General features: G+C 44.5%; 1 protein-coding gene across 1 annotated transcript; it reads left to right on the forward strand.

The window, feature by feature from the left end:
• Nucleotides 1–6319: 6319 nt before the first annotated feature.
• Nucleotides 6320–27633, forward strand: LOC124555959 (vegetative cell wall protein gp1-like). The gene is made up of 4 exons (XM_047130007.1): nt 6320–6404; nt 8255–8533; nt 22894–23309; nt 27586–27633. The coding sequence occupies exons 1-4, from the start codon at nt 6320–6322 to the stop codon at nt 27631–27633; spliced, it is 828 nt and encodes a 275-aa protein (XP_046985963.1).
• Nucleotides 27634–72089: the final 44456 nt, after the last annotated feature.

Below are 72089 nucleotides of genomic sequence, written 5' to 3' on the forward strand. Positions count from 1 at the left end.
GGGCTTCACACTATAATAATAAAGATTGTTCTAAGTGACGAGCACCTGAGGTAGCTCAGCATAAGCCGCGCGGAGTGGCCGCACGGTTTGAGGCGTCATGCCACGAACTGCGCGGCCCCTCCCGCCGGAAGTTCGAGTTCTCCCTCGGGCATGGGTGTGTGTGTTGTTCTTAGTGTAAGTTAGTTTAAGTAGTGTGTAAGTCTAGGGACCGATGACCTAAGCAGTTTGGTCCTTTAGGAATTCACAACCATTTGAACATTTTGAGCTCAGCATACGGGCTTCGCAATTACAGGTTTCCTGAACTGTGGACTGGTGAGCGCCGCCAATCTTCTGTAATTGTAAGTTGTAGGCACTCTTCAGCGACCACCGAGCGGCGTGGCGGTGGAATGTTGTGTGTCACAGGGAACAGGGGCGTTGGCTTAGACGCCTGGATCTCTTAGATGGTAAAAACGTATAAAAAACTCAAGCTCAAGTAGTGTTGCGCGTCGATGACAGTTGAGGCAGAACAGTCATTAATGGGGATCCTGCCGCAGGTCAGTTTAATGAGGCTTACCCAGGCAAGCCGGACTCTCTCTGGGTGGACGCTTTCCTTCCGTAGCCGGCCGGTGTGACCCAGCGGTTCTAGGCGCTTCAGTCTGGAACCGCTCGACCGCTATGGTCGCAGGTTCGAATCCTGCCTCGGGCATGGATGAATGTGATATCCTTAGGTTAGTTAGGTTTAAGTAGTTCTAAGTTCTAGGGGACTGATGACCTCAGATGTTAAGTCCCATAGTGCTCAGAGCCATTTGGGCCATTTCCTTCCGTAGCTGCTAGTGGGACTCATATGAACTATTCTCCCAGCGGTTCGGGTGGTCCGTTGGGCAGTATTAACATCCACACTCCAGAGAGACCTCGTGTGGTGAGTCCACATAAGTGCTCAGTGAATGTAAGAGAGAGCAGTGGTAGTAACGGAAAGCACCGTGTGGTAGATAATGTAGTAATTGTTGTTAAACGTGTAGAAGAGTCCTTTGAAAAAATGTTGCCTTGTAACATGGATAAGGCTGTAGAGGGTCTTGCAGAACGACTTAAATCTATCAGGAGGCTACACGACTGTACACTCGTGACCGAGACTCTAAGGCTACCCAGCTGAACATGTCGTTAAATGCCAAACTACTCGCAGAATATGCTATTAACAGCGATCTACAAACTGGGCTCAATGGATGTAGATGACTTGTGACGTGACAGGATATTATCATTATAGATATCAAAGAACTCCAACAGCAGTGGGAAATCAAACGCGTCACTGAAGTACGGTACTCGATGAATAGGTTTGATGGTGAGCTTCAGAAGTCAGTCTCTTCTATTCTGAATTTCATTCCATCGAAGTTTTCAGACTACATCGTGGCAGGCCTTCTCCGGCTCCAAGTTGGGTCCCATGTACCAAATTTCATCTGCTGCTTTAAGTGTGAACGCTTCGAACACACTGCTATGGGTTGAAATGAACAGGCAATGTACGAAAAATGCGGCTCTACGGTCCTCGAAACAGACATTCACTGCTCTACCTCACCCATGTGTGTCACTTGTTCCCACGCCCATCCACTGGGGTGACCTCAGATGTTAAGTCCCATAGTGCTCAGAGCCATTTGAACCATTTTTATTACATCAAAATGGCTCTAAGCACTATGGGACTTAGCATCTGAGGTCATCAGTCCCCTAGACTTAGAACTACTTAAACTTAACCTAAGGACATCACACACATCCATGCCCGAGGCAGCATTCGAACCTGCGACCGTAGCGGTCGCGCGGTTCCAGACTGAAGCGCCTAGAACCGCCGGTTCGCTATTATAACTCTCTTTTTTACACAGTGGTCCAGACGGACAGTTACGGTGACTAGTGGTAATGACTGTAGACAATGATTTTCTATCATTCATAGACATTTTCAATTCTGTTACGCCACTGAGCTACGTGGCATCATCTCAAAAAAAAAATAAAAAATAGGACGACCTTAATGGATGGAGAGTTAAAGAAGGAGTGTCTATACTCGTAAACAATGCCTACTACTCCGTCCTTCTCTCCCTCACAACCAGCCTACAAGCAGCCGCTATAACAGTGTATGTGTGTCATTGGTTGAAAATCTGTTCACTCAACATGACCCGACGTGAGCTGCTAGACGAAGAGGATTTCCATATCCTCCTTACTCGGCTCCGCCATGCCTTCATCTTCTGTGTGCTTTAGGGCTTTGCAACCACCTGCCCCAGGGATAGTACAGTTGAGAGCCTTCTCGTGTCCTCGTGTGTGTGTTAGTTGCACACGAGGCGGAGCATGTACTTCAGCACTGAAACAGGTTCGTTCACTGCTACCGATGTCTGGGTTGCTGTCCAGCCCTGGTACACACCGCTCAATGGGAAGTGGTCGATGACTTGCACTCAAATGATCACTTCCCAACCTGGATTCACCTGTCACACAGAGTGGTGCCCGAAAGAAAGCCGCTGAAATGATTGCTCGGTAGGACAGACTGGGCGCTTTACAGCCAACTTGCTGTGTTTGAAAACCGTGACAGCGTCCACGAATGGGTGGATCATTGCCCAAATGACCCACCGCTTTGCTGAGGCATCTATTTAGCATTATTCAGGCAAATTGAAAAAGCAGCCTGTTCCGTGGTGAGCGACGAAGCCACTCTTCAATTAGGACCAGGTGGGCAGGCAGCTATGCATAGGTTCAAGTGCCGTCCAACTGCAGGAAACCTCACTACGTTTCGGATAACGAGTTCAGAATTTTGCCAAATTATTAGAGAGAGCAAGAAGAGATCGTGGGAGCAGTTCCCGACTTCTATAAACCATTTCACTAAGAATATGGTAGTATGGGGGACTATCAGGAAGATTTCTGGGGGAGGAGAGCTGCGACTGCTGTAATGGGGACGGCCTGTTTTGCCACAGGTACCGCCACTGGCCAGTAAGGATTCAGCTTTCTGACTCTACAGAGTGGTTGCTGAGACGGACAGTTGGTACTTCAGTATCACCACTGGTGAAGAATATGATTGGCACTTCTCCATCTGGAAGGCGGATTCTGCGTTATCTGCAGCCCGTGGCATTTCAGCTGGTCACGATAGGGTCCATTATAATATGTTATGGCACCTCACGGGACGGAGCAAAGAAATCTTCCTCGCCCTTTTAAACCTGATTTGTGCATCAGGTCACTTTTAAAGCGGTGGCGAGAGGCAATTTTATTTCCAAGTTTAAAACCCAGGAAGGACCGCACATGACCGAGTAGTTATCGTAGTGTTGTTCTCACTAGCTGCAGCATTGCTTGGATCTTAGAATCCAGACTGATCATCAATAGCTTTCAGTGTGGATGCAGTAGGTATCGCTCCACCTTTGTTAACCTGGCTCTCTTGGAAGCGTCTATACAAAAGGATTTCCTGCGCCGTCATCACCTCCTGGCTACATTTATTGACACGGAGAAGGCCTACAACACTACTCGGAGGCATACTACCCTGCGGAAGCTAGATTAATGTGGTTTTCAAGGACATGTTCCCATCTTTGTACGGTCCTTCCTTTCACTATGCTACTTTATATATCGAATCAGTGACGTCCTCTGTGACCGCTTTGACCAGGAGAACGGTCTCCCTCAAGGTAGTGCTTTATGTAAATGTGTTTGCCATAAGTATTAATAGTCTCCCGTCAGTAGTTATATGTTCTGTCCAGTGTTCATTGTTTGTTAGCAATTTCTCTGTCTTTCGTTCCCCCTCGAACCTTATAACAACAATTCATATGCTGCAGCTGATTCAACGACCGTTGGATGAATGGACGGAGAAGAGGGGTTTTAAATTCTCAACATAGAAGTCTGTGTACGTTCTTTTTAACCGTTCTCGTTCTGTTTAACAGTTTCCTGAATTGAGGATCAGCTACACTGTCCTTAATGCTGAGGACTTGGTGAGGTTTCTGAGCCTCACATTTAATTCGAAACGCATATGTTTTCCACATAATAGACACCTGTAAAGACAGTCCCTAAAAGCACTCAGTATTTTAATTTGTCTTAGCCACAGTTCATGGGAGGCAGACCGAACTTGTCTGCTCCAGTTTTACAGGGCCTTCAGGCGATCTCAGCTAAATCATGGGTGCACGGTATATGGGTCTGCACGACCCTTTAATTTAAAAATGTTGGATGTGGCGCACCGTGAAGGAATTCGGGTGTCAACTGGGACCTTTAGAACCAGGCCTATACCAACCCTTTCGGCTGCGCATGGTAAGCCAACGCTTTGCATCAGGCGACGAACACTCATGATGTGACAGTCCTATAAAACACTGTCCACTCCACACACAACTGCATAACACACCATTGCTCAGCCATCAATGGATAGGCTCTTTCATACCGGACACCTACTGACAAGGCTCAATGGGAATCGCGTGAAGGACTCCCTTTTACGGATGCAAGTGGGTGGTTTTAACGTTTTACACCAGAACTGGAGAATATCTCCACCCTGGTTCTTACAGAGGCTCAAAAGTATTTTAAACTTGACGAAATTTAAGAAAGACTGAACTCCAAATTTTACGCTTCAGTCTCTGTTTTTTAACATTTTAGATGGGCATCACGGAGTTGTGTACACTGATGGCTCCAAATAAGAGGACTTCCGTGACTGTTCTGTAGTATTCCACAAATTTTTACAGAGCTCCGTGCAATCCTGAAGGCACTGGAGCAGAGAGGCATATTCGAGCCAAAGAGTTTGTCATCTGCTCCGATTCCCTTGGTGCCCTACAATCGTTGCAGCGCATGTAAACACCAGAGAAAATTATCGAGTTAATCCATAAACAACTGAACGTCCTACAGCGGAGAGTAAGCAGCTGTCTTCCTGCTGGATACCAGGGCATGTGGGAATTTGGGGAAATGGACAAGCAGACAAAGCCACCAACGAGGTTTGATGGGAACATGACTTCACACAAAGTGCCATTTTCCTGCAGGCTGCCATTTCGCTGGTGAATCGGAGATCTATGAAGTTGGAGGAATGGCTGGCATTGAAGGGCAATAGTCTGCGTTCCCATGCCAGCAGAATGAAGTGGCAATGTCTTTCCTCTGAAGTGAGCACTGTCTCATAAGGAACGGCTTTTTTCTCTGGCGAGATGACCTCCTCCCCCGAAATATGCGAAACCTGTGGTGTGTCAATTCCCGTACGCCACATTTTAACTGACTGCATTTTATAGTGTGATGACAGGGTGGAAGTGAATTTCGGTGAGGGTTTGCCCTCTGCTTCATCTATTGACGAGTTGAGAGTGGCGAGGGTTTGAAAGTTTGGCAAAAATGGTTCAAATGGCTCTGAGCACTATGGGACTTAACAGCTGTGGTCATCAGTCCCCTAGAACTCAGAACTACTTAAATCTAACTAACCTAAGAACATCACACACATCCATGGCCGAGACAGGATTCGAACCTGCGACCGTAGCAGTCGCACGGTTCCGGACTGCGCGCCTAGAACCGCGAGACCACCGCGGCCGGCTTGAAAGTTTCGTGAATTGTCTGGACTCCAGTCTAAGCCTTTAGGCTGGAGATTTTAGTGTGTTGCAGAGTGGCTGTCTCATCCTCCTTATTTCAGGGGTCAGACAGCCACAGTTATCTGGTATGCTTTATTAATTTTTTCAGCGTCTTTTTCTTTTTCAGTCAAAGATTTTAGACTGACATATTCCATAATTTCCTTACCTCTCTCTCTGTTTACATTGTTTACATGTGTTTTCATCCGTTTTTATTACTCTTAATTATAGATGAAGTTAAATAGTTCTATGAATTCTATTTTACCGTCACTCGTTTCATTACTTATCCGCTTCGGCACTAAAGGCCCTCTTGTCGTGTGCCCACATCTCCATATCACATGATCATTATCCATTCACAGGGCTAAAGCTTGGTATGGTACTCACACGCGGAACTTACATTTCGTGTCTTTTTATTTAAGTGAGGAACGATTTGCAAGGAACGAGCATTATTTTGCAAATAATACTCAGGATTTCCTCTGTTACCGCAGTCTATCTGTCACAGGTTATTATAGTGCTTACGTCACCTTAAAAACAGATTACTCCCCGACTGTGTGTTGTGGTGATCAACATCAGTACGAGAAATATAAGCTCAGGACTGCAAATGAGGAGTGATCGTAATCATTCATAGAAACGGCAGATTTTGCTGTATAATTCAACTTTTGAACAGTTGCATATTTCGAAGTTGAATAGAAATCACTTTGTAACTACAACAATTATTAAAACTTTCTTTATTGCATTTCGGCTTTCTGAAGATTGCCTTTCATTTCAAAATCCACATAAACTATAATTTTTGTCGATCGTGAAACATATGGCCCGCTATGCAGGTGGCCGGTTGTGAATGTATGACATTCTCCCGTATGCAAGCTAAAACCATCCGGGTATTCCTGGACCAGCAAATAATGGGTAAACATGTGAAGAATGGACAGGGATAAAGAGGGTAACAGAATAGCTTTATGACCAGTTATTAAGGTCCAACGGACTATATGAACTCTGATAGGACGAAGAGCTAGCTCACATACGGTTGGGCCAGCGGTAATGTGGTGAGAAAGTTGTATCTACAGTTCTTTATTACAACAACCAAATGCACTAGAAGTACAATGGTGCTGACAGAGCACCATAATTACAGAGTGACGTGAGATCATGAAAGGAGAACAGCTGTCCATGTCGAGTCCGGTAAGTCACAATGTCCCTCATACAAAATCCCGAAACAGGCCTTGTTGGTAAACAGAAAACAGGGAATGACTGAGACAAGAGAAAGAGAAAGTCCGTGTTGGCAGCGTGGCATTATCAGCGAGTGAAGCAGGAACGCCGAGCGGTCTAAGGCGCTGCAGTCCTGGACTGTGCGGCTGGTCCCGGTGAAGGTTCGAGTCCTCCCTCGGGCATGGGTGTGTGTGTTTGTCCTTAGGATAATTTAGGTTAAGTAGTGTGTAAGCGGGACTGATGACCTTAGCAGTTAACTCCCATAAGATTTCACACATATTTGAACATTTTTTTGAAGCAAGAGCTCTCGTCTCGACCTCGTCGACGGCACTAAATACGAATTCCGCGGTCGTGGTTGCGCCAACACATATCTCCCCACTTCCTGAAACCTGGTGATGTAGGTGTCGGTGGAAGAAGGTAGAGAACCAACTGGGGGGGGGGGGGGGGGGGGCAACTGCTGCGGACAGGCTAGCATGGTCGAGGAAGCAGCGGGTCCACTCAGAGACTCTGCTAACTGATGACGTTCGCCTCCATCGGCTCATCGGAATCCGAAGACGCGTCACCGTCGTGGGGCTGGACTGGCAGCATGTGGCCTGGTGGAGCATACGGCCAGCAGTATAATGGCGGGTTGCGTGTGGGGACGACCCTGCACACGAATCATCAGCAATGCTCCACGCTACACACGCACCGTGGATCTTCACCATGAATACCGCCTTGATACCCTCAAGGAAGTATTCAGGAAACACGCCACACGACTATACAGGAACTCGAGACACTCGAACAATCCTTTCATCCTCACTCTGGGAAACTACGATCACAACCACAGGTGGAAACACAAGCGGCCAAAGACACTGCTAGCTAGGGCATAACCACCTATGGTAAACTAACATACGCAAACAGCGACAAACGCCGGTAAGCCTCTGCATATCAGCAACACTGACTGGTAACTACCAGCTGCTATTAGAGCCGACCAACAGGCCACAGCAGGGACACCGACGAGCTCGCCCACAGATGCACGAACAATCTGCCAACACTCCCTCACACTGTGCCTCCGGTATATGACCTATCGGACACAAGACCGATAACAAACCTAACTGTTGCAGGTTGCAGGACGCTGAACGAGGACACCCAGCGCCAGCCGCCGAGCAGCACAAACGCACAACGTCAAGGTATCGACATGCATGATACCCACTACTAACAAAGCCTATCCTTGCACAACCTATCGCAGGCAGCAAGACAACCGCTACTGCTCTTGCCGCCCGACCTAACTTTCGCAGAGGTTTTTTTCCCTTGGCTCTTGCTTTGGCACTTTTTTTCCTCTGCCCTTCAAACCGCTACCCTTCGTCAGATTTCGACCAATCTATCTCCAGATGAGCGCGTATTAATGGTTAATCCTAACCAGACGTACGCAAACATCGCAGTACCCACATCCTGCGACACCTCACTTAAGTGAATACTAACCCCTATGCAGAGATGGCAGTAGACCTTTTGTGTTGGCCATCATGCCGGTGTGGGCGTGGAGGGGCTCCACCTCTTTTTTTTAAAAAAAAAAGGACAGCAGCGTGAAAGCCGCACCAGCGACGGCAAGCGATGGCGGCAGCGACGAAATGAGGATAAGCCGCCAGGTGCTCCTGCGGAAGGGCAGCAACCAGGCAGCCTGAGCGACACGGCCAGCGGCTGCATCTCGACGTCGCCAGTGCCAAATAACTCAGCCCCCAAGAGCCCAGTCTGTGGGCTGGAGAGGCACTTGCAGGTGGACTTTTCACTAGAGTCTCCTGTGGCTCTGATCGTGGTGGGTCGTTGCACCATTGCAGACGCAGACGATTCTGATGGCAAGAGAGCAGCCGCCCACCAGTGTCCATGACGAACATTCACACACCGCTCATCACCCGCACTGTCGCTGGTACTCGTCCAGATACACACCAAGACAGGGTCACTCAGGTGTATCACGAAGTGTACAAGGGCATCTCATACTGTGGTATAGGCCAGAACAGGTGTAGTGGAGTCTGTGACTGTCAGCTTTGGGAGATATTCGCAGGGCTTTTGCCATTTAATGGGGCTGCATTGTGGGTGCTGAGAAACTGAAGCAACGCCGAGTTGGTGGGTGAGTCTGCCGATTTTAACTCTGTCTTAAAGGTGTGCACCATGTGCTCCATCTCCCCTTTCGACTGCAGATGAAACAGTGTGGACTTGATGTGGGTAATACCAGCCGACGATGGAGAAGGAAATAATTGTGGAGCAGGCTCCTTGGTGGGCAGTCACTCGGACCAACTACTGCACATAAAATGAACCACTTGACAGAGTATTAGTTCTTGCCGGTCTGACAGCAGCGTGCTGCAAGTGATCATCAATCCAAAACAGACAACATCGGCTTTGTCAAAGGCTGGGTTGGTCCGAAGAGCAATCACGACAACATGCCCGCATTAGCATACTCTGCTGTCGATCTGTAACGAACCTCATCGTAATATGCACTCACAGACAAAGCCCAGCGCTGGAGTGGTTGTGTGGTTCTGTCAGAAAGCTGAAAACAGAGGCCAAAAAATGGTACAACCGGTTTATGGTTGGCGATGAGATGGAATTTGTGGCCATAGGGGAAATCATGTAACTTCCGGATTACGTACTAGGTCAGAACATTTGTGTAAATTAAATTTTAATGCAGCCTATTTTCTTCATTTAAAGTAATACCTACATCTCACTTTCAAATTGAAAACATAAATCAAAATTCAAGCACTGATACAAACACTGACATTCCTTCATAGTGTCCCATAACAGCTATTTCTGTTTCATGTGAAGCTCCTTCATCACCTCAAAGCAGCAGAAAAGAAAAGACACTACTGGCCACTAAAGTTGCCACACCATGACGCTGACGTGCTACAGACGCGAAATTTTACCGACAGGAAGAAGGTGCTGTGATATGCAAATGATTAGCTTTTCAGAGCATTCACACAAGGTCGCCGCCGGTGGCGACTCCTACAACGTGCTGACATGAGGAAAGTTTCCAATCGATTTCTCATACACAAACAGCAGTTGACCGGCGTTGCCTGGTGAAACGTTGTTGTGATGCCTCGTGTAAGGAGGAGAAATGCGTACCATCACGTTTCTGACTTTGTTAGAGGTCCGATTGTAGCCTATCGCGATCGTGGTTTATCGTATCGCGACATTGCTGCTCGGGTTGGTCGATATCCAATGATTGTTAGCAGAATACGGAATCGGTGGGTGCAGGAGTGTAATACGGAACGCCATGCTGGATCCCAACGGCCTCGTATCACTAGCAGTCGAGATGACAGGCATCTTATACGCATGGCTGTAATGGATCGTGCAACCACGTCTCGATCCCTGAGTGAACAGATGGGGACGTTTGCAAGATAACAACCATCTGCACGAACAGTTCGACGACGTTTGCAGCAGCACGGACTATCAGTTCGGAGACCATGGCTGCGGTTACCCTTGAAGCTGCATCACAGACACGAACGCCTGCGATGGTGTACTCAACGACGAACCTGAGTGCACGAATGGCAAAGCGTCATTTTTTCGGATGAATCCAGGTTCTGTTTACAGCATCATGATGGTCGAATCCGTGTTTGGCGACATCACGGTGAACGCACATTGGAAGCGTGTATTCGTCATCGCCATACTGGCGTATCACCCGGTGTGATGGTATGGGGTACCACTGGTTACTCGTCTCGGTCACCTCTTGTTCGCATTGACGGCACTTTGAACAGTGGACGTTACATTTCAGATGTGTTACGACCCGTGGCTCTACCCTTCAGTAGATCCCTGCAAAACTCCACATTTCAGCAGGATAATGCACGACCCCATGTTACAGGTCCTGAACGGGCCTTTCTGGATACAGAAAATGTTCGACTGCTGCCCTGGCCAACACATTCTCCAGATCTCTCACCAATTGAAAACGTCTGATCAATGATGGCCGAGCAACTGGATTGTCACAATACGGCAGTCACTACTCTTGATGAGCTGTGGTATCGTGTTGAAGCTGCATTGGCAGCTGTACCTGTACACGTCATCCAAGCTCTGTTTGACTCGATGCCCAGGTGTGTCAAGGCCGTTATTACGGCCAGGGGTGGTTGTTCTGGGTACTGATTTCTCAGGATCTATGCACCGAAATTGCGTGAAAATGTAATCACATGTCAGTTCTAGTATAATATATTTGTCCAATGAATACCCGTTTATCATCTGCATTTCTTCTTGGTGTAGCAATTTCAGTGGCCATTAGTGTAGGACGTAAAATAAAATCCCTGTGAGGAAAAAACTAATATTTACAAAACAAAGCTATTGGGTTGGTGCATAAGTTGGTAGTGTGTTTCTGTAAGTTTGATAAACACAACAGATACAACTAACAGGGACTTCTTCTTCACTATTTACAACAGTCTGCCACGCTGGAGTAAGTTTTCGGATCTGCGACTGTAGAAATCACATGGTGGTTCTGAGCTGAAGAACTCGTCGAACCGCTTTCAGAGCACATTCTCATTCGGAAACGAAGTTCCTTGAAGATTTTTTGATAGAGTGGGGAAAAGATGAAGATCTGAGGACACAAGATCAGGCGGATAAGTTGCGTGCGTAATGACTTCCCGATCAAGCTCCTTTATAGTGTTTTTTGTCAGTCTAGCAGCATGTAGAGGGGCGTTATCGTGGAGTAGCACCACTTCACGTAGTCTCTTGGTCGTTGTTATTGTATTAGGTTTGCAGGACGTCTCAGTTGTTGACAGTAAGTGTCACAGTGATGGGCACACCTCGAGAAAGCAATTTGTAGTACACACAAAAAAAAATGGCTCTGAGCACTATGGGACTTAACATCTATGGTCATCAGTCCCCTAGAACTTAGAACTACTTAAACCTAACTAACCTAAGGACATCACACACATCCATGCCCGAGGCAGGATTCGAACCTGCGACCGTAGCGGTCACGCGGTTCCAGACTGAAGCGCCTAGAACCGCAGGGCCACACCGGCCGGCTGTAGTACACACACCATCTGTGTTCCACAGGCTATATAACATTATCTCTTGTGGATACGTGTAGGTCTTTGTACAGGGAGTTGCTACTTTGTTTGGATTCAACCATAACTTTCTTTTGCTCATGTTAGCATAAAGACACCATTTCTCTCCACCAGTGACAATACAGTATAGGAATGGTTGATGTTGTTCGCGAGTAGACTCATGAAGTGCAAGCAAAGATGCACACATGGTCGCCTACTGATTTTTGTGATTTTGGCTTAGTGCATTTAGTACCCATACACCCAATTCTTTAACCCTTCCCTTTGCATGCAAATGTCACACGATGGTGGAATAATCACAGTTCACCATGCCCGCCAGTTCTCGAGGATACTGACGTGGATCAATGTAGATTAAACCGTTTAAACGATCTTCGTCAAATCTCAAAGGTCTTCCTGAACGTGGAGAATCACTAATGTTAAAACAATCCCTCTTAGAAGGAGAAAACTATTTTCTAGATGTGCTGTGTCCAATGACATCATCCTCATACACTGATCAAATGTTTCTGGTTGCCTCCTCTGCTGTCATCTTTGTCATCCCCTCTACTGAACTCAAACAAAATATGTCAGAAACATTCTGATTTCTCTACATGGTACTCCATTTTCTAGCGTCCACAGCTCCACTTACAGTTTCCAAATGACAAAATGACAATACGTTACTCACACCAATAGTGATTTACAAATGGAAAATTGCAATTTATATATAAACCGATAGCAACTGGAATACCAATATGCAAAACAAAAATGCTACGAACTTGTGCACCAACCTAAGAAAAGCGGTGGCAGTTCACAGCTTGCACATCTGAAAGTAATGAGTTTAAAAGCTTATGTGATAAGCTGAGAGGTCGCATGCCACGCTTTCACTTTAACAACATTGTCAGTGAGATTAGTGTTCAAGTTTTAGGTTGGTTGGTTGATTTGTGGGATTAAAGGGACCAGACTGCGACGGTCATCGGTCCCTCAAGTTTTAGGTCATGATCTCAGTGTTCCCCAGCACTACAGTTGGTACGTGTGGTTTATGACATCTACATCTACATGATTACGCTGCAATTCACACTTAAGTGCCTGGCAGAGGGTTCATCGAACCATTTTCATACTACTTCTCTACAATTTCACTCTCGAATGGCGCGTGGGAAAAGGAACACCTAATTCTTTCCGTTCTAGCTCTGATTTCTCTTATTTTATTATGATGATCATTTCTCCGTACGTAGATGGGTGTCAACAAAATATTTACGCATTCAGAAGAGAAAGCTGGTGGTTGTAATTTCGTAAATAGATCTCACCGCAAAGAAAACCGCCTTTGTTCCAGTGACTGCCACCCCATCTTGCGTATCATATCAGTGACATTCTCACCCCTATTGCGCGGTAACACGAAACGAGCTGCCCTTCTTTGCACTTTTTCGGTGACCTCCGTCAATCCTACCTGGTAAGGATCCCCTACCGTGCAGCAGCATTCCAGCAGAGGACGGACAGGAGTAATGTAGGCTGTCTCTTTAGTGGGTTTGTCTCATCTTGTAAGTGTTGTGCCAACAAAGCGCAGTCTTTGTTTCGCCTTGCCCACAATGTTATCTATGTGGTCTTTCCCATTTAAGTTGCTCGAAATTGTAATTCCTAGGTATTTAGTCGAATTGACAGCCCTTAGATTTGTGCGATTTATCGTATACTCAAAATTTATCGGATTTGTTTTAGTACCCATGTGGATGACCTCGAACTTTTCTTTGTTTAATTCCAATTGCTACTTTTCGCACCATACGGAAATTCTTTATACATCATTTTGTAATTGGAATTGATCGTCTGATGGTTTTACCAGACGGTAAATTACAGCGTTATCAGCAAACAATCTAAGGGGTCTGCTCAGATTGTCACCTAGATCATTTATGTAAATCAGGAGCAGCAGAGGGCCTATGACACTACCATGCGGAACGCCAGATATCACTTCTGTTCTACTCGATGATTTACCGTCTATGACTACGGACTGTGACCTCTCTGAGAGGAAATCACGAATCCAGTCACACAACGGAGACGATACTCCATGTGCATGCAATATGATTAAAGTGCGCGTCATATATCTTGGCGGCCGAGTTTAGGTTCGTTCTGCGCATCTGACGTCACAAAACACAGTCAGCCAATGAACAGAGAACGACGTTGCCAGATCTCGACAGCAGTGCAGAGCACGGACGAGTGTCTTCACTTTTAGAAACGTTCGGTCATAAATAAAGTAATAGAACAAAAGCAATGTCTTGATAGCAGACTTTCTTTTACAGAAAGTTTGGAAAAAGCATTCTTTATACCAGTTGCTTCATATTCTATTAATTAATTAAACCAAACAAGCAATAAGACTCCTAATTCAGGCGATAGCAAGGAAAGGTGTTTGTTTCAATCTCACGAACTGCTTTTTCGCAATAAAGAACAGCGGTAATTGTTTATTTCCTATTGTACTTCGACGAAGCGTGAGTAATTCATAGTCATACCACTTAGACTCATTATGGAATTACACTGTTTGATGAGCTGAGGTAGCGGAATGGTTAAGGTGTTGGGCTGTCAAGTGAAAGGTTATGAGTTCAAACCTTGTGCAGTGCTTAATAATTTCTTTATTTAAAAACAATATTGGAGTGCCTTACTTCACGAATTTTATTCGTTTGAATGAAATTTCTAGTGCTTTGCCTCTTCATTAACTTTTTCGCTGCTGCAGACACATGCTCCCCGCATTCCGCGCTGTGCGCGATTTTGTCATCACTGCACTTCTCGCCTGTGCAGACACATGATGTTCCCACTGCTTTGACACACTTATCATTCGATTTCACAAAAAATATTTGGCCAAAATATTTGGTTTTTACACGTCTTCTTGGCTGATACCTTCCCCCCATAAATGACTTAATTTTGTTTTGATGTGCAGCATTGAATGTAGTAAACCATTGCACGATATTTTGAAGAGTTTGCAGAGGTAAAAGTCCATAGCGTATACTTTCCGTATGGTCGATTTTAGTTGCCACAATGTTGAGAATGAAATGTGGACAAGATACCTAAATTTCATATAATATTTACTGTATAACAATATCCCATTTGATTTAAGTACCACATAGGTGTCGTATGTAATATTGAGAAATATTCCGTCTTTCGCGACTGTAATAAAAGTTTTAAATACACACGGCGCGTTTGGCTTTATTTTAAAGCACTTCCATCGGTGAAAGGTATGGCACATACACAATGGTATTCATGTTCTATTTCTTGTTTTTGTTCCACAGTCGCAGTTTTACCAATGGTATTGAAATATATCCCTCTTCTGCAACTGTAATAAGCGACTTATTTAGACCAGACGCGTTTCTCTCTTTTGAAGCATCATAAGAGGACTGTATTTTGTGTCCTCCATTGCCAAGTCACCTTTCGTAGTTTTGTGCTGTGGTAGCACAATATTCAACGTTTGTGTTGGCTCATCAGTGTTTTAGCAAATAAATGCTGTTTGTGTGTGCCACACACAAAATTATATTTGACATAGCTCTGAGCACTTAACTGACAGACGGTATATTCAAGTCCTAACGTTTTTGTAAGTCCACAGTTTTGTTTAATGTATTTTGTCTACTTCCTTTTGATTGATTGAAGTGCTATAAAATAAAGCCAAACGTGCCCAGTGTAAGTAAAACTTTTGTTACAGTCGCGAAAGGTGGAATATTTCTCAATATTACATACGACACTTATGTGGTACTTAAATTAAATGAAATATATAGGTATCTTGTCCTCATTTCATTCTCAACATTGTGGCAACTAAAATCGACCATACGGAAAGTATACTCTATGGAATTTTACCTCTGCAAACTCTTCAAAATTTCGTGCAAAGGTTTACTGTATTTAATGCTGCATAATAACTGCGTTGAACATCGAAACAAAATTAAGTCATTTATGGGGGGAAGGTATCAGTCAAGAAGATAGGTAAAAATCTAATTTTTGAGCCAAATAGTTTTTGTGGACTCGAATGATAAAGAGTGTCAAAGCAGTCGAAACACAATGTGTCTGCACAGGCGAGCAGTGCAGTGACAAAATCGCCCACAGCGCGGAATGCAGGGAGCACGTCTTTGTAGCAGCGAAAGGGTTAATGCGGCCGTGGTGGCTTTATTTCATGAACTGCGCGCTCCCCCCTACACGTAAGCTTGCGAACTATGCTATACTACGGCGCTGCTTCTATTGGCGCGTGCGTCGTGTGCAACTGGCAACGCAGCAATCTCCAGCGTCTGGGCGGGCATGCGCGAGCCGCCAAGATAAAAGAATTGAACTATAATAGTCGCTTGTGAGGAACGGTATCAAAAGCCTTCTGGAAATCTAGGAACATGGAATCGATCTGAGATCCCTTGTCGATAGCACTCATTACTTCATGGAAATAAAGAGCTAGCTGTGTTGTACAAGAACGATATTTTCTGAATCCGTGTTGGTTATGTATCAATAAGTCATTTTCTTCAAGGTGATTCACAATGTTCGAGTACAGTATATGGTCGAAACTCCTAGTGGATATTGATATGGGTCTGTAATTCAGTGGGTTACTCCTATTTCCTTTCTTGAATATTGGTGTGACCTGTGCTACTTTCCAGTCTTTAGGAACATTGTAGGTAGAATGTTCTTAAAACTGCACTTGTAACCTGTAGAGAACTTTTGCCTGAGGGGCCGTAGTAGAGATGACGGAGAACAGGGAGACAGATGAATTGGGGGTGATAAATGATGTGCGAAGCGACCTAGCAGTGTGAGTGATTTTTGGAAGCCGCACTCAGTGGGTCGTACCTGCAGTGAGGCTTCTGGCCAAAGCGTTCTCCTCCTTCCAATTAGGGCTGGATAGAAGGGCGCCCGATCACATAACATTTTACCTGAGCCAGGCGGCCAGGTGGCGGAAAGTGGGTGGAGGAAGTCGTTTAAGACAGACTGCTGTAAACTGAGCCTTTGTGCAAATGGTGGGAAGGTCATAAAACTCTGTGCATTCTCATGTTAGAAGCTGGGACGTATTGGACAGATTGGCTGGTATAAGTGTTTAGTGGAGGCAAGACTGTAACCCACCCTTGACGCCAGGTAATCCACAGGTTCTTTTAGCGAGCGGCAAAAATATGTATTTAAGAGGCACAACTGGCTAGAAAGCTTAATAGTCTTCTTTCAGAAATTGGAAAGATTCAAAATGTTCAAATGTGTGTAAATTCTTAAGGGACCAAACTTCTGAAGTCATCGGTCCCTAGAGTTACACACTACTCAAACTAACTTATGCTAATAACACACACACCCATGCCCGAGGGAGGACTCGAACATCTGGTGGGAGGGGACACGCAGTCCGTGACATGGCGCCTCCAACCGCACGGCCACTCCGCGCGGTTTCCAGAGATTGCATCTTTCTGTAAATGAGGAACTGTGATCCTATCTGGATAGATTTTTTTGCAAAACACGGCTGTGCCTAATACGAGAACGACCCATTCTTAGTATAAAATCTTCTTTTTTTTCAGAAAAGAGAGATTTTGAGATGCTGATTGGCTCCGCTCAGGATATCCATAGTGGCTGTTTGCTCCTCCAGCGTGGGAACCCCGGTGCTGTGTCTGGATTGGCTACCAGGCAAACAGAACAGTCAAGAGGGGTGATTTAAAGAGAAGAGGACAGTTCGATTGTTTGTGGAATGTGGTGGCTGTTTCGTTTTTTCTATTACAGCCCCCATGCCTAGGCTTGGTGATTCTTTGCCTTCTTTATCTTTTGGTCCTTTCCTGGTTGAGAACTTCATGTTTTTCCCTTGTGGATGAGACTTGTGGTCTGTAACTCTTGGTGGACTAAGAGCCAGTGGCACTTTTCCAACTGTACTGACAGTGGAACTGCGTATCATCTCCGACATACCGTGTGTCGTGAGGGTGAACTTATTCGTCCTGTGTCGGCCATCTGACATTTGACGATTCCAGCACGAACCGTGTGCTAGTGAATAAAATTGGTTTGGTCAGACCAATGAAGGGGTGCACCCCACACTGAACTCCGCTGGGTTTTCAGGGCTCTGATTGGAAAGTTCCCGGCGTTCTGATAATTAGAACTCCAGACCACGTAGTTTGCAAATTTTCGTGGACGCGTCAGAGCATTACAGTTGCCGCTGCGCGCCGCTCCTCGTCCACAGCGCTCCGTTTTCTGCTGCCGCCGGAATCAAGGTGAAAGGGTTAAATACTGCTGCACCGGCGGAGGGTTGTTAAATATTATTCGAAACTTCCTGTTCTCAGGTGAACCGTAGTTAGTGGTATACATGGTAGTAGTTGGTCCGAATAGACCCGAGGCCTCACTGCGGATTCATTTAAACAAAGTCAGATTGAGTTGAAAAATGGATTAATTCAGGGGAGAATTTCTATAGCTTCTATCCCAATGTATGCTTTGCCAATCAAACACCATCCCTTTTCTGATTTGTGTTTGTCATTTCTGTGCAATGACTTATTAGATAGTTGTTGTTATATCCTAGCCAGTAATGCCACCCGAGCCCGCAGCCAAAAAGGTTGGCAGCATCAAAGTCCGGACGCCGTCCGCATAAGCAGCGCCAGCGAGACAGGAAATCGCCGCAAGTCTGCGCGCGCCACCGCTGGCTTCTGGGTTCTTAAGCGCTGGAGTCGCGAGCGCTAGGACAGTTCTGTATTCGCCGCTCAGTTGTATACTCGCCACCGAATTGTGTACTTGCTAGTCAGTTGTGTGTTTATCGCAGAAGAGTTGTTGTTTGTCGTTAGCCGACGCTGACCTAGCCGCTCCGACTCGAACTAGACAGATTTCTGCAGACACGGAGTTCACTACTGTGTTCTGTATCTTCGTTAATAAAGATAAGCACCGACTTTTATTCAATCAGAGTGTTTGGGTTTTCATCTTTCTGTTCACTGTTCCAGTGGACCGGTCGGCCCGCTATTAAAAGTGTGGCGGTGACTTCGTAAGCCGTTTCTACAGCGAATTGCTTGTCGCTACGAACGCCGCCACAAAACTGGCGACGAGGACTTCCGAACTCGTGTGCAGGGCTGGTTCAACTTGTTTCTGGTTATACTAATTATAGCGATAAAATTTTGGGGGCTGGTTTAATTTGTGTTCACTATGTCTGCCGAATTACAACAGTTGATCTTGTTACAGAGTCAGCAAATACAAAGTCTGGTGGAAGCAATCGCCAAACAAGCGGCTAATCCTCCAACACAAAAGGAACAAGCACAGGCAGCACCACCTTTCCGTGCTTTTGATGCATCAAGAGAAGAATGGCGAGAATATTTCGCGCAGTTGCAGGCGCACATGACAGTCTACAAAATCACAGGTACTGAGCGGCAGCTTTATTTAATTTCCACTGCAGGCGAGGAAGTCTATCGACTACTTTGTAAGTTGTTCCCGGAATCCCAGCCAGAAGCTTTAGACTATGACGTTGTTGTTAACAAGCTTGCTGAGTATTTCGAGTCGCGAGTTCATGTGGCAGCAGCCAGATTCAAGTTCTTCAGATTGAAGAAACTGCCACATCAATCTAATAAGCAGTGGTTAACAGATTTACGGGGCCTCACCCGTCAGTGCCGATTTAATTGTGTGTGTGGAGCTTCCTACAGTGATGTCATGTTACGAGACGCTATTACTCAAAACATTGCAGATTCTCGTATTCGTGCTGCTATCTTAAAGTTGCCTGACCCGTCATTATAGACTGTGATGAACATCATTGAAGCCTAAGATACTTTTGACTATGCTGAGTGTGAGTTAGATCAGCCATGTATTTCTCAAATTGCCTGTGCTAAGCAAGTTCTGTCACGCCCGCGGCCCCACCGGCAGAGTCAGACTGTAAACACTAGCCGGCCGCGTCATGTTAAACACATTCGTCAGCCGCGTGTGCAAAATGATAGAGTTAAGACTTGCCCTAAGTGTGTTCTTGCTCATCCTCGTGAACGTTGCCCGTTAAGAAACGCGGTTTGTCACTTTTGTCAAAGGAAAGGACACATCCAGACTGTTTGTTTGCGTAAACGCAAGAACAATTCTAGCGCTGCCCAGCCCATGGATATTCATGTTCTTCAAAGCCAGCCCGCCCAGAAGGTCGCGTTTAAAGACTCTTCCACGGTTCGTGTGGGTAATAAACTTGTTCGCAATAAACCACCCACCCAGCCCTCTGCTACGCGACCCAAGCGTAATTCAAACGCTGTAAAAAGTAATGTACAGACTGCAAGTGAAGCGGGAGTTGTTGTTCCACCCGCCCAACCCACGAGTTGTCGTAAGCAGCGAACACGCGCTAAACGCGCTGATTTTGTGTCTTCCGCCTCCACTGCACCGATCCAGAGACAGTGTAATAAACTATTTGTGAAGCTACGCATCCAGGATAAGACCTTCAATTTTCAATTAGACACTGGTGCGTCTGTGACTCTCATAAATAGTGCTACGTATGCGGCTATCGGCCGCCCTAAACTTTCAGCGGCAAAACATTCTTTGGGTACTTATAGTGGAGAACAAATTCCTGTGTTAGGTGTATGTAGCGTGCCAGCCACATTCCGTGGCAATACAAAAACAGTTTCATTCACAGTGCTCCGCGCTACAGACAGTGTAAACATTTTCGGATTAGACTGTTTTGACTTGTTTGGCCGGTCTATCCAAGACAATGTGTTGCAAATTAATTCTGTTGTTGTTCCTCAAGACAGCATAACCGATTTGTGTAAACAATACAGTGACATATTTAAAGACGAACTAGGTTGTGCTGCGAACTTTGCCGCTCATATTACGTTAAAAGATAATGCTCAGCCTCGATTTTTTCGTGCTCGTCCAGTGCCTCACGCCCTCCGGGCACCTGTAGCAGATGAACTTCGTCGTTGGCAAAACAACGGTGTTATTCAACCCGTTTCAGCGAGCCAGTGGGCTTCTCCCTTAGTTATTATAAAGAAACCGTCTGGCAAGTTACGTTTGTGTGCTGATTTTAAGTCGACAGTTAATCCTCAGACTGTCATTGATTCTTTTCCTTTGCCTAGACCGGACGAGCTGATGGATAAGTTAGGGGAAGCTCGTTTCTTTTCCAAAATTGATCTCCGTGAAGCATATTTGCAATTGCCCCTCGACGAGCAATCACAACAGTATTTTGTCATAAACACGTCGTTGGGGTTGTTCCGTTTTCTGCGTTTGCCTTTTGGTTGTGCGTCAGCTCCAGCTGTTTTTCAGCGTTTTTTGTCACAACTTCTGGCTAATGCGCCATCGTGTTGCAACTATTTAGACGATATTGTTGTGTCCGGTCGGACGCCTGCTGAACATTTCCGTAATTTGGAGTGTTTGTTTACAGTGTTGTCTCAGGCAGGCCTACGTTGCAACATCGATAAAATGTTCATTTTTCCTTACGGAGATGGAGTATCTGGGACATGTTCTTAATGCTCAAGGCATTCATCCCTCCCAGTCACATTTAGCAGCTATTCGTGATTTGCCCGCCCCTCGCAATCTGCATGAATTGCAAGCAGTTCTTGGCAAATTGACATATTATATTAGGTTTATACCTAATGCATCACAGATTGCTGCACCGTTGCATCGTCTCCGCCGTAAGAATGTTCCGTTTGTGTGGTCAGCTGATTGCCAATCAGCCTTTCCGCAGCTTAAAGACGCTTTATTGAATGATCGTTGTCTGGTCCATTACGACCCTAACAAGCCTCTGGTGTTAGCTTGTGATGCCTCTTCTTTCGGCCTCGGTGCTGTGTTGTCTCACCGAGTCGGTAACACCGAACGTCCTATTGCGTTCGCATCTAAATTGCTAAACAAAGCTCAGAGTAATTATAGCCAATTGGACAAGGAAGCATTGGCTATTGTGTTCGGTGTCGCAAAATTCCATCACTACCTCTATGGTAGACCATTCTATTTAGTAACAGATCACAAGCCCCTGACGTCACTGTTTCATCCGTCTAAACCAGTTCCTCAGCGGACAGCTCAGAGACTACAACGTTGGGCTCTTTTGTTATCACAATACCAGTATGAGATACTGTATCGCCCTACAGCTCAGCATGCAAACGCTGACGCGCTTTCTAGATTGCCGATTGCTGCGGATGATGTCTTCGATTCCTCTGACGACTCTTGCCATCAGATTGACGCCGATGAGCATCAATCCCTCCGGGATTTTCCGATTGATTATCGTCAGGTGGCACGTGAGACAGCTACGGATCCTCATCTGCGTTTACTATTACGTTTTGTTCAACGTGGTTGGCCGTCCAAGGCAAAGGACATATCGGATCCTGTGGTTCGTCGCTATTATCCGCAACGTCATCTGTTGTCTGTTTCGCACGGAGTTTTGCTGTTACGCACCGAGAATGACCAGCTTCGTGTAGTGGTTCCCCAAGTGCTCCAATCCAAGGTCCTCGACTTGTTGCATCAAGGTCATTGGGGAGTGGTCCGCACCAAGCAGCTTGCCCGCCGTCATTGTACATGGATCGGCATTGATAAGCAGATTACGCAGATGTCTACAGATTGTTCGACGTGTGCCGAACACCAAGCTGCTCCGCCTCAACGCTATTTTGAGTGGGCACGCCCTGCCGGTCCCTGGCAGCGAGTACATATTGATTTCGCTGGTCCATATTGGCATTCTCGTTGGCTCATCGTGATAGATGCATTTAGTAATTTTCCGTTTGTTGTGCCCATGCAGTCTACAACGTCTGCACAAACTATACAGGCGTTGACTTCAATTTTTTGTATTGAGGGTCTTCCAGAAGTTTTAGTGTCTGACAATGGTCCACAATTTACCTCTGCTGAATTTGAAAATTTTTGTTCTGCCAATGGCATTCGCCATGTTCTTACTCCGCCGTTCCACCCTCAATCGAATGGTGCAGCGGAACGTTTTGTACGCACATTCAAGGATCATATGGACCGCCTTCGTGCTACGCACTCTCGTCAGCAGGCCCTCATCACGTTCCTGTAGTCGTACCGGACCACGCCACGCGACGGCCCTTCGCCTGCGGAGCTTCTCCACGGCCGTCGTCATCGCACCCTACTACGGTTGTTGCACCCCCCGCATCGACCCGCCGCTTCTGAGCATCGCACGCGTTTTCAGCGCAACGACGCCGTTTTTTTCAGAGTTTATCACGGTCGCCGTCGTTGGGAACGTGGTACCGTGATAAGTGTCCAGGGTCGCGGTTTTTATACTGTTCAAGGTGCTACTGGGGTGCACAGGAGGCATCAGAACCAGTTGCGCCGCGCTGGCCGCCCGGATTCTGCCGCTCGTTCTTTGTCCACAGATTTGGTCCGCGGCGGGTTCCAGCCGCGCCTTCCGACTTCACTGCCGCCCCCAGGGCAGCAGCAGCAGCCGTCGCCGCTACCACGCCGACAGCCCGTCCCGTTGATGCCTCCCGCGCAGCTTCATCCGGGAGCGCCCCATGTGGTCGCTCCGGCGCCTGCGGTCCCTCTTCAGTCGCCACCGCCTTCGGAGCTGATCGACGTCGACTCCTCAGCCGGGCCGCCTTCCCAAGCGGTGGCTGTGCAGCCTGTCCTGCAGCCGCTTTCCTTGGGCACCCCCAAGGAGTCTGACACCGCAGCGCCTTGTCCGGCGCCCACTCAGCAGCCGTCGACGCAGCGTCAGGAGACGCTGCCTCTCTTCGTGGGTCCCGACGCCCCGTCGCGTCCAGTACCAGAAGCTGCGCCCGTGGACACAGGCGTGCACCCTGACCTCGGTTTTCAGTCGGTGTTTCCCGCGGCCCCCCGAAGCCAATGCTGGGGTGCGGACCGGGGACTGCCACCGACAACAGTCTCCGCCCCGGTCTCTTCTGCTACGCCTGCGGCCAGCCCCCTCCCCCGCCGTCGACGCTCGCCACGTCATTATTCAACGACGGTGCGGCGATTTGGGGGGGAGGAGTGTTATATCCTAGCCAGTAATGCCACCCGAGCCCGCAGCCAAAAAGGTTGGCGGCATCAAAGTCCGGACGCCGTCCGCATAAGCAGCGCCAGCGAGACAGGAAATCGCCGCAAGTCTGCGCGCGCCACCGCTGGCTTCTGGGTTCTTAAGCGCTGGAGTCGCGAGCGCTAGGACAGTTCTGTATTCGCCGCTCAGTTGTATACTCGCCACCGAATTGCGTACTTGCTAGTCAGTTGTGTGTTCATCGCAGAAGAGTTGTTGTTTGTCGTCAGCCGACGCTGACCTAGCCGCTCCGACTCGAACTAGACAGATTTCTGTAGACACGGAGTTCACTACTGTGTTCTGTATCTTCGTTAATAAAGATAAGCACCGACTGTTATTCAATCAGAGTGTTTGGGTTTTCATCTTTCTGTTCACTGTTCCAGCGGACCGGTCGGCCCGCTATTAAAAGTGTGGCGGTGACTTCGTAAGCCGTTTCTACAGCGAATTGCTTGTCGCTACGAACGCCGCCACAAAAGTTGTAGTTACAAAAGAATTAATAAAAATTGTTATTATTTTGTAAACTTAAAGCTCCACTGTTCTTATTCACACTCCCTCAACTATGCACTGTTTTTATACAGTGCTGACCATTAAAATTGCTGCACCAAGAAGAAATGCAGATGATAAACGGGTATTCATTGGTCAAATATATTATACTAGAACTGACATGTGATTACATTTTCACGCAATTTGGGCGCATAGATCCTGAGAAATCAGTACCCAGAACAACCACCTCTGGCCGTAATAACGGCCTTGATACGCCTGGGCATTGAGTCAAACAGAGCTTGGATGGCGTGTTCAGGTACAGCTGCCCATGCAGCTTCAACACGATACCACAGTTCATCGAGAGTAGTGACTGCCGTATTGTGACGAGACAGTTGCTCGGCCGTCATTGACCAGACGTTTTCAATTGGTGAGAGATCTGGAGAATGTGTTGGCCAGGGCAGCAGTCGAACATTTTCTGTATCCAGAAAGGCCCGTACACGACCTGCAACATGCGATCGTGTATTATCCTGCTGAAATGTAGGGTTTCGCAGGGATCGAATGAAGCGTAGAGCCACGGGTCGTACACACATCTGAAATGTAACGTCCACTGTTGAAAGTGCCGTCAATGCGAACAAGAGGTGAACGAGACGTGTAACCTATGGCACTCCATCCACCACACCGGGTGATACGCCAGTATGGCGTTGACGAATACACGCTTCCAATGTGAGTTCACCGCGATGTCGCAAAACACGGATGCGACCATCATGATGCTGTAAACAGAACCTGGATTCATCCGAAAAAATGACGTTTTGCCAATCGTGCACCCAGGTTCGTCGTTGAGTACACCATCGCAGGCGCTCCTGTCTGTGATGCAGCGTCAAAGGTAACCGTAGCCATGGTCTCCGAGCTGATAGTCCATGCTGCTGCAAACGTCGTCGAACTGTTCGTGCAGATGGTTATTGTCTTACAAACGGCCCCATCTGTCGACTCAGGGATCGAGACGTGCTGCACGATCCGTTACAGACGTGCGGATAAGATGCCTGTTATCTCGACTGTTAGTGATACGAGGCCATTGGGATCCAGCACGGCGTTCCGTATTACCCTCCTGAACCCACTGATTCAATATTCTGCTAATAGTCATTGGATCTTGACCAACGGAGCAGCAATGTCGCGATACGATAAACCGCAATCGCGATAGGTTACAATCCGACCTTTACTAAAGTCGGAAACGTGATGGTACGCATTTCTCCTCCTTACACGAGGCATCGCAACAACGTTTCACCAGGCAACGCCGGTCAACTGGTGTTTGTGTATGAGAAATCGATTGGAAACTTTCCTCATGTCTGCACGTTGTAGGTGTCACCACCGGCGCCAACCTTGTGTGAATGCTCTGAAAAGCTAATCATTTGCATACCACAGCATCTTTTTCCTGTCGGTTAAATTTAGCGTCTATAGCACGTCATCTTCGTGGTGTAGCAATTTTAATGGCCAGTAGTGTATTATTGTGGTGGTACATGAGTACACCAGCAATTTAACGTTGAATCTCATTAAATTGATTAATTTGATTATTAATTTGAGTTCTGAAAGTGCCATGAGTAAATTCACTAATTCATATAGAAAAAAGGGTGTAGCTCACGATTTGAAGGTTACTGTGGAGATAACACTTTTCTTGATGTAAAATAACAACATTTAGCATTAACTAAAGATTTATCACAACTTGTTTCATTAGCGTTTCATTTCGTAAATTTTCATTTAGTAGTTAGATTACTTCGTTTTGTAAGGATGTCAATTTCGAGCCATAGTAGTTAGCAGCTATCACTTCGCGTTTGCTAAGTTTCAGTTTCACGGTGACCTCAACGCTGAACTTCATACACATCAAAGGACCGTTCTCCGCTGTAATAGTTCTCTCTGTACTGTGACAGGACTATCCAGGTCTCTTCGGTCTGTGATGAAACTCCATATGGTAATCCAAAACGTGGGTTTGTTTTAAATAGTAAGCACTGAGCAACTTCCACATTTCAGAGGGCAACTGAGCGACTGGTTCGTTTAACGGAGAAAGTTTCTGAAACAAATGAAACCTTTGAAGTTTAATGAGAGACGAGAAAAAAGCTTTTCCGAAGATGGGTTCTCCACCTGAAACACTGAGGACTGTTGCAAACTTCGAACATACGAGTCTCTTCGAATAGTGGAAACGCCGGGAAGGCGAGTGGGCGTACAGATGGGAGGCGGTTACGGAGGGATCGTGGTACGTTGTGAAGTCGTAACCGACTGTCGAAGGAAGCCTAACTGCCGTTGTTGGTTTTTAGACTATCGTTGTTGGTGTTGAAATTGCTATTGCTGCTTGGTAAGCTGCAGATGCAGCTGTAACAACCGAACTAACGCCCAATCCACAGTACGAGGGGAACAAAACAAGCTCTTCGCCAAAAACCGTAGTATCTGCATTTCTTTATTACAAGAACCAAATACACAAAACGTGCAATGGCGATAACAGAGCACCCGGATTACACAAGCACGTGATAATATTAACAGAAAAATAGCAGTAGAGGTGGAGCCCGATAACATACAATATTTGTCATATAAAATCACAGAACAGTCGCAGTCAGTAAGCGGGACCTTCATTGATCACAGTTACGGCAAGAGAGAGCGAGTAGCCGCCGGGACCATTCGGCCAGCGGTTGCGCTCACAGCGAACAATGCACGCGCTCTTGTTGCGGTCTCTCGCAGGCGGCAACCAATCCGAATTCTGCAGTCTTTGTGGCGGGATTTTGGGTGCGCCTCCACAAAAGGGTTTTAAAACAGGGTCAGTAATGTAGCAAGCACTTAAACCTTTGCACCTGTGCTGAAGATAACATGTTGCACCCTTGCTACAAAAGTGGCGCAACTCAAAAATCTTAATTTTTTTGTTTCTACTGTGACAATTAAAGAAATGATACTTGACCTGTCACCAAACCTGTGTTTCTAAAATTTGATAATTTCGTCGTTGCAGGGCACCTGTGTCGCTTTAATTGTTTGGAGTAGGAACGTGTTCATGATAAGAAAAGCGTTGTATTGTTAGCTGAGCAGTGAATTCCATAGCGAACGGATTGTTATTAATAAGTTCAAAACTGTGTTGTTTTGAGTTGTGTTGTTCTTTTGTGCAAAGTGAAAAGAAAGATATCTCTATTTGTGTCACTTTAGTCAATCAAAGTAAGCGTAGAACGGGTAAATAATTTGGATTATGATAGTTTCGAAGAATCATTTCAGGGGATTTTGCGTTACGTCAGTTTTACTGAATAAAGTGAAATTTTCCATTTCTGCCCTTTTCTCATAAAAAGTATTTTTTAATGTAAACATTGTTAGCTCTTCCAAGCAAACAGGATACCCTTGATTATAATGTGAACTATCGTTTTACGAATACGTATTTTTTTTTTTTTAATTCTGAGTTTCTTCACTATAGAAGCATTATTTTCTGGCGTTGTAAATTGTGTCGGTTTTGAAGAAGTAGATTAGGATATTTTGAGCTGCGACATTTTTCAAGAATATGCTCATACTTTTCTGCTCTCTTTTCATACAGAATAATGATGTTTTCATCGCGACGTTCATCTGTCATGTTGCAGAATAACGCGGAGGAGGACATTCTGCTAACTGAAAAGAAGACCATAAAACAAATCCAAGTGATGAGATAGAAAAAATAGAAATGAGCGTTTGGCGTCATTGGCGGGAGGCCCCTTGCGGGGCAGGTCCGGCCGCCTTGGTGCAGGTCTAATTACATTCGACGCCACATTTGGCGACCTGCGCACTGGATAGGGATGAAATGATGATGGTGTCAACACAAAACCCACTCCCTGAGCGGAGGAAATCTCCCACCCAGCCGGGAATTTAACCCGGGCCCCTAGGACGGCAATCCGTCATGCTGACCACTTTTTTTTTTTTTGTTGACCTCATTTTGTTCTATATTGTTCGTTGAATTTGTTTGGGGAGGGCGTCTGATGACACCCATTAAGGTTCTTCGTTGATCTGTTCACTCAGTTTTTTCTATTGCACAGGGTGGCTAATCCTCTGACCAAGCACGCTGAGCTACCGTGCCGGCACTCACTCAGCTATCGGGGCGGACATGATATAGAAAAGGAAAAAAATAACAATTATTTTATGAATTATGCTGTCATCGGAACGCATCGTGTCTAATGAAATTCTATAATGAAATAAGATCAACTGTTTCTGCTACAAGTTATGATGGGGATAAAAGTGACATTTATATTGCTGCATGTACACACATCAAAAAAAGTTTTCCATCACCCCAGTTCCCAGAACTCCTGAAGATAGACGTTGACTGCGGATATTGTATCACAGACACAGTCCCTTTAGCCGGCCGGTGTGGCCGAGCGGTTCTAGGAGCTACAGTCTGCAACCGCGCGACCGCTACGGTCGCAGGTTCGAATCCTGCCTCGGGCATGTATGTGTGTGATGTCATTAGGTTAGTTAGGTTTAAGTAGTTCTATGTTCTAGGGGACTGATGACCTCAGATGTTAAGTCCCATAGTGGTCAGAGCCATTTGAACCACAGCCCATTTGACTGTTCAGAGATGTCACCAAACCCGCCCAAAGATGTAAACAACCGTGCACGAGCAGCGTCTATTAGACGGAGGGTATCCGACAACCGATCAGTTCCAGGTATTCCACCAGGAAGGAGGTAAACGGCTCGTATTGTCTGTAGTTCAACCATGCCTAGACGGTGAATACCACGGTCCGATCGCGTCCGCATTGTTACTTTGCGCCAGGAGGGGCTCTCAACTAGGGAAGTGTCCAGGCATCTCGGAGTGAACCGAAGCGATGTTGTTCGGACATGCTTCCTGCCGCCGTTGGATAAGCAGCTGCCAGCAGCAAGTCGTATACTCCTAGCTCACTTATTTGTTACATAGTTTCGTATAGGAGGTGTAATTTCGAGTTTTATTTACTGTAATCGTAAATTCAGGCAGATTGTAGCGCAGTCGTTAGGCATTTGTACACGTTAGTTCATACATTCTTTGCTTGTTTCCCTTGCGTTATCTAGGCATGGACTCGTGGTTCAGTAACTGTTGTTCAACAGCGATTAGAATGGACAGGGACTGTGATTGCTGTGTTCGGATCAGGGCTGAGTTGGCATCCCTTCGCTCACAGCTGCAGGCGGCGCTGACTTCGGTCGTGCAACTTGAGGCTGTTGCCAATGGGCACCACTCTGGGAAGTCGGACTTGGGTATCATGGGGATGTCAACCTCGTCCCGTCTGTCCCCAGATCGGTCTGCCAATGTGGTTGCCCCGGTTGCTGCCCGCAGTGGGGCTGAGCCCTCGCCTTGTGGTTGATTGGGAGGTCGTTCCAAGGCATGGCAGGCAGCAAAAGACGTTCCCGGCGGCTCATCAGAAAGCCTCCCCAGTGCGTCTGACAAACAGGTTTCAGGTATTGTCCCTGGCTGAGCCAGATGCAGCAGCCTGTTCTGTTTCAGAGGATGATTCTCAGCCTTCAAGGTCCGGGCAATCGTAGAGGGTGGGCTTATTGGTAGTTGGGAGCTCCAATGTCAGGCGCGTAGTGGGGCCCCTTAGGGATATGGCTGCTAACGAGGGGAAGAAATCCAGTGTGCACTCCGTGTGCATTCCGGGTGGAGTCATTCCTGATGTGGAAAGGGTCCTTCCGGATGCCATGAAGAGCACAGGGTGCAGCCAGTAGCAGGTGGTGGCACATGTCGGCACTAATGACGTGTGTCGCTTTGGATCTGAGGAAATTCTTTCCGGATTTCAGCGGCTATCTGATTTGGTGAAGGCTGAGCTCACCATCTGCAGCATCGTTGACAGAACCGACTGCGGACCTTTGGTGCAGAGCCGGGTGGAGGGTCTGAATCAGAGGCTCAGACGGTTTTGCGACCGTGTTGGCTGCAGATTCCTTGACTTGCACCATAGGGTGGTGGGGTTTCGGGTTCCGCTGAATAGGTCAGGAGTTCACTACACTCAGCTGGCGGCTACACGGGTAGCGGAGGCTGTGTGGCGTGGACTGGGCGGTTTTATAGGTTAGAAGGCCTCGGGAAAGTACGGGGTGGGCTGCAATCTCAAAGGGTGCATGGCAAATACAGAACGTGCTTGGATCAAGGAACAGTCGGAATTGTAGTTGTAAATTGTTGTAGTTGTGCTGGGAAAGTCCCTGAGCTTCAAGCGCTAATAGAAAGCACAGAAGCTGAAATGGTTATAGGTACAGAAAGCTGGCTAAAGCCTGACATAAGATCTGCGGAAATATTTACAAAGTCTCAGACGGTGTTCAGGAAAGATGATTAGTCAGAATTGGTGGTGGAGTGTTTGTGTCTGTCAGTAGTGGTTTATCTTGTAGTGAAGTCGAAGTAGATACTCCGTGCGAATTGGTATGGGTGGAGGTTATACTTAACAGCCGAACTAAGTTAATAATTGGCTCCTTCTACCGACCCCCAGACTCCAATGATATAGTTGCTGAACAGTTCAGAGAAAATTTGAGTCTCATAACAAATAAATACCCCATTCATGCGGTTATAGTTGGTGGGGACTTCAACCTTCCCTCGGTATGTTGGCAAATATATTTGTACAAAACCGATGGTAGGCAGAAAACATCTTCCGAGATTGTCCTAAATGCTTTCTCAGAAAATTATTTCGAACAGTTAGTCCACGAACCCACGCGAATTGTAAATGGTTGCGAAAACACACTTGACCTCTTCGCCACAAACAATCCAGAGCTAACATAGAGCATCATGACTGATACAGGGATTAGTGATCACAAGGTCGTTGTAGCTAGGCTCAATACCGTTTCTTCCAAATCCACCAGAAACAAACGCAAAATAATTTTATTTAAAAAAGCGGATAAAGTGTCAGTAGAAGCCTTCCTAAGAGACAATCTCCATTCCTTCCGAACTGACTATGCAAATGTAGACGAGATGTGGCTCAAATGCAAAGATATAGTAGCAACAGCAATTGAGAGATTCATATCTCATAAATTAGTAAGAGATGGAACTAATCCCCCATGGTACACAGAACAGGTCCTAACGCTGTTGCAGAGGCAACGGAAAAAGCATGCGAAGTTCAGACGAATGCGAAATCCCGAAGATTGGCTAAAATTTACAGACGCGCAAAATTTGGCACGAACTTCAATGCGAGATGCCTTTAATAGGTTCCACAACGAAACATTGTCTCGAAATTTGTTAGAAAATCCGAAGAAATTCTGGTCGTATGTAAAGTACACAAGCGGCAAGGCGCAGTCAATACCTTCGCTGCGCAGTGCCGATGGTACAGTTACCGACGACTGTGCCGCTAAAGCGGAGTTATTGAACGCAGTTTTCCGAAATTCCTTCACCAGGGAAGACGAATGGAATATTCCTGAATTTGAAACACGAACAGCTGCTAGCATGAGTTTCTTAGAAGTAGATACCTTAGGGGTTGCGAAGCAACTCAGACCGCTTGATATGGGCAAGTCAGATTGTATACCGATTAGGTTCCTTTCAGATTACGCTGATACAATAGCTCCCTACTTAGCAATCATATATAACCGCTCGCTCACCGATAGATCTGTACCAGCAGATTGGAAAATTGCGCAGGTCGCACCAGTGTTTAAGAAGGGTAGTAGGAGTAATCCATCGAACTACAGACCTATATCATTGACGTCGGTTTGCAGTAGGGTTTTGGAGCATATACTGTATTCAAACATTATGAATCACCTCGAAGGGAACAATCTATTAATACGTAATCAGCATGGTTTCAGAAAACATCGTTCTTGTGCAACGCAGCTAGCTCTTTATTCGCACGAAGTAATGGCCGCTATCGACAGGGGATCTCAAGTTGATTCCGTATTTCTAGACTTCCGGAAAGCTTTTGACACCGTTCCTCACAAGCGACTTCTAATCAAGCTGCGGGCCTATGGAGTATCGTCTCAGTTGTGGGACTGGATTCGTGATTTCCTGTCAGGAAGGTCGCAGTTCGTAGTAATAGACGGCAAATCATCGAGTAAAACCTAAGTGATATCAGGTGTCCTGGGACCTCTGCTGTTCCTGATCTATATAAATGACCTGGGTGACAATCAGAGCAGTTCTCTTAGGTTGTTCGTAGATGATGCTGTAATTTACCGTCTAGTAAGGTCATCCGAAGACCAGTATCGGTTGCAAAGCGATTTAGAAAAGATTGTTGTATGGTATGGCAGGTGGCAGTTGACGCCAAATAACTAAAAGTGTGAGGTGATCCACATGACTTCCAAAAGAAATCCGTTGGAATTCGACTACTCGATAAATAGTACAATTCTCAAGGCTGTCAATTCAACTAAGTACCTGGGTGTTAAAATTACGAACAACTTCAGTTGGAAAGACCACATAGATAATATTGTGGGGAAGGTGAGCCAAAGGTTGCGTTTCATTGGCAGGACACTTAGAAGATGCAACAAGTCCACTAAAGAGACAGCTTACACTACACTCGTTCGTCCTCTGTTAGAATGTTGCTGCGCGGTGTGGGATCCTTACCAGGTGGGACTGACGGAGGACATCGAAAGGGTGCAAAAAAGGGCAGCTCGTTTTGTATTATCACGTAATAGGGGAGAGAGTGTGGCAGATATGATACGCGAGTTGAGATGCAAGTCATTAAATCAAAGACGTTTATCGTCGCGGCGAGATCTATTCACGAAATTTCAGTCACCAACTTTCTCTTCCGAATGCGAAAATATTTTGTTGAGCCCAATCTACGTAGGTAGGAATGATCATCAAAATAAAATAAGAGAAATCAAAGCTCGAACAGAAAGTTTTAGGTGTTCGTTTTTCCCGCGCACTGTTCGGGAGTGGAATGGTAGGGAGATGGTATGATTGTGGTTCGACGAATCCTCTGCCAAGCACTTAAATGTGAATTGCAGAGTAATCATGTAGATGTAGATGTAGATGTAGGAGACATAGAGGGACAGGAACTGTCTATGACATGCCTCACTCAGGCCGCCCAAGGGCTACTACTGCAGTGAATGACCGCTACCTACAGATTATGGCTCGGAGGAACCCTGACAGTAACGCCACCATGTTGAATAATGCTTTTCGTGCAGCCATAGGACGTCGTGCTAAGACTCAAACTGTGTGCAATAGGCTGCATGATGCGCAACTTCACTCCTGAGGACCATGGCGAGTTCCATCTTTGCAACCACAATACAATTAAGAGCGGTACAAATGGCCCCAAAAACATGCCGAATGGACCGCTCAGGATTGGCATCACGTTCTCTTCACCGATGAGTGTCGCATATACCTTCAACCATACAATCGTTGGAGACGTGTTTCGATGCAACCTGGTCAGGCTGAAACCCTTAGACACACTGTCCAGGTTGTGCACCAAGGTGGAGGTTCCCTGCTTTTTTGGGGTAGCATTTTGTTCGGCCGACGTACGCCGCTGGAGGTCATGGACGGCGTCGTAACGGCTGTACGATACGTGAATGCCATCCTCCAACCGATAATGCAACCACATCGGCAGCGTATTCGGAAGGCATTGTCTTCATGGATGACAATTCGCGCCCCCATCGTGTACATCTTGTGAATGACTTCCTTCAAGATAGCGACATCGCTCGACTAGAGTGGCCAGCATGTTCTCCAGACATGAACCCTATCGAACATGCCTGGGATGGATTGAGAAGGGCTGTTTATGGACGACGTGACCCACCAGCCACTCTGAGGGATCTACGCCGAATCGCCGTTGAGGAGTGGGACAATCTGGACCAACAGTGACTTGATGAACTTGTGGACAGTATGCCACGACGAATACAGGCATGTATCAATGCAAGAGGACGTTCTACTGGGTATTAGAGGTACCGGTGTGTACAGTAATCTGGACCACCACCTCTGAAGGTCTCGCTGTATGGTGGTACAACATGCAATGTGTGGTTTTCGTGAGCAATAAAAATGGCGGAAATGATGTTTATGTTGATCTCTATTCCAATTTTCTGTCCAGGTTCCGGAACTCTCGGAATCGAGGTGATGGAAAACTTTTTTTGATGTGTGTAGATCGGAAAGTAGGTTGTTTAAAGGTTACGCTATCCTGTTTCCCTTGTCTGGAAACAAGAACAAACGTATTCAAAATCTCGATAAAAATCCCATTCAAAAAAGTATTATAATTCTTATTATGAAGACGTTCTGAGTATAAATTGAATATTTGAACTGATTATTTGATTCTGTCATTTTAGTGACTGATAACTGTTTCGCTTGTGTAGTGCTAAATGATACTGTCATCTGACTTATACATCTAAGTTCGTGAAAGGTTTTGTTAAATACATGTAACATCCATGAACACAATGTGTTTGCAGCAATAGATACAAAAAACTGTCGTCAAAATTTATCCTACACAATGTGCAATTCATTTATAAATAAAACATCATTAATAATCACAAATATGACAAGAATGGTGACATATAAATGTTTTTTATTCTAGAAAAGTGCCAGAACTCTATATAATCAACACCTATAGATCTAATAAATATACTAAAAGCGGCATAATTAAATTAAAGGGAAGTTCCTAGATGTTAACACTAGAAATTACGAAAACATCATTTTATCTTGATGTTATGTCCATTCTCGTTAGTGCTGATAAATTTGTGTCTCTTAACAATGATTCGTTATTGCCAATAACGTTTTTCTTGATTTATGGGAAAACCTGAAATTTTGAGTTGCCTCAATTTTGAAGCAAGAATGCGATATGTATTTGCAGACATATCAGTTTGTCAACAGCCATTGATAGCGATGGGCAGTTTAATGTTTAGACAATAAACAACCTTCCACGTTTTTCAGTTACATATTTAGCGATGAGTTTATAAAACATCATAATTGTCATTTTTATTTTAGTACAATAAATAAACTAAACCTGGTAAATAATGTGTCTCCTATTAGAAATAAGGTATAAAGGGCGGTTACGATTTAACTTTCGCTACTTGGACCAATAATAATAATAATAATAATAATAATGTCGTGTGACGAGGGCCTCCCGTCGGGTAGACCGCTCGCTTGGTGCAAATCTTTCGATTTGACGCCACTTCGGCGACTTGCGTGTCGATGGGGATGAAATGATGATGATTAGGACAACAGAACACCCAGTCCTCGAGCGAAGAAAATCTCCGGCCAGCCGGGAATCGAACCCGGACCCGTAGGATTGACAGACTGTCGCGCTGACCACAATTTTTTTTTTTTTCATTTTGTTCATTATTGATCGTTGTGTTTGGTCGTTGCGGACGTCGCAAGACATCTTGTTCAAGTTCGGTGGTTGATCCTTCCACTCAGTTTTTTTATTACGGAGGCCAACCGGCTTTCTGACCGAACACGCTGAGCTACCGTGCCGGCAGCCACTCAGCTACCGGGGGCGGACACTTGGACCAATGTTGATGGAAAACTATTTACTGTATGACAACCCAACTTTATAGGAATGATGGTCAGTATGTGCACTGGAGGATTTGCGTTCTTAGTAGTGTCAAGCACCGGTATTGATACGCCGAAGTACGACTGAAATACAAGCAGCAGGCTGCATTACAGTTGCAAGCAGTCAGCACGGATCTGGACAACATTAGCAGAGCTTTACTTCTAAATCTGTTTTATCGAAACAACAGGAATAGTGCTGCTGCTTTTCGAGAGTATCGATGCGTTAAAGGAATACGAAAGGTCTTGTTTCCGCAACAAGGTTGAAGAAAATGATTCGTAAGTTCGAATTTACTGGGGATTTGGAAACTGCTCCTGGGAGAGAGTCACAAATTGTCGAGGAAGTTACTGTTGCCATGGTTGAGAGTACTCGACACAATGTGCGACATTCAAGCTGTGCACGAGATGTGTCACAAGAGCTCAAAAGTCCATGGTCCACAGCTGATTCTGGCAGCAGTAAAGAAAATTCTACTGTGGTTCCAGGCTGTAGTGGATGCAGATGGTCGACACATTGAGCAACGTTTGTAACATGGTGCGCAACTTGGTACGCAATTAACAAATGTTACCCTGTCGTGTGGAAACTAAAATGTGTTTCATTAAATGGCTTACTCGTTATTTCTCTTATACATGTTAGAAATATTTCCATAAAGTTTCAATGTCGTGCTATCACTAGTTTGTCAGGGTGAGACCTCTCAAGCAGCGAAAGTTTAATTGTAGCCACCCTGCACATATAGCGCTGAGACAGTTTCGGTATGTGTAGCTCCATGTGAACACGTCGCAACCAGCATCCCAGTACGTTTAGAAGTGTTCGTGGATATACGGAAGCAAGAGCTAGAGCTCCTGTAATATTTGAAAAGAGCTATTAGCTCGTTAATAGCAAGAAAATTAGGAAAGGAAGGAAGAAATGTCGTAAGCAGTTGAAAGATACAGATTTTCTCGACCATTCACTGTGGCTTTGTGCACCTAGGAAATTTGTGCGTACTCGACTAAATCTATCCATACCGCTTTGTCATATTCACATAGTTCACAGAAGTTGAGCGAAGGGTGCTTTCATCTCAGATACCCCTTCTTATAATTAGTACAAGCCTGAGAAAAATGCTTTTGCAGGATGGAAAAGTGTGCATGGAGACTAGTGTGCCGTATCACCTGTTAAAGGAATTCTTCGTTAGATCTACACCTCCATTTTACAGAACGCCACTCCAGTCGGTATACCACATATGGTGGCTGCATGGAGATGGGAGTGCACTTGACAGGCGAAAATGCCTGTCTGTCACGAAAACGATTCTTTTCTTCATCATAAAAAGGAGTGTTGAAAAATTCCAATTTCCTGCAACCATGATGTTTTTCTCATTTTTCTTCCGCGATATTTCGACAACTAATTGGTCTCGTCTGACGTTGTGTGCTGATTTCATTGTTAGCTGTGAGGACTCCAACGGGACTGTGCTCGGGTCACTCTGAGCGGCATCCAAGTCAGACAAATTTAAGACCAAAAAAACTGCTACGACAAATCCTCAAAAATGTTGTTAAGTCCCGTCTGCAGTCTAGATAGAGTTCAGACAACGAGAAACCCGATTTACGATCAACACCTGTAGTATGCAGATAGGGTCGTTTTTATTTTGCTTTCACGTTTCGAGAACATTAATTTAACCGCAAACTCAAGATTTTTTAACTTAGTTCTTTAAAAAAGGGGTCACTGATAAGTAATATGCAGAATAATTTACGCCTGAGAACAACTGAAGAGTATCCAGCATTCGTTGGTTCCTAAATCCCGCCCACTTAAGTTCCTGGCAGAGAGTTCTTCGAACCATTTTCAGGCTATTTCTCTGTCGTTCTGCTCTCTATGAGCGCTTGCGAAAAATGAACACTTAAATATTTCCGTGCGAGTTCTGATATCTCTTATTTTTTGCAATGACCATTTCTCTCTGATATGCTGGCGTCAACAAAATATTTTTGCATTCGGAAAAGAAATATACTGATTGAAATTTCGTAAAAATATCTCACCGCAAAGACAAACACCACTTTTTAATGACTGGCAGCCCATCACGTTTATCATATCACATACCATCTTCAACATCCTAATTTTTGCTGTGTTTTTACCCCTCCTGACGTTGTCTTGTTTCAGCCAGCTGATGAGGCGCCAGGAAGAGCGACACTGTGCAACAAATGGAGAGCTCTTACACTCATGGAATTAAGAACCCACGATGGAATTTCTTACACACCAACAGACATCGATCCTTTTGCCGCCTTTTTGAATAGCCACAGGAGATCGACACTGCCACTACCTTCATCTCAAAGAATCAGTTGAGTACCTTAAAACTATATGGACCACTTATGTGGTTTCTTCTTCAATAATAAATTTGTGTTCTTTAAACTTTGTGCTGAGCACCCGAATGTATACTCAGTCTTTTACCTAATTAGGGTTCTGTCACAAGCGTTACGATATTTTCGAGTATTCTATTTTATTGAGCTGAAAAGCCATTTAAACAAACTTTCTCTACACTTAATAAACTTTGTGAAGTAATAAATTTCATAATTATTCAGTCAGCATAAGTTTTGAAGTACTCCACGTATTTTTCATAAAAGGATAGTTAAAGTTTCAGCAAAGTACCGTCACAAAGAAAAGATATGAACATTCAACATGTTATTGAAAACTCAAAAAAAAAAAAAAAAAAAAAAAAAAGAAAAGGCTCTGAGCACTATGGGACTTAACATCTGAGGTCATCAGTCCCCTAGAACTTAGAACTACTTAAACCTAACTAATCTAAGGACATCACACACATCCGTGCCCAAGGCAGGATTCGAACCTGCGACCGTTGCGGTTGCGCGGTTCCAGACTGAAGCGCCTAGAACCGCTCGGCCACACCGGCCGGCCATTGAAACCTCAGTTCAGTATTACAGTTACCTGCAAAAAATGTGATGATTCGTTTTAGATACTGGCTGGTAGACTTTGAGGGGCGAGCGTAGGTATTAATTACTGTGCAGGTTTGGGAGTAACCTTTTTTTTTATAATTTAATGCATATATAATCAATAGTGTTTCTTATATTGTGTTGCGACTGAAATGTGTGGCCTTTATTTAAGTCTACTGATAGATTAGTTTCTGGGTCCCCATGCTAACAGTTGAGCCAGATTTAAATTTCGTATGACAGTAACAGTACTAACAGTACTCTAAATATACAGCTTTCATTCTTACAACTTGTGAGAACCATAGTAAGTAAATAGCTAGAACTCTTCAAACTACACTACATCCGGGTACCACATATCTCATTTGAGGTGAATAGTGTAAGGAAGTGAATGCTCCTTGAGAATACAAATAATAATCACGAGAAATAATATAGTATTTTGCAATAATTAAATAACCATCATGTCCAACGTAATAGTGCCGAAGCACCAGTAAATCACTTACTTACAATGATCATTAGCTTTCTGCTTTAATATACAGACAACAAGTGTTCCTGAGAGCCAGTTGTTGTAAGAAACGGTTAATATTCCTTCTATGTTACTCATACCAAATCACTGTTAAATTACTTGATAAACTACGCTACTGCTTGGAATCTTATTTGCAAACCATAAGATCAGTATTAAGTAAAGTGAATAACAATAATCAACTTTCCTTATGAATCGTGCTAGTACTTGCTACAACTTTGCCTAATTAGGCTGGCGACCGCTTTCTTTTGCGTAATTGCAGTTTACTTTATTACTAACAGAATCTTGGTGCGATTTCCTGTTGTTTTGTTGTTGTTTCCTTTCGATAGGAATCTTTTGCGGGACAAAATACAATCTGATGCCTTTCCACTACACGCATTCACGGTCACAAATTAAAATCTTTTGATAGGAGTAAAATTATAGGATTGTTGTTGTTGTTGTGGTCTTCAGTCCTGAGACTGGTTTGATGCAGCTCTCCATGCTACTCTATCCTGTGCAAGCTTCTTCATCTCCCAGTACCTACTGCAATCTACATCCTTCTGAATCTGCTTAGTGTATTCATCTCTTGGTCTCCCTCTACGATTTTTACCCTCCACGCTGCCCTCCAATACTAAATTGGTGATCCCTTGATGCCTCAGAACATGTCCTACCAACCGATCCCGTCTTCTGGTCAAGTTGTGCCACAAACTTCTCTTTTCCCCAATCCTGTTCAATACTTCCTCATTAGTTATGTGATCTACCCATCTAATCTTCAGCATTCTTCTGTAGCACCACATTTCGAATGTTTCTATTCTCTTCTTGTCCAAACTATTTATCGTCCATGTTTCACTTCCATACAAGGCTACACTCCATACAAATACTTTCAGAAATGACTTCCTGACACTTAACTCGATACTCGATGTTAACAAATTTCTCTTCTTCAGAAAAGCTTTCCTTGCCATTGCCAGTCTACATTTTATATCCTCTCTACTTCGACCATCATCAGTTATTTTGCTCCCCAAATAGCAAAACTCCTTTACTACTTTAAGTGTTTCAATTCCTAATCTAATTCCCTCAGCATCACCCGACTAAATTCGACTACATTCCATTATCCTCGTTTTGCTTTTGTTGATGTTCATCTTATATCCTCCTTTCAAGACACTGTCCATTCCATTCAACTGCTCTTCCAAGTCCTTTGCTGTCCCTGACAGAATTACAATGTCATCGGCGAACCTCAAAGTTTTTATTTCTTCTCCATGGATTTTAATACCTACTCCGAATTTTTCTTTTGTTTCCTTTACTGCTTGCTCAATATACAGATTGAACAACATCGGGGAGAGGCTACAACCCTTTCTTACTCCCTTCCCAACCACTGCTTCCCTTTCATGTCCCTCGACTCTTATAACTGCCATCTGGTTTCTGTACAAATTGTAAATAGCCTTTCGCTCCCTGTATTTTACCCCTGCCACCTTTAGAATTTGAAAGAGAGTATTCCAGTCAACATTGTCGAAAGCTTTCTCTAAGTCTACAAATGCTAGAAACGTAGTTTTGCCTTTCCTTAATCTTTCTTCTAAGATAAATCGTAAGGTCAGTATTGCCTCACGTGTTCCAGTGTTTCTACGGAATCCAAACTGATCTTCCCCGAGGTCGGCTTCTACTAGTTTTTCCATTCGTCTGTAAAGAATGTGTGTTAGTATTTTGCAGCTGTGACTTATTAAACTGATAGTTCGGTAATTTTCACATCTGTCAACACCTGCTTTCTTTGGGATTGGAATTATTATATTCTTCTTGAAGTCTGAGGGTATTTCGCCTGTTTCATACATCTTGCTCACCAGATGGTAGAGTTTTGTCAGGACTGGCTCTCCCAAGGTCGTCAGTAGTTCCAATGGAATGTAGTCTACTCCGGGGGCCTTGTTTCGACTCAGGTCTTTCAGTGCTCTGTCAAACTCTTCACGGAGTATCGTATCTCCCATTTCATCTTCATCTACATCCTCTTCCATTTCCATAATATTGTCCTCAAGTACATCGCCCTTGTATAAACCCTGTATATACTCCTTCCACTTTTCTGCTTTCCCTTCTTTGCTTAGAACTGGGTTTCCATCAAAGCTCTTGATATTCATACAAGTCGTTCTCTTATCTCCAAAGGTCTCTTTAATTTTCCTGTAGGCAGTATCTATCTTACCCCTAGTGAGATAAGCCTCTACATCCTTACATTTGTCCTCTAGCCATCCCTGCTTAGCCATTTTGCACTTCCTGTCGATCTCATTTTTGAGACGTTTGTATTCCTTTTTGCCTGCTTCATTTACTGCATTTTTATATTTTCTCCTTTCATCAATTAAATTCAATATTTCTTCTGTTACCCAAGGTATATTGCTAATTTAACAGTAGCTGGTAATGTTTTAAGCCACATCCCAATATATTCCTGTTAACACACCTTGTAAATTGCACTACAGATTTTCATAACTGTCAATGTTTTGATTAGATCGGCAATGACGTAAATAAACTATGTGTTCAAAAGTATTCGGACATCTGACTGAAAATGACTTAAGAGTTCGTGGCGCCCTCCATCGGTAATGCTGGAATTCAGTATGGTGTTGGCCCACCCTTAGCCTTGACGACAGCTGACACTCTAGCAGGCATACGTTCACTCAGATGCTGGAGGTTTCTTTGGGAATGACAGCCCATTCTTCACGGAGTGCTGCACTGAAAAGAGGTATCGATGTCGGTCGCTGAGGTCTTGCCCGAAGTCGGCGTTACAAAACATACCAAAGGTGTTCTATAGTATTCAGGTAAGAACTCTGAGCAGTCTAGTCCGTTACAGGGATGTTATTATAGTGTAACCACTCCGCTTCAGGCCGTGCATTATGAACAGGTGCTCGATCGTGTTGAAAGATACGATCGTCATCCCCAAATTGCTCTTCAAAAGTGGGAAGCAAGAAGGAGCTTAAAACATCAATGTAGGCCTGTGCTGTGAGAGTGCCTCGCAAAGCAACAAGGGGTGCAGTTCCCCTCCATGAAAAACACGACCACACCATAACACCACCACCTCGGGCTGATGACCATAGATGTTACGTCCCATAGTGCTCAGAGCCATTTCAACCACCTCCGAATTTTACTTTTGGCACTACACACGCTGGCAGATGACGTTCACCGGGCATTCGCCATACCCACACCCTGCCATCGGATCGCCACATTGTGTACCGTGATTCGTCACTCCACACAACGTTTATCCACCGTTCAATCGTCCAATGTTTACGCTCCTTACTCCAAGCGAGGCGTAGTTTCGCATTTACCGGCGTGATATGTAGCTTATGAGTAGCCGCTCAGCCATGAAATCCAAGTTTTCTCACCTCCCGCCTAACTCTCATAGTACTTGCAGTGGATGCAGATGCAGTTTGCAATTCCTGTCTGATGGTGTGGATAGATGTCTGCCTATTACACATTATGACCCTCTTCAACTGTTGGCGGTATCTGTCAGTCAACAGACGAGGTCAGTCTGTACACTTTCGTGCTGCATGTGTCCGTCACGTTTCCACTTCACTATCACATCGGAAACAGGGGACCTAGGGATGTTTAGGAGTGTGGAAATCTCGCGTACAGACGTATGACACAAGTGGCACCCAATCACATGACCAGGTTCGAAGTCCGTGAGTTCCGCGGAGAGCCCCATTCTGCTCTCTCACGGTGTCTAATGACCACTGAGGTGACTGAGGTGGCAGCACAATGCACCTAATATGAAAAACGTTGCTTTTGTGGGTGTCCGAATACTTTTTATCACATGGTGTATATTCAAACATCTTTGCAGAGATTATACAGCTATAAGACAGTTCACTAAGGACGTAATATGGACGTCACATCATTCTAGACGTGAGTGCAATATAGTCACTTTAGTATAAATGACACGCACAGTGATACGCGCTCTCACCAAAAATGTATTCGCCGGTACTTAACAAAGGCGTGTCGTAGATAAAGATTAGTTATTATAAGCAGCAATTCTGGTGCATCTCTCTAATAATAACGTCATTATTTCACATATATTATGCTGCTGGCCTTAATGGAGAAAAATTATTTCTGTAATAATAACAGATTTTTTCCTTTCTGTTTTTATTCGTCTTTCCAATCCCTCTCTGTATCTTTTTATTTATATTAGTCATTTTTTCATTATTCCTATTGGATTTTTGTAATATTAGAAAGACGACAGTTTTAATGGGTAGTTTTAATGGCTAAATTGGTAATAATGACCTTGAAGCTATTTTTTAGTAGAAACCAGTGCAGTGGAACACACACAGCTGGAATGGTTTTCCGCCGGTAGGAAACGAATTCATCAGTATATACTTCAAGTAATAACGAGGCGAAAGTATTTTTGTGCACTCTGTTTCAAAATATATCGTAAAAAACGCTCCATTTAGTCACCTAGGTGATGGAGCATCAGTAAAGATGAAACAATTGTAGAAAAGGAGGGTCACTGTAGACCGAAGAATTGCAGTGCGAAGATCGCCGCTACGGTAACCTCCAGCAATGGAAGATGCCATGCTGGACGCTCCGATCCGTAGTGTGGGGAAGTCGCAATTTAATCCCTATGCTTCATGTCATGTCGTGGATCTCGAAGGTCACTTAGCTTACGGACATGAGTGTAGTTTGACACCGATACCAACACGTACGTCAAATGCATTTGTTTTGTATCCACGAACTATTTTGTATTTTTATGCAAGGTAATGTAAAAGAAGTTCTTTTAAAACATCGCGCCACTAAAGACTCGTTTGCAACATTCGTAGCTATTAATTTGTGAATGAAAACTCTCATTAATATCGCGTCCCACGTAGTTGGTACACTAACACTGTTTTCTTCTTCACGCGATATAAGACAACGTAACATTTTCAGCGGAGTTAAACTGGGCCTCTGAACATTGGCGACAGAACTCGAGGGACGTAGGTGGAATTTGCAGCTACCCTGCAGGTGACGTGTACAGGGCTTCTCATTCCTCCCGCGGGTCGCACTGCTGCCAACGACTGCGAGCGACAGTACAATTTCCGCTCACAGGGCCCGCTAACGACTCGTGTAGTTTATTTCTGTCTCTCTTACTCCCAACCGTGTACACAACTTTCACATAGTCCACAGGTGATAAAATTTTCTGATTATTACATATGTTTCCATGACCATCAAAGGCCTCTTAAATACAAAGAGTTTCAAAAAGTTTCATCAGATTTCACAAAAGTATATATTCTACGCGAAAGGAGACAAAAATTTGGAGTGAAAGTTTATGCATAACACAGCAAAGTTTCATATTCCAAAGAACCACCCTGTTTTACAAGGGTATGTCTATCACAATTATCCCCAAATATATATATATATATATATATATATATATATATATATATATATATATATAAGGTGAGTCACCTAACGTTACCGCTGGATGTATTTCGTAAACCACATCAAATACTGACGAACCGATTCCACAGACCGAACGTGAGGAGAGGGGCTAGTGTAATTGTTTAATACAAACCATACAAAAATGCACGGAAGTACGTTTTTTAACACAAACCTACGTTTTTTTAAAAATGGAACCACGTTAGTTTTGTTAGCTCATCTGAACATATAAACAAATACATAATCAGTGCCGTTTGTTGCATTGTAAAATGTTAATTACATCCGGAGATATTGTAACCTAAAGTTGACGCTTGAAACCTCCGACGTTCAGTTGCGTGTGGTAACAAACACGGGCCACGGTCGGCGAGCAGCATCTGCAGGGACATGTTTACGATGACGACCGTGTTTACGAGTGTGGTTGTAGTGCACTGTTGTAGTTTGGTCTAGCTGTCGCAGTGTCCGCATGTAGCGCTTGCTACTATTGTTATTCTGCATTCGTCTCCGCACGCAGACCAACTGTAGTACACCGTGTTACCAGATGTCTGTGATAGTGTAGTGTTGTAGGAACTGTGACCATGTTGTTTTCGAACTCTGAAAAGGAGGAGATGATACTCATCTATGGCGAGTGTAGACGAAATGCAGCTGAAGCCTGCAGGGTGTATGCAGAACTGTACCCGGACAGAGAGCATCCAACGTGCCGCACATTGCAAAATATCTACCGCCAACTGTATGCAACAGGTATTGTCGTAGCACGCAAACGGGACCGTAACAGGCCCGTCACAGGAGAAGTGGGTGCAGTTCGTGTGTTAGCTGCTGTTGCCATGAACCCACACATGAGTACACGGGACATTGCGAGAGCCGGTGGACTGAGTCAAAGTAGTGTCATGCGCATACTGCATCGTCACCCCTTTCACCCGTTTCATGCGTCGTTACATCAACAATTACATGGTGATGACTTTAATCATCGAGTCCAATTCTGTCAATGGGCATTAACAGAGAATGCGTTGCAGTTCTACCTGTTTACCGATGAAGCGGGTTTCACAAACCACGGGGCAGTGAATCTACGGAACATGCATTACTGGTCCGTGGACAATCCTCGCTGGCTCAGACAGGTAGAGCGACAGCGACCGTGGACTGTAAATGTATGGTGCGGAATCATTGGCGACCACCTCATTGGTCCTCACTTCATTGCAGGGGCCCAAACAGCTGCAACATACATCGCGTTTCTACAGAATGATCTGCCAACGTTCCTCGAAAATGTCCCACAGGAAACGCGTCGACGTATGTGGTATCAGCATGATGGTGCACTTGCACATTCCGCAATTAACACTAGGCTGACCCTTGACAGGATGTTCGACAGGCGTTTCATAGGACGTGGAGGACGCATAAATTGGCCAGCCCGTTCTCCTGATCTTACACCTCTGTACTTCTTTCTGTGGGGTACGTTAAAGGAGAATGTGTACCGTGATGTGCCTACAACCCCAGAGGATATGAAACAACGTATTGTGGCAGCCTGCGGCGACATTACACTAGATGTACTGCGGCGTGTACGACATTCATTACGCCAGAGATTGCAATTGTATGCAGCAAATGATGGCCACCACATTGAACATCTATTGGCCTGACATGTCGGGACACACTCTATTCCACTCCGTAATTGAAAACGGAAACCACGTGTGTACGTGTACCTCACCCCTCATGGTAATGTACATGTGCGTCAGTGAAAAAGACCAATAAAAAGGTGTTAGCATGTGGACGTAATGTGCTGTTCCAGTCTCTTCTGTACCTAAGGTCCATCACCGTTCCCTTTGGATCCGTACGTAATTCGGTGCTCTCCGATACACACGGTCGAACAGCGGAGGAGTGGTACTCAAGCGTCAACTTTAGGTTACAATACCTCCGGATGTAATTAACATTTTACAGTGCAACAAACGGCACTGATTACGTATTTGTTTATATGTTCAGATGTGCTAACAAAACTAACCGGGTTCCATTTAAAAAACGTAGGTTTGTGTTAAAAAACATACTTCCGTGCATTTTTTTATGGTTTGTATTAACCAATTACACTAGCCCCTCTCCTCACGTTCGGTCTGTGGAATCGATTCGTCAGTATTTGATGTGGTTTACGAAATATATCCAGCGGTAATGTTAGGTGACACACCCTGCATATATTACACAAGAAATAAGCACCCACGTTTTTATAGTATTTATCATCTATTATCATCCAGGAAAAATAAACTATACTGCAATATGAGAGAAAATTGCATTCAGCTGCACAGCAACTTGATAACATAAGGTGTCTTACACATTACCTTATTCAGACTAAATGGACTAAGACCAACAGAGGCATCATGCTATAATGGTTGACAAAACAAACCTAAATATAAATACCTTAAGACATATAAATATTACGAAACAAGAATCACCAGTTTTCAGTATCATTAAACAAATCAGTAAAAAACTGCCGATGGTGGTTTAAAGGGTACAATAGCAAGCAACTCCGTTTATTTAGCTGGCAACGGTGAAATATTTTGCTCAACTGGAAGTTGTGTATGAATGAAGTCGCCAAACATTTTACCTTTCTTTAGGATGCTTGAACTTTCACTCTTAATTTGTGCAGTAAAACTGATGTCTAGCTTTGTTGTGAAGATGACTTCATCAGTAGCAGACTGGAAGTTAATAAAGTCCTTTTTGTGCAGTCTCAGTGTGTTGAATGGTAAAGAAGGTCACGTTGAAGTAATCACTTCTTGTAAATCATCAGGTACATAACAATGAATACCTTTTTGCACTTTTCTATCTAAGCAGAAATTCTATCACAGAAAACTATGGTCTGGAACAAAATACATACGTTACGTGCAATGAAACATACCACTAGAAACGTGTAGATTTACAAAGGTGGAGAAAAAATCGCAACACCAAGGAGTTGAGCGACATAAACGAATGTGGTAGTCGTGTTTCTACATCTGAAAGATGTCTATTCAAATTTCGCACCAGTCGCGTAAGAGTGGCTAGTAGCACCACTGAGGATGCAAATCAGATTTGATTTAAATACACGCTGTAACGGTCGTGAGCGTCCGCTACCTTAAGGATTGGTCGTGGTGAGTCGATGTTACTCAAGAATGCCTTTAAGGTGACAAAGACACTATTATCAGCACCTCACTGAGCTTGAACGACAGTAATTTAATAGGGCTCCGATAAGCTGGATATTACTTCTGCGATACTGTAGAGATACTTGACAAGAATGTAGTCATTGGACGTGATTGCTAGCAACGGTGGTCAGGAAAATGTACAGTCGCAAGAAGACCCGGCTCCGGACGACCACGTGACCCTACCCACAGGGAAGACCATCGTGTTCGGCGTATGGCTCTGGCGCATCGTACTGCATCTGCAGCAGCAATTTGAGCAGCAGTTGGCACCACATTGACACAGAGAACCGTTAAAAATCGGTTATTTCAAGGACAGCTCCGAGACAGACACCCTGTTAACCTGCATTCCACTAACCGTAAAGCATCATCATTTGAACTTCAGTGGAATCAAGCGAGAGCTCACTGGAGGGCAAATTTCAGGTGTGTTGTGTTTTGTGATGAAAGTTGTTTCTGCCTCAGTACCAGTAATGACAGTATATTGGTTAGAAGGAGACCAGTTCAGGGCCTGCAACCATCCTGTCTGAGTTTTAGACACACTGGAACTACACCTACGTTTTGTATGACAGCAGGAGCACTATTGTGGTTATCCCACGCACTATGACTGCAAAATTTTACATCAGACTGGTGATTCGACTTGTTGTGTTGTCATTCATGAACAGCATTTCAGGGGGTGTTTTCCAACAGGATAACGCCTGTCCACATACCGCTGTTGTACCCAATTTGCTCTACAGAGTGTCGACATGTTACCTTGGTCCGTTCGAGCACCAAATCTGTGTGCAGTCGAGCACATATGGGACATCATTCGACGACAGCCCCAGCGTCATCCACAAACAGCATTAACTGTCGCTGTTTGACCGACCAAATGCAATAGTCTCGGAACTCCATTCCACATACCGACATCCTGCACACAATGCATGCACAGTTGAATGCTTGCATTGTACATTCTGGCATTTACATCTGTTACTGAAGAACCAGCATTTCAAATCGGCAATAGCTTATATCGCGCTTAGATTAACCTGTGATCTTGCAGTGTTAATCACTACAATACGACGGTTGGAACTTTCATAGTGGCAACTATTTATTTACAGCTCGTACAAAATAGATACGTGTTTCAAAGTTTTACTGACCTTCAAAGTAGTCACTAGCATTGTGTATAACCCGTTGCCAGCGATGTGGAAGTCGTAGGATACTCTCAGCAGTGCCAGTTTGGTTGACAGTTCAAGCAGCGCGGTCTATTGCCCGACGAATCTGTAGCACTTCTGAAGCGAATGCCGTGAAGTGTTTCCTTCAGTTTATAAATCGAGCTGAATTTACGAGGGCTTAAGTCAGGGGAGTGCAGTATGTGGGGTAGCACTTAGCAGCCCCATCAGTCAAACAAATCAGTAACAGCTTGCACTGCACGTGCTTGAGCATTGTCCTGCAAAATGATGGTCAGATCCTGCAGAAAGTGCCATCACTTCTGTCTCTAAGCTGTGTTCCAAAAATGAACAGCATAGAGACAGAAGTGATGACACTTTCTGCAGGACCTGACCATCATTTTGCAGGACAATCCTCAAGCACGTATAGTGCAAGCTGTTACTGATTTGTTTGACTGATGAGGAAGCTAAGTTCTGTACCACCTACTGCATTCCACTGGCTTAAGCCCTCGTAAGTTCAAGTCTATTTCTTAACTGAAGGAAACACTTCACGGCATTCGCGTCTTCAGAACTGCTACAAATTCGTAGGGCAATAGACCGCGCCGCTCGAACTGTCAACACAACTGGCACTGCTAAGAGTATCCTTCGACATCCACATCGCTGGCAACGGGTTATACACAATGCTGGTGACTACTTTGAAGGTCAGTAAAACTTTGAAACACGTATCTATTTTGTACGAGCTATAAATAAATATTTGCCACTATTAAAGTTACAAACCTCGTATGTTACCTGGACAAATGTATTCCCGAAAGTTCAATACTATACATTAATTATTTTTTGGTGTTGTGATTTATTTTTCCGTCAGTATATATTAGTACTCTTTTCTTTCTGTAGATCGATTACTAATGTGCAAGTATTTCTTCTACGATACGACAAACAATATGGCATTTATCACGTTAACGTGTTAGACTGATGAAACTCAATGCTGATTTTCAAGCACGTTTAGCATGAAGAAGGCTGTGGAGATAGCACCACCGTATTCTGTTCGTCATTGTTATGATTCGTTACCTCCGTCACACGATGAAGTGCTTTTGCTATAATATATCCACATGAATGTAGTGCCATTAGAGTGAATAAAATCAATATTTTTTTAAATGGTACTTAGCACGCTTAGAATGTTGGGTCAACAAGTGTTCAATGTACCTATTAGTGGACGCACAACAAAAATCCAGATGATAGTCAACTTCATCCCCTATATCTTCGAGCATGTATGGGGATACTATGGAGTCGCAGTACACTCAAAACTGGAGGACGGAGAGGCCCAATAAACAATGAAAAACACAAATCAAGAGATCAAAAGACTTTGGAGGTCAATGACGCAGTGAGCTATCTGTACTTGGACGATCAATCTCGACGAAAATCACGTCGCACAGTCGCTACTGATATTCATATATTAGGTAAAATGCAAAACGCCTTTTGTTGCTGTGTTAGCATTATCTCGAGTGGACTCGAACCACGCTGGGTAATGCGCGAGCGAGCGAGCTAGCTGATTGGGCCAGAGAGACATCCTCCTTCAACAACGAGAATCGTCAACTTACAACTAGCAAAGTTTCGGTTTCTACATGCAACTTAAAAATTAACTCAAGCTTACACCTTCATTCATGTGAAAGATGTGGTCCTGTGTAGTCGGATGAATCTTTAATGAAACACCCTCCATTTAGAGACCAATACTATAACTATTGGCTAGAAAAATTTTTCACATAAAAGTTTAACCTGGGAATTCCAGGGGATTCGGGATATTTGTGCCAAGTAACACATCATGTGGAAAGACATTTCAGTGGAGCCTGGGACTCTTACTGTGATTAAGTGCTTTTTCGCAAGTAGCATATTGGCACATTAATAAATTGTTTCCTGTTTAGCAGTGTAGAAAAACGTGCGTTAGAACACGATAAATGTTACCCATTACATTTACAAAGTTCATTCAATAAGTAATGAAACATACACTCCTGGAAATGGAAAAAAGAACACATTGACACCGGTGTGTCAGACCCACCGTACTTGCTCCGGACACTGCGAGAGGGCTGTACAAGCAATGATCACACGCACGGCACAGCGGACACACCAGGAACCGCGGTGTTGGCCGTCGAATGGCGCTAGCTGCGCAGCATTTGTGCACCGCCGCCGTCAGTGTCAGCCAGTTTGCCGTGGCATACGGAGCTCCATCGCAGTCTTTAACACTGGTAGCATGCCGCGACAGAGTGGACGTGAACCGTATGTGCAGTTGACGGACTTTGAGCGAGGGCGTATAGTGGGCATGCGGGAGGCCGGGTGGACGTACCGCCGAATTGCTCAACACGTGGGGCGTGAGGTCTCCACAGTACATCGATGTTGTCGCCAGTGGTCGGCGGAAGGTGCACGTGCCCGTCGACCTGGGGCCGCACCGCAGCGACGCACGGATGCACGCCAAGACCGTAGGATCCTACGCAGTGCAGTAGGGGACCGCACCGCCACTTCCCAGCAAATTAAGGACACTGTTGCTCCTGGGGTATCGGCGAGGACCATTCGCAACCGTCTCCATGAAGCTGGGCTACGGTCCCGCACACCGTTAGGCCGTCTCCCGCTCACGCCCCAACATCGTGCAGCCCGCCTCCAGTGGTGTCGCGACAGGCGTGAATGGAGGGACGAATGGAGACGTGTCGTCTTCAGCGATGAGAGTCGCTTCTGCCTTGGTGCCAATGATGGTCGTATGCGTGTTTGGCGCCGTGCAGGTGAGCGCCACAATCAGGACTGCATACGACCGAGGCACACAGGGAAAACACCCGGCATCATGGTGTGGGGAGCGATCTCCTACACTGGCCGTACACCACTGGTGATCGTCGAGGGGACACTGAATAGTGCACGGTACATCCAAACCGTCATCGAACCCATCGTTCTACCATTCCTAGACCGGCAAGGGAACTTGCTGTTCCAACAGGACAATGCACGTCCGCATGCATCCCGTGCCACCCAACGTGCTCTAGAAGGTGTAAGTCAACTACCCTGGCCATGGCCAGCAAGATCTCCGGATCTGTCCCCCATTGAGCATGTTTGGGACTGGATGAAGCGTCGTCTCACGCGGTCTGCACGTCCAGCACGAACGCTGGTCCAACTGAGGCGCCAGGTGGAAATGGCATGGCAAGCCGTTCCACAGGACTACATCCAGCATCTCTACGATCGTCTCCATGGGAGAATAGCAGCCTGCATTGCTGCGAAAGGTGGATATACACTGTACTAGTGCCGACATTGTGCATGCTCTGTTGCCTGTGTCTATGTGCCTGTGGTTCTGTCAGTGTGATCATGTGATGTATCTGACCCCAGGAATGTGTCAATAAAGTTTCCCCTTCCTGGGACAATGAATTCACGGTGTTCTTATTTCAATTTCCAGGAGTGTATTTTTTACTGAAAGCAGGTTGGTTTTATTAAGGATTTCATACACTGTATTACTCCCTACTCTTTTGGCTACGAAACCCTGTTTTTCAACGTAATCTCCGTTCATTGCGACGGCCTTAAGCCACCTTACTGGATGGCCCTATATGCCCTCATAGTACCAGCCTACTGGTCGACGTCGGAGCCAACGCCTTGCTGAATCCAGCCGAGCGCATCTTCCATTGGGCCAAACAGATGGAAGTCAGAAGGTGCGAGATCCGGGTTGTAGGATGGATGAGGAATAATGATCCAATGAAGTTTTCTGAGTTCCTCTCGGGTGCGCAGACTTGTGTGAAGCCTTGCATTGTCATGGAGAAGGAGAAGTTTGTTTTCATTTTTGTGGTGACGAACACGCGTAAGTTCAACACTGCAAGAGACATAGCTGTGTGCCGCTTGCCGGCATGCGAAAGATCGAACAGGTTTGGGTGGCCTTGTTGCGATGACGTCAGATGCCTCGCCCAACGACTCACCATACTTTTGCTATCTGCCAGGTGTCCGTAAACGTTCTGAAACCGCCTATGTATGTTTTCCCGCCAAAAGACACTCCATGACAGCTCTCTCCTTGGAACACTTCTTCGTTACAAACGGCATTTTGACGTGTACATATAGCGCCGCCAGCTATCGGAACTTAATGAAACTGAAGCGGGAGTATTCCACGCGTTTTTCAACCCTAATTGGCCGAGGAAAAAAATGTGTTGCATTGCTTATTGAACGCCCCTCGAAATATACGTTTCAAGGTTGAAAAACTGTGACCACTCACTTTTTATGATAATTTATTTCCCTTTACCAGTTCCAGACCGGTTTGTCCCTCTTCAGACGAGCTGTAGCTTAGATTTGAGTGCTACAGTTTGGTTGTGGGTTGACGAAGCCAACGAATGTGGAGGAAAACGTTGTGGGGAAAAAAGTGCACTGTATTGGGCTCCACAGAAATGCCAACACATTCTTCCATCTCCCCTCTTCCCACAACGACACTAGCTACATCTATCACAAATTCAGCTGCAAGTTGTTCATGCAGCATCATCCAGGTCATGGTCATGACAAAATAAGTTGTAGTCCACTGTATATTCACAGCTGTGACGGTGAGACACATGTCTCTAGCTTAATGCCGCATTGTAGACTGCAGACCGGTTGCTGCGATCACCATCCGGAAGCAAGACATTCTAAATATCCTTTTGTTGTCTTACTATGGCTTCATTAAACATTTTAAAATGAATGTTGGAATCGTTCCTTAAGATGATCATAGCATACAAGTTCTGCTGCACTCATGATGTGGTTACATTCATTTCAAATATATTTGGCTTTCTGTTAACGATTCGAATTAGCTTTACGTGTAAAATTAATTCTAAAACATGGCACAAAAACAGAGCAGTTAAGGTGGACCGTTATGGGTGGAGTGATAGTTGTTGGCATCAGTATCGTCCTTGGAATAAACGCGGTTGAAATGCCTTGTCAAGCATTGTAATTTCGATGTTGTAACGTTTTTGAAAATAATTCCATATGGAGGACACGATGACTTCTGTCCAGTTCAGTTATGGCTCGATATTTAAATACCATGTACTAAATACATAAACATTTGTGAAAATAGCGACACAGTATGAGTGGGCCGAATGCTTCGAAACACGGAGGAATAGTATAAACGTGTAACAGTAATTGAGACTGCAGAATAATGGCTTGCGCGGGTGCCCAACAGTGCCTTCTTATTAGTTCCTTGAAGGACTAAGTGTGGTGTCACCGCCAGACACCACACTTGCTAGGTGGTAGCTTTTAAATCGGCCGTGGTCCGGTAGTATAAGTCGGACCCGCGTGTCGCCACTGTCAGTGATCGCAGACCGAGCGCCACCACACGGCAGGTCTAGAGAGACTTCCTAGCACTCGCCCCAGTTGTACAGCCGACGTTAATAGCAATGGTTCACTGACAATTACGCTCTCATTTGCCGAGACGATAGTTAGCATAGCCTCCAGCTACATTTGCTACGACCTAGCAAGGAGCCATTACCAGTGTATATTGAAATGGAGATTATATCTGTACAAGAGCGATGTTCTACAATTATGGATTAAAGTTAAGTATTCCAGAAGCTACGTACTTTTCTTTATAGCATTCATTACGTATCCTGTTTCAGACCTCACGCCAGCCTGCGTGAGTTTAAGCTCGTGGCTTTCGGCTTCCTCTCATTGTGTCTAGGCTGTCTTGTCTAGACACAACACTAAGAGCTGATTTTCTTCATTTATTACTCTTCGCTGATGATGGCTTGCTGTGAGTCGTGTATGTATCTTGGGGTATTGTTTCTCACGACAGACTTAACATACCGCCAGTCTCTCAAGCTCCTACATCAATTAAAAGCCCTCCGACAATCACCCGCAGTTGAATTACTTTTTTGTTCTCTGATTTTTAATGTTGTTTCAACATCCCGCTGTAGGTCACTTTCATAAATTTTGGAGGTTTATTTAAATTATAATCCTGGCTAAGATGTAGTTAATGATACAATATGGACAAGCAATTTCATGTGGAAAAACAAGCACATAATTGATCGTCATCGTTATAAAGACGTTTAACACCTGTATGTGGTTAGCGATATTATGGTCTCCGGAAATAGGACACATCAGTGCTAAACCATTACCTTTGCAGGTCGCCCACACTGTGTGCATGGCGTCCCTGATATAGTCCTTCCAAACTGGCCCACAGAAGTTCAGTGGATTTAAAGCCAAGGACTTTGCGTGCCAGCCAGGATCCAAGATATCTCCTGACTGCTCATGACGAACATTCGCAGTTCTAGTCAAGCGGCTACGAAAATTGTTATCTTGAGCTACCACCCAGGTAATATTGTAGTCCTCTTCAGGATGTCGTACAAGGCTGTAATCTACCTGTCCTGTAGTTCGGTGTAATCCTTTTTGATTTCTCTAACTTAACCCACAGAACCCTGATCAAGAGCTTCACAGAGCCTCTTCCAGTTCACACTTCCCCTTGCACAAAGTCTTTCTGGAAGGACTGTGAGGTGTAAGATAAATAATACGATGCACATACCGTAGATACAAGCAAAAATGTGGCTCGTCTGGACGAGAAACACATTCTCTGCAGTTCACTGTTTGATGCCACATCGCCTTCTGTAAAGAGGCAATTTTGTAAGCTGGGATGACTGAGAATCTGTTGTGCGTAGCTTTCCTTCAGATGATCAAACTATGGATATCTTCCGGGGAGTTCGTTCAACAGCGGATCAATAACGGTCAACGTTGACGTCTTGTAGTGATTTTTTTCTCACAGTTAGGAGATATGTGCCCACGATGTGATACCAGTACGTCATTATACGCTTTGGGCTGCAGGTACGACATACATTTAATGTCCGAGGGGCGTTCAATAAGTAATGCAACACTTTTTTTTCTGAAAGCAGGTTGGTTTATTCGGAATTCCAATACATCATATTATTGCTCACTCTTTTGGCTACAAAAAACTGTTTTTCAACATAACCTCCATTCAATGCGACTGCCTTACGCTAGCCTACTGGGAGGGCCTGTACACCCGAATGACACCACTCTACTGGTCGACGTCGCAGCCAAAGTCTTGCTGCATCAGTAACATATACATCACGCACGTACCGCTTCCCGCGAAGTGCATCCTTCATTGTACCAAACTCGGGTTTCTATTTGGCGTCGAGGAACCCAGAAGCCACAAACCTTTGAACACCCCAACTGGAAGACGAGTGTGTCAGCACTACCAACAGAGACGTCTAGTTGTGCAGCAAGGTTTTGATTGTCACTCATATATCATATCGAATGAGAGTGTCCGCACGTTCCCACATTGCAGGAGTCACAGCTGTTTGAGGCTGACCGCCGGCCGGTGTGGTCGAACTGTTCTAGGCGCTTCAGTCTGAAACCGCGTGACCTCTACGGTCGCAGGTTCGAATCCTGCCTCGGTCATGGATGTGTGTGATGTCCTTAGGCTAGTTAGGTTTAAGTAGTTCTAAGTTCTAGGAGACTGATGACCTCAGATGTTAAGTCCCATAGTGCTCAGAGCCATTTGAACCATTTTTTGAGGCCGGCCGGTGCCCTGAAGTCGAACAAATTTGCGAGACCTTGTTGTGATGATGGCAGACGCCTCACACAACTACTCACTGTGCTTTTGTTCACTGCCAGGTCTCGGTAGACTTTCTGTAAGCGTTTATGAATGTCTTCGATGCTCTGGTTTTCCATCAAAAGGAACTTAGTGACAGGTCTGTGCTTGAACTCACTTCCGTCACAGACATCATTTTGAAGGCTACACATAGCGCCTCCATCAACTGGAACCTCATTAAACTTTAGGGGTTCAAGTGAAAATATTCCACGATGTCCCACAACAAATTCCGTATTTAAATGATAATAAATTGAAACCCTCAGCTGCCGACAGGTGTTGTTGATATACCTCGATGGGGACAGCTGAAAATGTGTGCCCTGACCGGGACTCGAACCCGGTATCTCCTACTCACATGGCAGGCGCTCTATCCACCTGGGCACCCAGCGCGACTACTGGGACTTATCCCTTGCACGTTTCCCGTGAGACCCACATTCCGAACTGTCCACAATCTACATACGTAATGTACCTAATAGATATTTGCCCACCCACTCATTACTCGCGCACACTAAGGTGACGATTCCCGTAAGAGTTCGTGCAACCTGTGCACATTGGCACACACGAAGGTCAACAGCTGGATAGCCTTTATCTATATATATGAAGATAGTACCTGTCCTCGAAAGAAAAGATACCACTGATGACCGTGCAGCTTCTCTAGAATAAATCATAATTAGCTGAAATCCTCAGCTGCCGACAGGTGTTGATATACCTCCATGGGGACAGCTGAAAATGTGCGCCCCGACAGTTTGGAATGTGGGTCTCACGGGAAACGTGCAAGGGATAAGTCCCTGAGTCGCACTATTCATCTGTGTCCTCGGTGGCTCAGATGGATAGAGCGTCTGCCAGGTACGCAGGAAATCCCGGGGTCGAGTCCCGGTCCCGGCACACATTTTCAACTGTCCTCATCGAGGTATATCACCAACACCTGTCGGCAGCTGAGGGTTTCAATTAACTATCATTTATTCTAGAGAAGCGGGATGGTCATCAATGGTATCTGTTCTGTTGAGAACAGTTACTGTCTTCATATAATTCCGTATTTTTTCAGCCGAAGAGGGCCGAGAAAAACTGGTGTGCTGCATTACTTATTCAATATCCCTCGTGTAATGTATATGGCATACAGTACACATGTTACATGCTACATCCAGGTAACCCGTGCGATGGTACGGTGTGGTAAACTGGTGGAGCCTGCTTTTGCTTCTTATGAATGAAGTCACCCTTCACTGTCACGTCATTCTCGTCCTCCTCCTTAAAAACGTCCAATTACTTGGACTCTGCATTGCATCATTTCGTATGACACTATTCATGTTAGTTTATTCGCACCTTCTTCCCCCATCATCAAGCAGTTCGCACCTGGAGCATCTTGTTCCATTACGCCTATAGGCAGCCGAAGACACTGTTAGTTTCAGAACGTACGGTGATTCTGCTTACAATGCACGGGTTATCAGGGCTTCCATTTTTTGCGAGGGATCGCTTACAGTTCAATTGGCATAGTTGTTGCTTTACACAAGCCATAGTTGTAGTGAACGCTGAAGTCGATGGAGAGCTTAACACTCAACACATGAGGTGTGGTCTCTCAGACCGAGAGAAAATTTTCGAACTCGTTCCCTTATGCCAGTTGTGGTGAAATGGTTCTATACTCCTCCAACCCTCCTTACATTGCAAAACCTACAAACATTTGCTGTCGGTTGCGTTATTGTCTTCTGTGTTTATTGTTGATACGTGTTATTGATAGGTGTTGGAGTCTCCTAGACGGCACCTCGTGAACTGCGTACCTGTTTTCTTCAGTACGGTACCGTATAGGACAAATGTGTTCTCACGAATGTGTCAGTTTTAATTTCTCCGAATTCGATGAAATTATTAGTCGGTTGTGGAGGAAGCTGTCAATGACATAGACCAAGTAATAAACGAAAAAGACAACGATTTTACATTAGCCAGTGATCACACTTCTGCTATCGAACAAGAATATTATTCAGAGGAAGGACTTCAGGAAAGTTGTGATGGGGATCTGTCTGTTTCTTCAATGATATACTTAAAGAGTGTGTTAAAATCGAATGTGTTCTGGGGATGATAAGAAAAATGTAGTTCCCAGCAATGAATGTCAGTTTGACAGCCTTCATTTTGTACCTATCAGGTGGAATTTTTTTGAGCAAATTTAAACCCTCGAATTTAGTTTTATTTGGAAATTTATTTGCTACAGAGATTGTATAATTTTTCAGAACGTAAAATTAAGTACTCTAACATTCCGTTTATGTGTACTAATTGCCAGCAGTTGTGGCCGAGCGGTTCTAGGCACTTCAGTCTGGAACCGCACGACCGCTACGGTCGCAGGTTCGAATCCTGCCTCGGGCATGGATGTGTGTGATGTCCTTCGGTTAGTTAGGTTTAAATAGTTCTAAGTTCTAGGGGACTGATGACCTCAGCAGTTAAGTCTCATAGTGCTCAGAGCCATTTGAACCATTTCAGCCAACTAATGATCTGCGTGTAGTGATCAGGGCGTTGACAACAAGTTAATCACCGACCTTTACTCTTGCTTCGCCCATGAAAGCTAAAAATGAATTTTCCCACTTCATTTCTGCGTGTGCATCTACATGCATACTCCGTAAGCCACCGTACGGTGCGTGGCGGAGGGTATCCTGTACCACTACTTGTCTTTTCCTTTCCCGTTCCATTCGCAAACAGAGCGAGACAAAAACGACTATCTATATGCCTCCGATGAGACCTAATTTCTCGTATCTTATCCTCGTGGCCCTTACTAGCAGTGTATTTATTTATTTATTTGTTTCATTAACAGTACAGGGTAGTCCACCGCCTTGAAATGTAAGGTGGGTCGGATGCTTCTGAATTTAACAGCAAAGATTTCTCATAGTTGTAACCTTATTAGTATACAGTTGTTAATGCATTTTAATATATATATATATATATATATATATATATATATATATATATACAGGGTGTCCCAGCTATCTTGTCCACCCAAAATATCTCTGGAACAATAACAGCTATTGGAGAACGACTTTCACCGGTATCAATGTAGGGCTGGGGCATGTACATATTTGGAAACATTCTAAAACGAAAGCATATGTGTTTTTTAATACAAACTTATGTTTTTTTAAATGGACCTCCTATATTTTTTCTTCAGCAATCCATAGCATGACAAAGCACATACACAATGGCGTTGATTGCATCGCCATATTCCCATTCCCATTACATCCCGTGATATTGAGACGCGAAGTTGACGCTTGAAACACCCGACATGCGCTGCTAGCGCACGTCCTGAGGCTCAGGCGTGAACCCCATGCTGCCCGTAATCGCGATGTGATTGACATGCGTAATCACACTTCCATACTTATCAAGAGGTCCGAAACGAATAATACGGTCTGCTGCCATCCTGCATTAACGTCGTACATTCCAGCAGGTATTTATCCCATAGGCTAGGGGTGATGCGGTTCTGTAACATATCTGTGTACCGCAACGTTAGTCACAAAGTTAACTTCGCTTATCGTTCATCCGTTACTAAAAAGGTAATGCCGTTCAGCGTTAAAACTTTACTTTACTGTAGATCTAGCGCAAGTGACAGTTAATCATTCACTCGTAATAGTGAAATTCATGTTGATGGTTTTAGTAAAACGAGCAAGTGGACTAAAAGTTTTACCGTTGTTTAGGTAAAAATGTTTTGATTTGGGAAGTTCAGGTAGGACATAGAAGATGAATGTAAACATGTTTAACCAATTAGTTTTATTATCACATAATTATCAATGTTATGTTTATCTAATGCGTTAAATGACAAATTGTTGCAAACAAATGTTTCTTAAAATCACTGGGTAAAATGGCCCTTTGTAGAAACTTCCACTGTGATACCAGCACTATATACTAAACATAGCGTTCACATCTCATGCTCAAAGAGATGCCCATTGGCTTGCATACATAGGGTCACTCTGCGGATGAAGGATGCCCTACTTCGTGCTACTGTTTCCTCTTTGATGGCTGTACAAGCATATGTTTTCGTTTTAGAATGTTTCCAGATATGTACATTCATGGGCCCCAGCCCTACATTGATACCGCTGAAAGTCGTTTTCCAATAGCTGTTATTGTTCCAGAGATATTTTGGGTGGATAAGATAGCTGGGACACCCTATATATATATATATATATATATATAAAGATCTCTCTGAGGTTACAGCGAAACGAATGCTTAACAATTGTTAAAATGATTGCATATAATTTGTTACACCTAGTTGATGAGAATATAATTTATATAACGCAATTGTCAAAGAAAAATTAAAAAAAAAGAGAATTGTAATACAGTGTTTGTGATGAAAATAATTTGCAGTACGTAGAGGGAGGTGATATGCTGTATTTGGATGTGCAATATAGTCTAAGTAGCATGTTGGTTGATAATGGCCTAGTAGCTATTACAGATGAGAATTTCTCGGTACAACCTCGAGCTATTCTCATGTGAAATGGTTTGTGCTAATATATCTTTACACAGATATACAGGTTAAATACTGATTGAGCACTTCATACATGGAATACATGAATTTTAACGTTACATGAGAGATACAATTATGTTTGTAATTTGTTCGCAAAAGTAGAATATAGTTCATTGCTACTTGAATGCATTACTCCTTAAATAACTTAATACATTACTGATATATGAAATTCATTGATTGTAGCAGTGTATGTTGTGCAGTCAGCTTCAAATGCCGGGTCTCTAAATCTTCTCAATGGTGTTCATTGAAAAGAACGTCTCCTTTCCACCAGCGGTACTCATTTGTGTTTCCGAAGCATCTCCATAACAACTGCGTTTTGTTCGAACCTACCAGTAAAAAATCTAGCAGCCGGCCTCTGAATTGTTGTCTTCCTTCAATCCGACCTGGTAAGGATCCCAAACACTCGAACAGTACTCAAGAACAGGTCGCACTAGCTTCCTACATGCGGTATCCTTTACAGATGCACCACACTTTTGTAAAGATCTCCCAATAAACTGAAGTCGACCATTCACGTTCCCTGTCACAATCCTCACATGTTAGTTTCATTTAATATCGCTTTGCAACGTTACTCTCAGATACACTACTGGCCATTACAATTGTTACACCAAGAAGATCACGTGCTACAGACGCGAAATTTAACCGACAGGAAGAAGATGCTATGATATGCTAATTATAGGCTTTTCAGAGCAGTCACACAAGGATGGCGACGGTGGCGAAACCTACAACGCGCTAATATGAGGAAAGTTTCCAACCGATTTCTCGTACACAAACACCAGTTGACCGGCGTTGCCTGGTAAAACGTTGTTGTGTGATGCCTCGTGTAAGGAGGAGAAATGCGATCCATCGCCATTGCGACTTTGATAAAGGTCGGATTGTAGCCTATCGCGATTGTGGTTCATCGTATCGCGACATTGCTGCTCGCGTTGGTCGAGATCCAAAGACTGTTAGCACAATATGGAATCGGTAGGTTCAGGAGGGTAATCCGGAACGCCGTGCTGGATCCCAACGGCCTCGTATCGCTAGCAGTCGAGATGACAGGCATCTTATCAGCATGGCTGTAACGGATCGTGTAGCCACGTCTCGCTCCCTGAGTCAACAGATGGGAACGATTGCAAGACAACAACCAGCTGCACGAACAGTTCGACGACGTTTGCAGCACCATGGACTATTAGCTCGGAGACCATGGCTGCGGTTACCCTTGACGCTGCATCACAGACAGGAGCGCCTGCGATGGTGTACTCAACGACGAACCTGAGTGCACGAATGGCAAAACGTCATTTTTTCGGATGAATCCACGTTCTCTTTACAACATCATGATGGTCGCATCCGAGTTTGGCGTCATCGCTGTGAATGCACATTGTAAGCGTGTATTCGTCATCGCCATACTGGCGTATCACTCGGCTTGATGGTATGGGGTGCCATTGGTTACACGTCTCGGTCACCTCTTGTTCGCACTGACGGCACTTTGAACAGTGGACGTTACATTTCAGATGTGTTGCTACCCGTGGCTCTACCCTTCATTCGATCTCTACAAAACCCTACATTTCAGCAGGATAATGCACGACCGCATGTTGCAGGTCCTGTACGGGCCTTTCTGGATACAGAAAATGTTCGACTGCTGCTCTGGCCAGCATATTCTCCAGATCTCTCACCAATTGGAAACGTCTGGTAAATGGTGGCCGAGCAACTGGCTCGTCACAATACGCCAGTCAGTACTCTTGATGAACTGTGGTATCGTGTTGAAGCTGCATGGGCAACTGTACCTGTACACGCCATCCAAGCTCTGTTTGACTCAATGCCCAAGAGCATCAAGGCCGTAATTATGGCCAGAGGTGGTTGTTCTGGGTACTGATTTCTCAGGATCTATGCACCCAAATTGCGTGAAAATACGAGGTGCGGCTAGAAAAAAACCGGACTGATGCTGGAAAAAACATTTATTTACAATTATTTACAATTTCATGTTATCTCCTTCAATGTACTCTCCTCCTCGGTCTCTACACCGCTCCATACGAATTTTCCACTGTTCACAGCAATGCTGCAGATCATTTTCGGTAAGTCCATACATTACTTCCGTCGCTTTTTCTTTTACTGCTTCAACAGTCTCAAATCTAGTTCCTTTCAAAGCTGACTTGACTTTAGGGAAAAGAAAAAAGTCACAGGGGGCCAAATCAGGTGAGTAGGTGATGTAAGATGGGAATGTTGTATTTTGCCAAAAACATCTTCACTGACAACGCACTGTGAGCTGGGGCATTGTCTTGGTGAAGGATCCATGACTTTTTTCTCCACAAATCGTTCCGTTTTCTCCGTACTCGCTCACGTAGGGTAGCCAGGACGCTAATGTAGTAATGCTGATTCACTGTTTGTCCCTCTGGTACCCAATCAATGTGCACAATCCCTTTGATGTCAAAAAAAAACAATCATCATTGCCTTGAATTTCGATTTTGACATTCGTGCTTTTTTTTGTCGTGGAGAACCAGGAGTTTTCCAATGCATCGATTGGCGTTTAGTTTCGGGATCGTAAGTAAAAAACCACGATTCATCGCAAGTAATAACATTTTGTAAGAAGGTGGGATCACTTTCAATGTTTTCCAGGATGTCAGAACAAATCATTCTTCAGCGTTCCTTCTGTTCAATTGTGAGACACTTTGGAACCATTTTTGAACACACTTTGTTCATGTTGAAACTTTCATGAAGAATCTGCCTAACACTTTCCTTGTCAACTCCTGTTAACTCGGACACTGCTCCGATTGTTAAACGGCGATCTTGTCGAACAAGTTCACCGATTTTTTCAATGTTTGCATCAGTTTTTGCTGACAATGGTCTGCCAGTGCGAGTGTCATCACTGGTGTCTTCGCGGCCATCTTTAAATCGTTTAAACCACTCAAACACTTGTGTTCGCGATAAACAGTCATCGCCGTACACTTGTTGTAACATTACAAACGTTTCACTTGCAGATTTTCCTAGTTTGATACAAAATTTGATGTTAACACGCTGTTTTTTCTGTACACTCAACATTTTCCGACGCACAGACAAAACGTCAACTACTTAAAACAGACGCCACGGGCAGACCGAGTGCAGGAGGCAGATGAAACTCGAGCAGTAGGCGGAGCGAGAGTCACGTGACAGGCCACGCGACTTTCAGCCTTATTGCATTCGTTTTATTGTTTCACCAGTACTAGTCCGGTTTTTTTCTAGCCACACCTCGTATAATCACTTGTCAGATCTAGTATAATATATTTGTCCAATGAATACCCGTTTATTATCCGCATTTCTTCTTGGTGTAGCAATTTTAATGGCCAGTAGTGTATTTAAACTACGTGAATGTGTCAAATTCTGTATCCGAAAATTACAGGCTACTCGACCGCATAAGTTACATTTTTCTACATTTAGAGCTAGCTACCGTTCATCACACCAACTATAAATATCGTGTAAGTCATCTTGTATTCTCTCAAGTCACTTAACTTGGACACCTTCCGTACATCACAGCACCATCAGCAAATAACCGCTCATTGTTGCCTACCCTGCCTCCCAAATCATTTATGCATATAAACCACATGATCTTTAAATGACTACATCTGAACGTCAATGAATAAATAAAACAGGAAAAAAGTGATACGATATGACAGTTAGTTTAGTTTAGTTTAGTTTAGTTATGCCATGTTCCGTAGATCATTTTCACGATTATTTTATCGTTATGATGTGGAACAAGTCAGATTACAAGATATATGAATAGCGCTAATATTAATATTACTGGAATTTTTAGTTCTACACATGCAACTACATTTAGAGTTACAATATTTTTTTTTACCAATCCTGAAACAGAAACTCGTCCATGGAATAGAAGAAGTTGTCTAAAAGAAATGATTTTAACCTAGGTTTAAAACGATCTGCTACCTGCCAGACACTTTAGTTGTTGGGCAAGTGATCAGAGATTTTGTTGCTGAATATTGTACTCCTTTTTGAGCAACAGACAGCTTCAATAACGGATAGGAAAGGTCGTTTTTCCCTCTAGTGTTGTACGTACGAACATCACTGTTCTTCGCGAATGGAGATGGATTATTTATAACGAATTTCATTAGCGAAACCGCGCGGCATTAGCCGAGCGGTCTGAGGGCGCAGCAGTCACGGGCTGCGCAGCTGGTCCCGGCGGAGGTTCGAGTCCACCCTCGGGCATGGGTGTGTGTGTGGTTGTCCTTAGGATAATTTAGGTTAAGTAGTGTGTAAGCTTAGGGACTGATGACCTTAGTAGTTCAGTCCCATAAGATTTCACACGCATTTGAACATTATTTTTTTTTCGTTAGCGAATATATGTACTCTGATGGTGCAGTTCAAATACCTAACTGCTTGAGTAGGTGCCTACATGAGATAGAAATATCAGCACGTGGCTGAAGCACCAGAAAGTGTGTCTTCTGTAGGAGAGTGGGTATCCTCTCTACGGCGTCTTCCAAAAGGAATGGGGCGGGAGTCGAATAACTGTACACTGGGACGCACGTTTAGTGGGACAGAAGAAGACGCAGGAAGGCGCGGGAGAAAGTGCGTGCAGGCAGGTTTGTGTGTCTGCGGGTCGGAACCCGGGCCGGCGGATCGATGGCAGAGGAGGCCCGTGGCCGCTGCCGGCTGCAGTGCGTACTGCCACGCAATCAAGCCGCCTGCCGTCCCATTAAAATATCCCGCGGCTTCCCCAGATTGATTCAGACGGCTGATTAACGAGCTGTGCATAAGCCTGCTCTCAGGTCCCCATGTAAAAATCACAGTATTCCGCGTATTATTACGCTGTACGGAAATAGCCCAATAGGATGGTCAATGCCGCATTTGCAGCAAGAATCAGTTGTTTGGAAAAAAGTGCGTTACGTTGTTTTACTTAAAGGCTATAAATGAGGTATTTTATTCCACGAAAATCCTGTTACATGCACGTTGTGCGTGGAAAATAAATGAATTCAGTTCATACACACGTGGGAGAAACTTTTCCACATAACAAAAGGACGTACCTATAAACCTGTGGACGTCACACATATGTGACGAAAAAACTCGATGGTGAAAACTTCAACAAGAATCTTGAGTGTGTCAATGAATCACTCGTGGGGTATGATCGCAAGACGAGCAAAAGTAAAAAAAAAAAAAAAAAAACTGTATAACTCTGGCTAGCACCACTGATGATAGTTTAATTATCGACTGACGAAATTTTACTCTTCTTCAAATAGAAAGGCACGATGATATCTCATGGTACATTACAAAGAACAATAAATTCATTGGACTGCTGTATACTTATTGCTCATCTGACATTACAGAAAATCAAGAGCCACATTGAAATAAATTTTTTTAACCAACTCATTCGACAGAATGGTTAAAACCGAGTCAATAAGGTTCAAAAATGGCTCTGAGCACTATGGGACTTAACATCTGAGGTCATCAGTCCCCTAGAACTTAGAACTACTTAAACCTAACTAACCTAAGGACATCACACACATCCATGCCCGAGGCAGGATTCGAACCTGCGACCGTAGCAGTCGCGCGGTTCAGGACTGAAGCGCCTAGAACCGCTCGGCCACCGCGGCCGGCAGTTAATAAGATCATTGTCTACTGCGCTGGGCACGTATTCCGGAAAAGTAGAGTCACATCTTCATCCAGTCATTCTGATTAATATTGTAAACAACCAAAGTGGGTACAGCGGTCATAAGGAGTTTGAAATCATTTTTTACAGCCAATCTATTTCAGTCACTGTGTGACCATCTTCAGAGCTGATATTAAGGTCTTGAAGACACATGTCATAAGAGAACATATTTCAACTTCAACATAGGGTCAACATAGAGGATGATAGCAGCTAACGATTCCCAATGGAATCCAACCTAATTGTGATTAAGGTTGTTTGCAGTTACCCTAAATCATTTGAGATGAACTCTGGGACAGTTACTTCCAAGATGCCACTGTCGATTTCGTGCCTCACCCTTGTACAGCTGAGGTCTTTCCTTCTTCATATATAAAGATGGGGGAAACATATTGGAATCTAGATCTATAACTTCATACATCAGCAGACAATGCTTCATGCTATTAACATACGGGTATGCGGGTAGATTTGTAGCTGCGACCATTGTCTTCAAAGAACATTTAGCGCCATTCCTTAGAGCGTAAAGCGGGGACGCTGCCTGTCGGGAAATATCTGAGGGGATCCTATAATCAACTGAACTAAGGTTCAGTGACCTTCAAGCCAGTTTTGTCTTCGGATGGTTCTGTACTAAATGTTGGAGAGTCTAGATGTACTGTGCAAGGTAGAGAATGCATCATCGCATCAGACAACAATTACTGCACGTCGTTCTCTTGCGTGTCGCCTATGAAGACAGTCTGTGACATCATCTCTATGCCGGGTTGGCGATAGCTGATGTAATGAGACCATGACTATGTGTAAACAAAGGTAATATTTTACAAAAATTAAAGCAGTAATGAAACTGATACCTTAATCATTTTTAAAAATCAAAGGCATTGCCGGTTTAAAACCTAGACGGTAGAACATGCTTTGTATTCTGTTAGCTTCATTTCATTGACTTGTAGGATTAGTTGACGTGTATAATGTACTTCGAAAAATGCTGTGAATTATTATTTTTCTTATTTGTGCTGCATGAATCATTATGAGAGACAACAGATTTAGACTTTCAGCAATGTCCTAAAAGAAAGGAACGATGGAGAACAACAATCTGTCTTCTTTTAAGCTATCAGCAACTGGAAAATCGAAGTTTCTAACAAATGGTTATTTTATTTCAAATGGTTTAATTAATGGGAAAGCTATTTATCAAAAATAAACGGCTTACAATGATTGGTTCATTACAATAAAATTACAGAATTTTTAACCTGGGCACAAATAGGAGACACGTTGGGTAGCACTCTTAGACTGTTTGCAGATGGATCTGTCATTTACCGTCTTGTAAAATCATTAGATGATCAAAACAAATTGCAAACCGATTTAGAAGAGATACCTGTATGGTGCGAAAGGTGGCAATTGACTCTAAAAAATTAAAAGTGTGAAGTCGTCCGCATGAGTACCAAACGGAATCCACAAAATTTCGATTACACGATAAATCACACAAATATAAAGGCTGTAAATTCAGCTAAATATTTAGGGATTACAGTTACCAATAACGTAAGTTGGAATAAGCATATAGATAATATTGTGGATAGAGAAAACCAAAGACTATGATTTACTGGCAGAACACTGAAAATGCAACAGGTCTACTAAAGAGACTGCCTACGCTACGCTTGTACGTCTTCTTCTGGAGTATTGCTGTGCCGCGTGGGATCCGCATCAAATAGGGTCGACGGAGGACATCGAAAAAGTTGAATGAAAGACAGCTCTTTTAGCACTATCGCGAAATAGGGGAGAGAGCGTTATGGGTGTGATGCGTGACTTGGGGTGGCATACGTTAAAACAGAGGCATTTTTCGTTGTGGCAGGATCTTCTAATGAAATTTCAACCGTCAACTTTCTCCTCACAGTGTGAAAATGTTTTGTTGGCTTCGACGTACATAGGGAGGAATGATCATCGTAATAAAATACGAGAAATCAGGGCTCGCACAGAAAGATTTAAGTGTTCGTTTTTCCCGCGCGCTGTTCGAGATTGGAACGGTAGAGAAATAGCTAGAAGATGGTACGATGAATTGTGAATTGCAGAGTAATCATGTAGATGTAGAAAAGCAACTGTCTCAATACAGTTGTTGAAGAATAATCACTAACGCACAATAAAGTAAAGGGCATTACTGAACAGATTTGCCCGATCTGCATTGAGACATCCCCACGACAAGGATGGAATGTGAATTTGAGCTACATTGGCGAAACAGAGGTCTTTTTACAAAGGACTGTGTGGCAGATTTTGTGGAACACTGTCTAGGTGCGAGTACTTCAGATGGGCGCACACCTAGGCGTTCAGGTGAGAGAGGTGCATACCTAGAGAGTCCGACTTGCGGTGAGTCTCAGCAGGCCCTGGCCGGCGCAGGAGAACGCTAGGACATTCTTTCCTCTGAAATGATCAGCAACGTAAAGCCCAGATTTTCTCACTGAGTGCCTCCCTTATACTTTCCGGGACACACTCTGCAGGAAAGCGGAACGTCCGACTAAGATACAACTTGTCGGACGCTGCAAACTTGTGCACAAGTTTCATCTTCACTTACCGTGTGGAAATGTGTCTCGGCAACTCGCATTGTCGGGCACGTGTCAGTTTTAGTAGAATTCCCACGCCTGGTCTTCTACTCCAGAAATTCCTTGCCGTAGGTTCAATGAAAGAAGATTAGGGTGCAACATCCCATCGACTGACTCCGTCTTAGAGGCAAAGTTGAAGTTAGGACTGGAAGGAAATTGGTTGCGTAATTTTATGTGAAATCATCCCAAATGTTGCTTAATCTGTTCAAGGAAATTATGGAAAACCTAAATTTTGGATGCCGGAAGAGGATCTAAACCCTCATTCTACCGAATTGTAGTCAACTACGACACTTCTTTCATACGCTTGGGATGCATATTAGGCAACTAAAGAATGTCTATCCATTAACATACTGACGCACATGGCGCAAACTTCACTTCGCCCCCCCCCCCTCACCCCACTCTCGCGCACATCTGAATCCAAATACACTGATCAGCTGGAACATTATGACCACCTTTGGCATGGATAACAGCGGCGACGCGTCGAGGCATGCAAGCAGTCAAGCAAGCAGTGAAACCTTGGTAGGTCGCTGGAGGGAGTTGGCACCACATCTGCACACACAAGTCACCTAATTCCTGTAAATTCCGCGGAGGGGAAGCGATGAGTTTTGACGCCCCGTTCAATCACATCTCAGATATGTTTGATCGGGTTCAGATCTGATGAGCTGGGGATCCAGTATATCAATTGGAACTGGCTGGCTGGTTCAAATGGCTCTGAGCACTATGCGACTTAACTTCTGAGGTCATCAGTCGCCTAGAACTTAGAACTAATTAAACCTAACTAATCTAAGGACATCACACACATCCATGCTCGAGGCAGGATTCGAACCTGCGACCGTAGTGGTAGCCCGGTTCCAGGCTGTAGCGCCTAGAACCGCACGGTCACTTCGGCCGGCTATTGGAATTCGCCACTGTGTTCCTCGAACCACTCTATCACGCTCCTCGCCTTGTAACATGGCGCATCATCTTGTTGAAAAATGCCACTGCAGTGGGGAAACATGATCGTTATGAAGGGGTGTACGTGGTCTGTAACCAATGTATGATACCCCTTGGTTGACATGGTGCCTTGCACAAACGCCACTGGACCCACGTGAATGTTCCCCATACCGTAATGGAGCCGCTGCCAGCTTGTCTCCGTCATGCAGTACAGGTGTCAGTTAGCAGTTCAGTTGGAAGATGACGGATTCGCGCCCTCCCATCGGCTTAATGAAGAAGATATCGGGATTCATCAGACCATACAACGATCTGCCACTGCGCCAACGTCCAATGACGATGACCACGTGTCCATTTCCGTCGTAGCTGCCGATGTCGTGGTGATGAATTGGCACATGCACGGGTCGTCAACTGTGAAGGCTTATTATTAGGAGTATTTAGTACACTGTGTTCAGACACACTTTTACTTCGTCCAGCACTAAAGTTTGATATTAGTTCCGCCACAGTTCGCCGCCTGTCCTGTTTTACCAGTCTGCCCAGCTTACTATGTCCGACACCTGTAACAAGAGTGGCCGCCCAACCCCACGACACCTGGAAGTGGTTTCACTTCTGTTGCCACGTGTTGAAGACACTCTCCACAGCACTCCTCGAACACCCGACATGTCGTGGCCTGGGTCAAAGTCAGATAGATGTCGGTCCTTCCCCATTCTACACAAGGACAGCACGCTCACTGATGCGACATGCACCGTGGGTGTGTCTCACTAGCAGTCATTTCTTGCCAGGTGACGCTGCTTTCACCTGGATTGGATTATATCGATGGTAGGTCGGTGGTCATAATGTCCTGGCTGATCAATGTATGTATGTTTTATTGAGCCCATAACCTTCTGTGCAGTAATTACAGTCCTCAAGGTAGCTTAATGTCCCCATTACTGCTGAAGGAACCATTACTGAATTGGCCTCAAGTGATTTAAGGAAGTCAGTGAGAATGAAAATCTGGATAATTGGGTTTAAACATTCGATGTGCTTCTCCTGAATTTCAGGCCAGCGCTTTCATCACAGCGCCACCTCAGTCAGTAGCAACATCACAAGATTTCCAGTTTATCAGCACTCCGCGAAAACTTAAGTGGCAATATGAACACACAGTCCCATTGTAAAGGGTTATTCATAAGTAAACTCTCGCGTTTTCAGAAGACGACTACTCGAAAACTATAAGATGTATAGAAAAATGATACATATGAGGGAATGGTGCAGTTCTCCAACTTTAGATTCGTAATACCCGCCGTGGCGTAGCTGCACAAAGGGGCAGGTCTGTTAGAACATGTAGATCATACGCTACATGCATGAGGTCCGTAACCCAACCAGTCTCGGCACGTCATGATTTTGCTCAATCCTCCTCGGAGCTATTCGGTACAGCGCGACTTTTCGTTTAGCAGTGCGATGCAAAAGTGTTTCTTCCTGCATTTGATGTGGCATTTTCGGTCGCTATGGCTTTCTTCAGTTCCACAGAATCATGGAGTCAGCGCTGTTTATCCTTCGCTATTTATTTGTTGAATAAAGGAATATAAAGAAAATATAAGAATGCAGCAAATGAAGCAGGCGACAGGCAGAAAAACGTCTAAAAATGAGATTAAGCAGAAGTACAAAATGGGTAAGCAGGACTGGCTAGAAGACAAATGTAAGAATTTTTAGGAGAAAGATATATAATATCTACAGGGAAATAAAAGAGACCTTTGGAGAAAGGAGAAGCTGTGGTATGAATATAAAGAGCTCAGATGGGAAACCAGTCCTAAGCAAAGAAGGAAAAGCTGAAAGGTGGAAGGAGTTTATAGAGGGTCTATACAAGGGAGACGAACTTGCAAGCAATGTTATAGAAACGGAAGAGGACATAGATGAAGATGGGATTGGAGACGTGATACTGCGAGAAGAATTTGACAGAGCCCTGAAAGACCTAAGTCGAAACAAGACTCCAATCGTAGACGACATTCCGTCAGACCTAATGATAGCCGTGGGAGAGCCAGCCGGGAAAATCTTTCATCTGGTCTGCAGGATGTATGAGACAGGCGAAATGCCCTCAGACTTCAATAAGAGTATAAACATTCCAATTCCAAAGAAAGCTGGGACCAACATGTATAAATATTACCGAACTGTCAGCATAATAAGTTACGGCTGCAAAATACTAACACAAATTCTTTCCATATGAAAGGAAAAACTGGTAGATGCCGACATCTAGGAAGATCAGTTTGGATTCCGGATTAATGTAGGAACACGTGAGGCAATACTGGCTCTTCGAATTATCTTAGAAGATACGTTAAGGAAAGGTAAATCTACGATCATAGCTTTTGTACATTTAGAGAAAGCTTTTGACAATGTTGATTGGAATACCCTCTTTGAAGTTCTAAAGACAGGAGGAGTAAAATACTGGGAGCGAAAATCTGTGTACAGCTTGTACAGA

Source organism: Schistocerca americana, chromosome X (genome assembly GCF_021461395.2).
Source record: "Schistocerca americana isolate TAMUIC-IGC-003095 chromosome X, iqSchAmer2.1, whole genome shotgun sequence".
Taxonomy (NCBI): Eukaryota; Metazoa; Arthropoda; class Insecta; order Orthoptera; family Acrididae; genus Schistocerca; species Schistocerca americana.

Bases quoted from the DNA above. Each gene is read 5' to 3' on its own strand.
- LOC124555959 (XM_047130007.1), top strand. From the start codon at position 6,320: ATGCAGGTGGCCGGTTGTGAATGTATGACATTCTCCCGTATGCAAGCT. The intron at 8,534-22,893 runs GCAAGAGAGCAG...CTTTGTCCACAG, and splicing joins AGACGCAGACGATTCTGATG to ATTTGGTCCGCGGCGGGTTC. The intron at 23,310-27,585 runs GTGCACCCTGAC...CTTTTCATACAG, and splicing joins CTGCGCCCGTGGACACAGGC to AATAATGATGTTTTCATCGC.